General features: G+C 34.0%; 2 protein-coding genes and 1 pseudogene across 2 annotated transcripts; all 3 read right to left on the reverse strand.

The window, feature by feature from the left end:
• Positions 1 to 2572: 2572 nt before the first annotated feature.
• LOC114415299 lies at positions 2573 to 7693 on the reverse strand (annotated as a pseudogene).
• Positions 7694 to 19226: 11533 nt separating this feature from the next.
• Positions 19227 to 21178, reverse strand: LOC114369172. Its single transcript, XM_028326399.1, has 4 exons — positions 20939 to 21178; positions 20378 to 20845; positions 19679 to 20101; positions 19227 to 19427 (listed from the first exon to the last, which is right to left on the reverse strand). Exons 1-4 carry the CDS (start codon positions 21176 to 21178, stop codon positions 19227 to 19229), a joined length of 1332 nt encoding a protein of 443 aa, XP_028182200.1.
• A 15213-nt stretch (positions 21179 to 36391) lies between these two features.
• Positions 36392 to 41164, reverse strand: LOC114415308 (phosphatidylinositol:ceramide inositolphosphotransferase 1-like). Its single transcript, XM_028379932.1, has 12 exons — positions 40618 to 41164; positions 40431 to 40520; positions 39568 to 39654; positions 39391 to 39459; positions 38593 to 38673; positions 38229 to 38300; positions 38017 to 38077; positions 37828 to 37930; positions 37367 to 37462; positions 37237 to 37283; positions 37022 to 37146; positions 36392 to 36926 (listed from the first exon to the last, which is right to left on the reverse strand). Exons 1-12 carry the CDS (start codon positions 40648 to 40650, stop codon positions 36846 to 36848), a joined length of 945 nt encoding a protein of 314 aa, XP_028235733.1. The 5' UTR covers positions 40651 to 41164; the 3' UTR covers positions 36392 to 36845.
• Positions 41165 to 72089: the final 30925 nt, after the last annotated feature.

Consider the following 72089-nt stretch of genomic DNA (forward strand, 5'->3'; position numbering starts at 1 on the left):
TTCAATGGAGTCGTCTAATGAAAAAATGACGGACAAAAGAAAAGTTTTAGGAAAAAATAATGAGGAAACAAGAAGTTATTTTACATGGAATTTGGAAATGGAACGTGTATGGGCTGATGTACTTAGAGATCAAAGGAATTTGGGCAACAAGGGTGACGGAGGTTGGAAAAGGTCAGCATTGAATGCTGCAGCCGCAGTGTTATCTACAAGCTTCAATGTTAATGTCACATCAGATAATGTCAAAAATCGTATCAAATTATGGAGATCGTGGTATGGTATTGTAAGTGACATCCTTGGCCAGAGTGGATTTGATTGGGATGGCACTAAGCACATGATCATAGTTGAAAATGAAAATGCTTGGAATGAATATTGCACTGTAAGTATTCTTTAATATGTTGCTATTTGTTATTCAAAGTAGATTGGATTTGACTTTTTCTTTGTTTTCCAGTCGCATAAATCGGCTAAACCGTTTCGATTCAAGGTGCTTCAAAATTGGGATGATATAGTGGATTTGTGTGCTAAAGATAGAGCCACCAGTCATGGAGCTGAAACTGCTATGGATGTTTGATGAAGCGATGAGTAGAGAAACAAATGAAGTGGAATTCATGGGGTTAGGTGCTACTGCCATAGATTTAGAAGAACCAAGCTCTAATACAAAAGGAAAAAGACAAGGTTCGACTTCTTCTGGTGGCACACATCCTCACAGGACAAGAGAAAGATGGGAGAAAAAGAAGGAATAGTAGCTTCTTTGGATAAAATGGCGAACTCTTTTAACCGAATGGTGGTGGAAAAAATGGATGGTAAAGTTGATGGTGAAGATATTCAAGAAGTATTCCGTGAGGCAGCTTTGATACCAGATCTTAGTAGACAACAATGGGCTAAAGCTATATTAAATGGTTAGCTGACGATCCAAAGCAGTTAGCTATTGTGAAAGCCCTTCCAATTCACCAAAAGACAGATTATGTTTTAACACATCTTGGAGAATGAAATTTGGTGAGTAACCTTTTGTCTACATTTCCAATTTCAATTTTCAAATTATAAATTTGTGTCTTTTTTATGCCTAATTGAGCTCATATTTTCACTATAGTTATTTGTCTTTCCTCTTGTGACTTATATTATCTTGTTTCTTCTCCCCTAAATGGCAGCATTGGATGTTAATTATTCAGGTTCGTCGACCTTTTACACTTGATGATGAATGAAGATTATGGGATGAAGAACATTGTTTTTTTTTTAAAAATTTGGACCTTGTAATTTTTGTTTAAGATCTTTGTTTGGAACTTGATTAATTAGGACCTTGTAATGCTTGTGTTGATTCGTGTTTATGCGTTGGTGCATTATTAACCATTTGAATTTTCTTCCCGTACGAACAATGAAATTAATATCATTTGAATTTTGTACGAGATAATTGTCCTTAAATTACATAATTATTTAATTTTAATATATTTTTTAAAATTATTGCAAGACTAGGTAATTAATTTTTTAAAACAAGAATAAAGAATTACATATCATTCATCTTTTAATTGTGCAGTATTGTTTAATCCAAGTTTTTTTGTGTTACTACAAAAATATTGTATAAGATTCAAAATTGTTTAGCATTAAAATTATTTTAATTATTTAATTATTAACTATTAAAAAAATTTATTATTATATATTTTATAACATTAAATTTATTTTGAATATTTAACTATTTAAAAAATGACTCATGTTTATTTTCATTCAATATTGAAATTTTAATTTTTAAATAAATATTTAAAAATTAAAATTTGAATTTCATTGAAATTGAATTACTTTATCCAAACAAGGAAACTAAAATACAAGAAATTGAATTGTCTCATCCAAACAAAATATTTACAAAATGAAAGAAATTTAAATCAAGGCAATCAAAATGCTGTGAATTTGAATTTCCTAGAAATCTTTAAATTCCTCATCCAAACACATGGTTATTGAAACAAAGGTAATACACATATAACATATTGAATTAGGAGATAGAATGAATCTATTTGGTGGTTTACAAATTATTTTTTATTGAACATATACATGAAAAGCTAGGAATATTGAATTTATTCTACATCTCACAAAGAATTAGAACTTAAATAAACTAACAAAAAAACGTCTGATCAAATTTAAAATATTCTGAAAAAAAAAATTGATTCACACTAACTAAAAAATTTAGCTAACCATGTTTAATTATTTCAATCTTAATTAAAAATTATTTTTTTAAAACTTAACATTCATTGGAACTTGTTATCAGAAATAAGAGTTATTGAAACCAAAATCTTAATTAAATAAAAAGTATTTTAGAAATTATAGCATTAAAGAAGATAAAATTAATAAAATTTACTTATGAAAGTAATTTTGTATCTTATATTTAAAACCAGAGGACTACGGAAAGCCTAAAATTTTGGAAGGATAATTTTCCATGTAAATTGAGACGTCCTAGACTTTCCATGTGACACCTTTATAAATTGTATTTTTTCATCTTGGTACATTATATAAATTGTACTGCATAGATATATAATTTTGACAGCATTGTCATCGAATGGAGACAACAAAGGACATGCAGATTGAAACAAAAGAAGGAAAAAGAGGGTGCACGCGTATAAAATTTCAAATCAGTTACTGTATTTTGTCCCGGGCATTACAGAAAGCCAAAAAATATAAAAATCATGACAGAGGAAATTGGAGGCAAAGCCTAACAAAGACTTTAAAGGGCATGAAATTAAATAATGCTTAAGACAACAAAAGACAAGGAAAAATCTATACAAAATTTTCAGTTTTTGTTTTTTCTGCCTTCCATGTTAGTCCCATCTTTGAGAGTCTCTTGTGCATCATTTTCCATTCCGAGGCTGAAAAGACAAGCTGCATGAAGATACAAAGCAGTAGGCCACTCTGGAGATACCACTTGGGCTTGCATTGCATCCCCAAGAGCTTCTTGTGCCATGTCATTCATCAATAAAGATAAGCAGCGTATTGCATACACTGTGGGTGACACCATGGTCCCTCCATCTATGAACTGAAACAAATGTAAAACACAAATATATAGATAAGTAACTTATTCACCAGCAAAAAAACATAACTTATTGTATAGCTTAATTTTTTTTTGTCTAGACCACAGGTATCCTTCATAGGAAGTAATCCTATTTGAGCCGAGTAGGATTCAAGACCACCACTTAAGTTGAAACAATTTCACACCAGTTGATCCGAACTTAGTGGTTAGAGTTTAATTTTTATGTCTTACATTTCTCATTAATAAAACATACTTTTGAAGTAGTTATTATAAAATTTAATAAATTTATAATATATATATATATATATATATATATATATATATATATATATATATATATATATATATATATATATATGTATGTATATATATAGATTAAATGACAATGTAAACATTTTATACAGTAAATATATAAACTATTTTCTCCTTATTTTATTTTTAAACCATAACAGCTGCAAACAACTTAAGGCTACAAGGAAAAGGCCTAAACAACATCTACTAATGTCCTGTTTGGTTCTGTAGTGGGAAACCCCAAACTTGAGTTTAGGAGTGCTAAACATGATTTTGCTAGAGAGAAAAAATTGGTTGTTCAGTTAAAATAAAGTTTATTCTTATTGACTAGAAGTAAGAAAAAATCATTAAAAATGTACCTTTTGCATTGTGGATTAAAAATTTTATTCTGATTTTACTTTTGAAAGAAAATTTCTTAAATATAAATCACTTTTCTTTAAAATTACTTTTAATTTAAAATTATTTATACAAGATCAGGATGATGCAAAATTAAGTTAACAAACAGATAATCCAAATTAGATGTTTGGCAAGACAGTATGCAACATCAGTCATTGCAGGTCTCTGCAACATTAAGCATAGCATCCAATTTAAGCCAAAAGTCCTTAAATTAAAATCCTCTTACTTGAGTGTAGCAGTCAATGGCAGTGATAAAGTCCTTAGCTCTAAAAGCAGTATCTCCATGCTTCTTCAAATTCAAGGTCTCCTGCATTTGGCTGGTCCACAATTGAAAGGAAAGCTGCAATTTCAAAATTAAGAAGGATCAACATTAGAGTTGGTAACAATAAAAATAGAGGGAAAAGTGTGCAAACAAAACCTCATTGGCAATTCCTTCATCATCCTTGTAACCAGTCTTCTCTAATATTTCATGTATTGCAGTAAGATCCAGTCTCAAACATGCTTCACCAAAAGGTGTCAATGTAATTGCTTTGTTAAGGATGCAGTTTCTTGCCGGAGACCCATTAGAACATATGAGGGGACCTGCTCATATACTATCCAAATGAGAAATTATAGTCTTCCCAAGATGGGTAATAAGTTCTCACATTGCTTATTATAACATTTTAATAATTAAATATACATAACACTTGCATAATTCCAAAGCATATGCAAATAAGAGTTTACTTTACACGAAATAGTTTTACACAATAAGAATTTATCTAATCACTACATCATATTAATGAATAAAATGATGTGATAAAGTAGCCAAATCTTATTAATTATCTGCATCAAATGTTTTACACTGACAATATATATAAAATATAATAATCATTACATACTTAGATTTGAATCCACTTTATTGATAATCAACAATCTTAAGGAACACACCAACTAGAAAAGAATATAGAAAGTATGGATGTACTTCATCAGCATGCTGCTAAAAAATCAGGTTCAAAAATAAGGGAAAAAGTGAAACATTTGTGTAATAGAGTAGAATGATAGATCTATGAGACCTAAGCACAAACTATTATAAAAGCTTATCATGCATGGAATATACCTCTGTTTCATTCTGAAGTGACATGAGAGATGCAACAAGAGACTTTGCATTTGGCCTCTCACGAGCTTCATATTGTAAACAACGAGAAGCCAAACGAACCAACTCAGTTCCGTCATCCTTTGAAAAGTGACCCTCTAAGGCAGAATCCATCAACATCAAAAAGTTTTTGCCACGAATCAGGTCAAGTGCCTGTAAAAGAACAAAAGTGAATGCTGTGAATATCATATTTTTGTTCTTCATTGAGATTGGTACATCAATGAATCACCTTATTTATACAAGACATGGTCTGCATGAACATTAAAGATTTAACACAGATATTTCTACGTAGAAGTACTATTTTGCAACTTGAAATAGATCCAAATAATTAATATACTATGACTAATATACCAAAAGATTGTAAACCAGTATTTTTTTTTTTTTAGTTAGTGCAAAAGAGTATAAACGGAAACGGTAAAGTTGTGCCTTGGTGACTTGTTGGTCATGGGTTCGAATCCGGAAACGGCCTCTTTGCATATGCAAGGGTAAGGCTGCGTACAACATCCCTCCCCCATACCTTTGCATAGCGAAGAGCCTCTGGGCAATGGGGTACGAAAAATGCAAAAGAGTATAAACAAAATACTAGAAAAGTTTCAAAATATGTCACGAGAATTTATATAATAACAAAGTTTCTTGCTTATGATATTGATATAAATTATAGTGTATTGTCTCATGCTGAATGTGTATTTTAAGCAACTATATCAGTAATTGACAGCATCATTATCCAAAATCAATGGCCTGAAGATCTCATGGAATTTTAGTTTGTTTAGTACTTAACAATGGAAGGAAAAGCTTACAAGGCTTGGTGGAATATGTTTACCACTCAAGAGATCTAGCAGCAGAGTTCCAAAACTGTAAACCACACTCTGTGGAGTCACTCTACCTGCATATGAACCCAAATGTACCAAAGAACAACAGTCACATACTAAAATATGTAAGCATATGCAGAATAATTCCACAGATGTTTCCCTCATCTAAAAGGAGGATTTTCCTTAGGGCTAGGGAAACAATTAAAGAAAGAAAGAAAAAAAACAAAAACAAGATGAATTTCTATATAAATTCCCATATAATTTGGTCAAACTTTATATTTCTAAAGAAGCAAAACAAAAGCAATTAATTTTTTACTTATTTGCAGAAGAGGATGTAAAATTAAATGCAGACCCCCTTTGTGATACAATAAAGATCCTGTCTAACAAACAGAACAGTACAACATTATTAATGGTTCTTTGACCATTCTGAAGTATTTCAGACCAATCTATACTTTTATGACTGATTCAGTGGCAGATTCCTCAGATTTCTTTTAGTTATGCCAAAGATCAAGGCCATGCACTCATGCAACCAACACACAAACATCCTAAAAATTTTGCCAGTCCTTAAGTACTCAGGAGGGGTGAAAGCCAGGTTTGTGCTGTAACTCTTGCCATCTCTGCTCTTCTTCATGAGTCCAAAGCAAGACAACCTGGGATTAGCATCCTGTTGATACATCACAAGCCAATCCAAGTTACAAATAGGAAGAAACAAGGTTTAGTTAGAACTGGGAAGCATTTATTAAACACCAGTTATACCTGATCAAACAAGATTCTGTAGGCATTGAGATCATGATACAAACCCCTTCCTTTACTAGTGCAATATTCTAGAGCTTGAGCTAAGTAGAAAGCCACCCTCAACCTCATGGCCCATTTCATTGGCTGTGCCTCCCCTGCACCAAATCAACCATGATTTACTTTTCTATGTTCAGAATTATAAGTCCTATGACCACAATTTAAAGAAAGATTTAAAACCCATCAAAGATTAACATAAAAGTTATGGTAATTACAAACAACTCACAATGAAAGAGAAGCTTGCCCAGAGTTTCATGTGGCATAAACTATGCTACTAGCAGCCTCTCTTCCCCTTCATAGCAATAACCAACCAAATTTGCTAGACGTTCACTTCTAAGGCTTCCCACTTGTCTGGCTTCCTCCAAAAAGCACATAACACATCATGTCAAACTCAAAACAAGCAAGAAAGTGCAACAAATTTAAAGTTTTAAATTGCAGTCTGCAGACGTATTTGTAGCCTCAATATTGAGGTTTTGGAGATCTCCGTGACTGCATCACGACCACAATTGTGGCTAAAGCATGGAGATCTCCACAACAGCATCCCAACCACAATTGTGGCTACATGAGCTGCATTCGGAGATCTCCACAACTACATCACGACCACAATTGTGACTATATCAGCTGCATTTGTCCACAGCAAGGTTTTAAAAAATAGTTTGTGGCTGTGATTTCAGCCACAGCTACATGGCGACAGTAAATGTGATCGCATTAGCTTCATTTATCCACAATTTCTCGTCATATCAAGGATAGAGATAAGACTGCAACCCCAAGTGCAACTGCAATTTAAAACCTTGGTCCACAATTATCTATAGAGCCCTTTTAAAACTTGACAAAAGTAGTAAAAAAATGAAGTGTAAGTGCAAGTGACAAACGAGGAATTGGCGAGAATCAGGCCAAGCAAATTTGTTGAAACGTTGATGGCGATCCACTGTCCATTATCAAGTTTTCCTTTGTAAACAACATTGGGAGCTTTCTCACCATGCTCAGATACTATGTTTTCTGAGGAGAACCCATTTGTGGCAGCCTTCAGTTGCTCCAAACTGAACTCACCAAAACTTGGCCACAATTTTCTCTCACCCTTCTCACCATTTTCTGCAACAAAGACAACATTTTTTAAGCGAAACAAGAGTTTCTAGACAAAGGGTCTGTGCGCTGAAAACTCAAAAACAAAGAACAACACAAACCTTGGTCAGAGGATTCAAGGACAGAAGGTTTGAGGTGAGAGTGGAACCAGCAGAAAGAGAATTTAGAGCAACGAGCCCCCATGTAAGTGCAAGAGAGGAAGAAGAAAGAACAAGAACAAAAAGATGCCGTTCAAGCAATCAAGCCTCAAAGGTTGAGCGGCTAATGAATAAATAAATAATGATCACAGAGTGGTCATTGTTGTGAACCTTCTTTGTGTTTGTTGTGTTATGTTTGAACATTAATGGCAAAGAGTTGGCAATTCAAAAGGTTTCTACTAATCTATTCTTGAGGTGGCTTCAACAACTCTTCATTTGTACCTCAATTGCTGTTGCAGTGTAAGTGTACAGAACAGTGACAACACAAATACAAGATGTTAATTGTTACAACAATTTTTTGTTATCACTTTCTTCTTATGTCTTTCTCTATCCCTTTCTTTGAAACAGGCTTTTCTTTCTTCAGTGATTCAATTTGTAAAGGGCCTTTCCCAATCTTGGCTTCCTGGTTTTGGCTTTTTGCTTTTCTGCTTTCTCATCATTTTGCTTAGCATTTAATAAAAGGAAATTTAAGAATACCTTTTATGTGAATTTGTTTGCATTGTATTTTTTTTATTATTATTATATGTAAATGAATCCCATTTCCAATCTAATGAAAAATTTGTTGAAATATTAACTCCAAAAATCTAATATTTAACCCAGTGTTATAAATATCATTCCCATCATCGACTTTGTTGGGGTCATTGATCACTGTTTTATTTATTTATTTATTTATTTATTTATTTATTTATTATATACTCAAGTATATAAACAAAATTAAAAACAACATACAAATGAAATTAATTTACATGAATTGTTAGTATAAAATATATTTCCAAAGACATCCAATGAATTTTATTTTATTGTCATATAATATTAATAAATAAAATAATATGCTAAAATAATCAAATTTTATTAAATATTTATATAAAAATATTTTACACTTACAATATATAAATTAAATTCAATAGAAATTTAGTACAATCACTACAGTGATAATTATATCAGCACTAGTTCAATTGTACAATTGATTCAATTCAACAGTCCACTCAAGTCTCCAACCCATTGTCCAATCACTTGAACTCAGTTTTTTTGTCAAAAAAAAATATTTTCTTTTTTTATTCTTCGAAACTAATCTTTTGTTAATGACAAATGATAAATATTTTACGTTTATAATAAATTATTTTTAACTATTGATATTTAAAAAAAAACAATATACAGTAAAATTCAAGTTAAAGAGGTTGAAAAAGGTAAAGGGAAAGAGATAAGATGTTAAAAACAATCTTAATAACCTTCTCGTTGAAGAAAAGCAACTAAAAATGCTAGTTAAAGAAACGACAGCTAAAGCTAGTCTCATTTAATATAGTTATTCTAATATATATATATATATATATATATAGAAACTGATTATCTAATGGATATAGTTTAATTGACAATATATATTAAGTTTGTGGAAGAAAACATGGGTTCAATTCCCACAAATATATCTTTAGTGAAAAACAAAGAGTTTTATGTGTGTGACACCCTCTACCCCTCACATATATATTGATAAAGGAATAAAAATTCAAATATTAATTAATAGTATTTTTTTTTTTACATTTGTAAATACAAGTTTTTCAAAGGGATAAAAGGCTCACATTCACTTTCTTCTACATCATATTCAAACTTGTCCAAATAAATAATAAAGTTATCTCGGTTTAAGCAAGATCGTCTACGACTTCATACAATTAATATAAAACCCTATACCCCAATGCCACATCCTATCAGAGCGTTGTGTCTCGACGTCCTTCAGCACAAGGTTCCTTAAATCAATTCACCTAGTCGTCTGCTCCCCCAAACACAAAGTTCAAGATCATCACAGGATCCAAACACAAACAACACACGGGGAGTGAGTTATCACATTCCTAACTAATAGAGAAACAAGACAACTAGATATACATATCATATAAACTAAATAAAATTTACTTACACGTAATTCACGTAATTCCACCACTTTGTCATTCAAAGTTCACTTTTCATCCATCAATCACACTTTTCAATCATCAATCACATTACACAAAAATCACATTCTCTGATCAAGACATAATAACACATCAATTTCATAATAAACAATTAGCAAGCGCATGAGACAGTTATGCTAAGACTCAAGCCTATATGCAATGTGGTACCATGTCAGTGAAAAACCACCCTGGGGCGCTTAGGAGTACATAACAAGACACACCACACAATGGGTTTGTCAGGTCACTCTCACTAAGTAAGATCATAGGGAGACCAGTCAGGGTCACGATGTTTTGCAAGAATGCTCCAACCATATGGGATCAGCATAGGCTTAAAGGAGCACTCAAACTCGATGACCCCCAAGGCCTACACTCCGAAGAGTCCGTCAGGGCCTCTCCCTCCTGATTCAGGTCCAACCCCTAAAATCATTTTAGCACACAAACACTGCTAGTGAATTATACAATACCTACGACCTCACACTCGTGTCTTAAGCACGTACAACATATTGCGCTACAATTTAACACTGGTTCCTAAATAGGAACCTACACTTTCTCTTTAACACTGGTTCATAAATAGGAAACCTACACTTTCTCTTTAACACTGCGCATTTACACTTTTCTCAAGATAACACTGGTCGGGTTATTGTACAATTCACAGTTTACAACACAAATAATGTCACATCAAGAGTTAATCACACACTTATTCAAAACCAAAACTCATTCACAATTTCACATCTCATAATGTCACAATCCACCATCACATGTTTTCACATATCTCACAATTCAACACCTGTTCTACTTTACACTTTTACTCAATCACAATAACAATATTATAATCTCAAGGCAACATATCATTCCACAATTCATCACATATTTCATTTATAAGCACTGCTCATGAATTATACAATACCACAACCTCACACTCATGTTTTAAACATGTTTAACACAATTGTGCTACAATTTAACACTGGTTCCTAACTAGGAACCTACACTTTCTCTTTAACATTGCGCATAAACATTGGTCGGGTTATTGTATAATTCATAGCTCACGATATAATTAATGTAACATCAAATGTTAACACATCCACTTATTCACAATCGAATATCATGTCCACACTTTAACATCTCATAACATCACATCAACCATCTCATAACATTCCCAATGATATTCATAAGGTACAACATACACATGTTCATAAAATTTAACCATAATATTTTCAAACTCCAACACTTAATAATTTTTGGAATCATACTATAACACTCTACAATATTATTTATATAAATTATTAATATAAATAACTACCTCTATATATATAAACTAGCATACATCATATTAAATCACAAATTTCAAAGTAAGCTTTCAATGCACAAATTCTAAATAATTATATGAACACTTTGGTCAGTTTCAATTATGATATTAATTTTTTAAATTATATATAAAAACCTAAACAGCAAGAAAAAGAGAAAATACAAAATCAATATCTCTCTCTAAATTTCTCCTTACTTTATTTTATCAATTCATATTAATTAGAAAAAGTACTCAATTTATAGGGTTCACGCTCAACACAATAGCATATCAATTTCACAAAAATTGGTTTGTCAAACATATATAATTCACTGTAATAATTATAAGGATAAAATGAAATTGCAAAAACACCCAAAAACCCATTCCAATTGATATCTCTAAGGATCCCTACACATGTTCTCACTAGTTCCCAATTGTGAATAACTCATCCCTTACCTCTAAGCGGACTCACGTGTCTTCCGAATGCGATAACAGCATCTTGAGCAGTTCCCTAAGATTCCTCCAGTTTCTCCTCCGACTGCTCCGATAGAGTTCCCAAACGTCAGAAAAACGTAAAAGGGATTGAAGCCTCCATTTGGACTATCTTCATGCGATTCCTTTTTCTCTCTCCACGAACATCATCTCAAAATCCCAATGGTCAAAGCGTGAGAAATTGAATTTCGAACAACATATCCAAATTTCACAACAATCCAACGGTTAACAAAATCGGGATCGTAGTTTTACCAAGATAGCTCTGGGTTTCTACGGAAAAGAAAAAGGCTACAATGCGAAGGGTGTTTCTCTCAGTTCAGACATGATATCGAAATTCCCAACGGTGGGAATGCTCAGAATTGTGTTGTGAACGTGGTGCTCAAATTTCACGACGATCCAACGGTGAATGATTCTGAGATCGTCGTTTTTCTGAGACATGTTTGGTGGGCTACGGGAAAAAAGAAAGGGTTTTGAGAGGAGAAGAAAAAAAACGAAAATGAGGTAAAGAAGAGATAGCGTCAGTGTGACACCTAATCTAACACTATTTATAGCTAGATTTACTCTATTTATTTATTTATTTATTTATTATTTTATAAAGATAAACTCTATTTTATTCTCTATCAAACAAATAAATAAAATACCCTTTTTATTTTCTCTCAAATCATTATTTTAATTAATAATTATATCTCCTTATTTATTTATTTATAGAATCTCATCATTTTTCTAAAACTCTATTTATTTATAAATAAAAATTATTTTTTTAAATTAGCTTACGAAAAATGGGATGTTACAATGTGCTTCGGGAGAGTTGCAACTAGGCCTGTATGAAAATTGGATTTTTTTTTATTTTTAATTTTCAACAGATCCATTTTTTATCGACTTTATAAAAGTGGTTAGGCTAACTAAACCAAATTATAAAGTGGATTGGATCAATTTTTTTTTTTTAAAAAAAAAAAAGCAGTTCAAATATTTTGGTTTCAATTCAATTATTTATCTTTTACCTATATATGGATCCATTTTTCTAAAGAATCGAACCAAACCTCTTTTTTAAATGGTTTGGTTAACCTAATCATTTTCATAAATTGGTTCAGTCAGTTTTTTCACCAAAACGGTTTGGTTTTTTAATGGCGATTCAATTCAGTTTTGGATCCATTTAGTTTGCCTTTTTTTTTTTCACACTCCTAATTGCAACCCTCCCCAATACAAGCACACTAAGTAGACACTTGATACAAGAAAAAAAAATCATATCTAGGAATTATAATTTTTTGAAATGAATAAAACATATTTCGCTGATCATAAATATTCCTATGAATATAAATTTCTTGAAAATCAAAGAGTAAGTAAAATTTTTATCAAAAACGTTAATTATATATCGCATTAAATAACCTAATGAAAGAGTAACATAGTATTTCTATTCCAATAAAACTTTCTTTTAACTTAAAAAAGATAGATTTTCACCTCTTAATGAGAGTAATTTTGTGGGAAACATAACTAATCAACATTCAGGAGAAATATTATTTTTAGTGAATGTTATTTTAAAAAAAATCAAAAATGGGAAATAGAGTAGGAAAGTAATTCCGGGAGTTCATACCGGAAGAAGGTTTTTATTGAAAATATTTTTAAAAAATTAATGGGCCAAGACTCAAACCCAAGATTTTGGGATTTTGGGGTTATTATGACAATGCTCTAACCAATTAAGCTAATGAATCAATTACATTATAAAATAAATAATATTAGTATACATAAATTATTATTATACATAATTATCACTAACATTTTAATGCATATTTAATACACATGTAAATTTGAATAATAAATATTGTGACAATTAAATTTAATTTAAATCATACAAATATTTATTGTGCATATTTAATGTGCATGTAAATTTGAATAATAAATATTTACTTATGTAATCTGTATATTTTTTTAAAAATAAAAAATATTTATTATGACAACATTTTATTTGTATTACAAAAATTAATATATATTAAATAAATATTATTTATTTTATAACAACGTGAATTAAATATGCATTAAATTTTATAATAATAATCCGAATTAAAAAAAATATTTAATGCAAGCTTTGGTTTTCTTTAAATTTTAATGACTATTTTGCCCCTATCTTGTTTTTCTTTAAATTTACTATGCATGCTTCCGATTTTACGCTTCCTTTGTGTTTCACTTTCACTTTCATCCTGTGTGCTGGGTGATTTTTGCAAGCTTTGGTGGTTTTTGCAAGTTTGTTGGAAGTAGTTGTTCGGTGAAGGTTAAATATTGGTGGTTTCTATCGTAGTTGCTCTTCTTATTCCATCGGAGGTACGCATTTTATGATTTTTTTGGTTTTTTGTGTGTGTTAATATGTTACAAAAGCAGTAAAATGTTGAGGAAGGTTATTCAGTAAAAACTTCTTCCAGAAGAAGTTTCTTCTTTCGAAAACTTCTTCCGGAAGAAGTTCTTCCGAAAGTTTATGCTACTTATTCCAGAAGAAGTTCTTCCGTAATAAGGTGTGTCAGCTTCCAGTAGTGCACACTGCTTCTTCCGGAAGAAGTTCTTCCAGAAACTATATTTTTTTTTTAATTTTTTTGGAATTGTGTTTTTAAATTTGTGAAAAAATTAATATATATGAATATTATAATTTATAATATTTGTATTTGATATTTTTTAAATTATGGATAATTGGTTTAATTAGGTATAATAATTTAGGTATATTATTAAATGATTTAGATAAAATAATTATATTTTGTTGTAGTAGTAAAATGTTTTATTAGTTGTTAGTTATAGTGTTAACTTTAGTTTAAGTAAATAATTTAGTTTCAACTTTTGTATTACTTGTGTATGATGCATAATTTAATAATATGTCGTTAAGATGGACGAAGATCAATGGACGTATGACTATACGATGTCACAAGAAGTTCATATGGATTATGATAATGAAGAAGAATATGGTGTGAATGAATCACATGTTGATTGTTCGAATGCTTTTAATACCTGTCAGGTAATCATATTCATTAGTTTGAGTTATTTGGTTGAACGTATGTTTCGTATAAAAATTAATATGTCGGAGTTGCGTTGTAGGTCTTTGGTACTCGAGATGATGTTTTGCAGTGGGCTCGAGCAGTTACCCATGAAAACGGATTTGTTGCAGTGATTATGAGGTCTGACACAGATACTGATAGCAGAGGAAGAAGTTCATTTGTGTTAATTGGGTGTGAAAGGAGTGGTATGTACAAGTATAGGAATAAAAAATTCGTTAGAAGAGACACTGAGAGTAGGAAATATGGTTGTCCCTTCAGGCTTCATGGGAAACCAGTGCATAGAGGGGAAGGTTGGATGGTGAAGTTGATCTGTGGGATTCACAATCATCAATTGGCCAAGTCCTTAGTTGGACATCCATACGCTGGGCGATTGACTAAGGATGAAAAGAAAATTATTGCTGATATGACAAAGTCGATGGTGAAACCAAAAAACATCTTGCTAACGTTGAAGGAGCACAATTCCAACAGTTGCACCACGATCAAGCAAATTTACAATGCAAGAAGTGCATATCGTTCTTCAATAAGAGGAGCTGATACCGAAATGCAACATCTAATGAAGCTTCTCAAACGTGATCAATACATTCATTGGCATAGATTTAAGGATGAAGTTGTGGTGCGTGATCTGTTTTGGTGTCACCCAGATGCAGTAAAGTTATGCAATGCATGTCATCTGGTGTTTTTTTATAGATAGTACCTACAAAACAAATAGGTACAGACTCCCACTACTTGACTTTGTTGGGGTGACACCAACAGTGATGACATTCTCTGCTGGGTTTGCATATCTGGAGGGTGAGCATGTTAATAATATTGTATGGGCTTTGGAACAGTTTCAAGGTCTATTTTTAAGAAACGATCATCTCCCTGTTGTTATTGTCACTGACAAAGACCTAGCACTGATGAATGCAGTGAAAACTGTGTTCCCAGAGTGTACAAACTTGTTGTGCAGGTTTCACATCGATAAGAATGTCAAGGCGAAGTGCAAATCTTTAATCAGTCAAAAAAATGTCTGGGACTATGTGATGGATAACTGGGGTACTTTGGTTGATTGTCCGTCCGAACAACAATTCGCTGAGTTCTTTCAGAAGTTTCAAATTGCTTGTTCACCTTGGCCAATGTTCGTTGACTATGTTAACGACACATGGACTATCCCCCACAAGGAAAAATTTATTACAACCTGGACGAATAAGGTCATGCACCTAGGCAACACAACAACAAACAGGTATTAAAATCTTATTTTTTTCTAGTAAATGATATTTAATTGTTGTATATTTTTCATGTTTGTTGTGTATTTTAAATGTAGGGTTGAATCAGCTCATTGAGCTCTAAAAAGAGTATTACAAAATAGCCTTGGAGACCTGTGTAGTGTTTGGGATGCCATGAACAACATGATCATGCTGCAACACGTTGAAACTAAAGCATCCTTTGAAACCAATACGCATGTGGTTGGACATGTATTTAAAAAAACCTTATACAAGAGGCTCGTTGGAATGGTTTCAAGGAACGCTTTAAATGAGATTGCTGGCGAGGTTGAGTGTCTGCGTTATCTCGGCAACGATTCCTCTTCTTGTGGTTGTGTGATGAGAAGCACACTCGGTCTTCCTTGTGCATGTGAGCTTTCTAGGTATACTGCTGGCAGCATCCCAGTGGATTCAGTCCATATGTTCTGGAGGAGACTTTGCTTTTCAGACCAAGGGTTATGTGAGGCCGAAGTCAACATTAAGGAAGAGATTGAGACCATATCTAAAAGATTTGAGGAACTTGATGTGTGTGGCAAACTAACTCTCAAGAGTAAACTTCGAGATATTGCATACCCTGATCATAACTCTATGTGCACTCCTCCGTCAAAGGTCAACACTAAAGGTGCATCGAAGAAACCGATGAAAAGAAGTCAAAGATCCACAAAGCGTGATCCGTCTTACTGGGAGTATGTTGATGCTTTTCATTCTGTTCAAAGCAGCAACTCTTTAGTGAAACGTAGTGCATCATCTTCTGAACCGCCAAAGACAACAAGGATCATCCCAATGTTGGATCAATTTGCGCCATTTATACAGGATTTCATTCACAACGTTGTGGATGTGAAAGCAGACGGTAACTGTGGATATCGGTCCATTGCCGGTTTATTAGGTATGGGGGAAGATTCTTGGTCATTGGTGCGCAACGAATTGATTAAAGAACTTGGCAAATGGTCGCATGACTACACCAACCTCTTTGATGGCACAGAGAGATTTGAACAATTAAGGTTGTCCCTACTTGTTGATGGGTTTTCCAAGGTATGTTTTTAGGTTATTTTTTTTTAAGAACAAACTTTAAATAACTTAGATGTGTATGTTTGCTTGATTCAAGTTAGTGTGGACAAGTGGATGGATATAGCAATGGCCAACTCCATATATTAGTAGAATGCAGCAGTACACAAGCTTGATGTCATTCAAAAGAGACTATGTCGACCTAAATGAAGACTGAACATGTATTGTTTATCTAATTGTATTCATTATGTGATATAATTTGTTGTAATCCATTAAAGGATAATTATTAAGTACTCATTGCGTTAAGAAAAAAAATTAGTTGGTGCAACCAAAATCAATTATGCATGTACGATACATCGTTGTCATAATTGACAACACATAATGATATGCATGCGTATTAAAGTTTGAGCGTGACACGACATTGACTTCGTAGGAAACATAAACACGAAACATGTCCACGCGTGTTCTTTTGTAAAAAAAAAAAAAAAAGTGAAGCAATCTGTCGGTGAGAACCATGTATATATATGAGACACGGCAAACGCTAATAAATCACACATTATCTTGCCTTCACATACTCTCCCAATTGATACACAAAGTATGGCATTTTTAGGAGAAACTAGCAATCAGACGATTGTCAACTCAAGGTTGGGTTTCATTTTTTCAAATGGATTAATTGTTCACAATGATAGTGGGGTTTACTTCCAAAATTTCACTCCGGTGCTCATTCGAGTACCAAACAGTTGTGATTTTGCAAGCCTAAAAACCAGAATACACAATACCCTTCAGCTAACCGACAGACAATTTTTGGATGAAATTCACTACCGCCAGCCATTCACCCATACATGTAACCAAATTGGCTTTCAATGTATGCAATTGATAAATGATGATGATGTCAACACAATGTTAATGTGTAATGATCAATTTTCGTGTGTTGGTCTGATTGAGTTATTATGCACCGTTGGAAGAACACCAGATGAAGTAATAAACTTACTTGAATGCACTACGACCCCTACTCGTGACGCGCTCTTGTATTACAACGAGAGATGGAACATGCCACCCCAGAACAAATTTGTAAGATGCGCGTTCGCAGAAAAAAATCCAAAGAAATTTGAAATTCTTTCAGGATGTACCCTCAATGAATTGAAGGATTTGATAAAGCAAGTTGCACCTAAAGGGATTCCCTCTCATGGAATTCACGAATCACAAGCGGTAAGACGATTGTTTTTTTGACAACCATGACGTTTTGAGTATTCAGATAAAGTTATAAAATATGAAATTAATGAGCTGAAAACCAACGATGAAGTGCTGAAGGTGTTAGTACAGTCTAACTACTGGAAAAATATAGGCCAATAGAAATTTTAGTTGTTTTTACTAAACATGGTATGGAATTCGAAGATGATGTGGATGCCACGTCGCTAAACGACTGAATGCAACATTTCTTTTTTTTTTTTTAATGTAACTTTTATCTGTTTGTTTACAGCGTGTTTGAATTCCATAATAAAATTGAAGGGTGGAAATCCTTTTTTTTTTTAATTTCGTGCTTATTTTTTGAGGTGTTATTCGGTGGAACCAGCTGACGATATTATGTTTTTTGGCTTCTTTGACGTCCAAACATGAGAAATAGCGCCCCTCGAATGTCTTAGGCGACTCGCGCATAATTTTAGAAAATCCCCGAACATGGGTACTTGAACATGTTTGAAGGCTCCAAATCTTTTTTTGTTAATTTCGTGCTTGTTTTTTGAGGTGTTATTCGGTGGAACCGACTGACGATATTATTTTTTTTTGTCTTTTTTGACATCAAAACATGAGAAATAGCACCCCTCGAATGTCTTAGGCGACTCAGACATAATTTTAAAAAACCCCGAACATTGGTACTTGAACATGTTTGAAGACTCTAAATCCTATTTTTTTTAATTTCGTGCTTGTTTTTTGAGGTGTTATTCGGTGGAACCGGCTGATGATATTATTTTTTTTGCTTCTTTGACGTCCAAACATGAGAAATAGTGCCTGTCGAATGTCTTAGGCGACTCGCGCATAATTTTAAAAAACCCCCGAACATGGGTACTTGAACATGTTTGAAGGCTCCAAATCCTTTTTTTTTAATTTCGTGCTTGTTTTTTGAGGTGTTATTCGGTGGAACCGGCTGACAATATTATTTTTTTTGGCTTCTTTGACGTCCAAACATGAGAAATAGCACCCCTCAAATGTCTTAGGCAACTCGCGCATAATTTTAAAAAACCCCCCGAACATGGGTACTTGAACATGTGTGAAGGCTCCAAATCCTACTTTTTTAAAAAATTTAGCTATGTTACTTTAAAACATAAACATTTAGCTATCTTATTTTTAAAAATTTATAATTTTAATCTCATTCTTATGAAGGAAAGTCATCATTTTCAGAATCGGAATTGGAATAGGAATTGCAATCGAAATCGAATTCGAAATCGGAATCGGTGTGTCATATAGAGTGCAAAAAAAGTAAAGTAAACTATATTAAACAAAAAAGTGTAACAAATACAAAAAATGATGTCAACTACAAAACATAAAAAACATCATCAATGCTCTGTGCGCCACCTTTGTCGAGCCCTAACACTTCCATCTGTGCTGGCACCCCCCTGGCTATCCTCAGGCAATCTTGCATGATATCATGTAACTCTGTCCCTGCAGTGACCATCCTAAGGTTGAGCACACGCTCCAACCTTTCTGCGATCGCCTCATAGCCTTCGTAATCATCCTGTGACAGTCATAAAAAACATTTATTACAAAATTTAAAATAAATAACAATTCATCAAACATTAAACGCGCAAACAATCTTACCACTGCATGTCGAGGGGGGTCAAATGCCACTGGAACCTGTGGGATATCCGGCTGCATGTAGTCCTCATGGTCTGGGGCAGGTGCATGTCTGGGCTGGTCACCTGCCTAGGTCGGTATCATGAATGGGTGAGATATCTGGAAAAACCACTCCATGTAATCCGCAGATACCTGCCCAGGCACTACATAAAGGTCACCCACAGCTGTTGCATGGTCCGAGAAATGCATCCATCTGTCATCTATATCATCATATGACAACGAAGCGCTAACAAACGGCGGAGGAATGCTCTGAATGTACCAAAACCGGCATAGCACCCTCTCCGGTCGAACTGTAACCACCGTAGGACCCCATCTCAACTTACCCTGGAATGATGAAATCAGCTCAAACCCCTTAACCCCTCGATGGTCACTGTAAGGCAACCAGCACACGTCTGTGATCGTCAAAGCATCCCAACGTGCCTGGTACGGCGCTCCTGTAATTCTCTTCATATGAGCCTTCGTCGTCAGCCACCGGGAGGCACAAGGGGACGTCTCCTCATACGCATCATCGGTGACGCACTGATGCTCACTCGGAAAATGCTCATAGATCCAACACTACAAAAAAAATTAGGTTAACATAACATAAAAACATGTTTACATCATAATCCAATGTAACATATTACGAACACAAAATTTACCTGTAATAAAGTAAGGTACCCCCCAATCTTGTCGTGTCGTGGTCCTAGAAGCTTCATCTAACTGGTCATACATATGAACCAGGGCCGCAGCTCCCCAGGCATAGCCCCCACTCTAACCCAGGTCGCGAAAAGCCTCTAGATGCACCACATGAACATTTGTTGCACTGTTGTTAGAAAAAAGAGTGCAACCAACCAGGTGCAGGAGATAAGCACGAGTTGCTACAATCCATCGTCGTGCCTGGCATCTCATCTCATACATATCCCGAACCCATGAGAGGCGTACATATGCCCCGCGCACTTGTGCTGTCTCGGCTCTAGCCTCCTTACTGGACACCTCGAGCAACTCCATCAACAAAAATACTACCTCGTCCACGGAAAGAGCCGGGAAGCTGTGGAAGGCGCCACTGATAGGGAGATGGAGGAGTGATGACACATCATCTAGTGTGATTGTCAACTCTCCTACTGGAAGGTGGAAGGTGTTGGTCTCCCTGTGCCACCTCTCCACAAATATGGATATAAGTCCAGGATCGCCGGTTACAACTGAACACTCGATCAATGGACTTAATCCTGTGGCAACAACCAGCCTTTCAATCGCAGGCACTGGCCTCCCAATTAACGTCACCTTCCTCCCGTGCGACACCAACTTTAGCTCAAGACGCTCCTGAATTGAAGTACAAATCATTCGAAATACACAAATATCAAAAATTTTTAATGACAAACAAATCAAGAAGAAAAAAGTAAGAAATTATAATACCTGTCCAGTCCAAATAGCATGTGCGACATGCTTCGCAAATGAAGTCAGAACTGATGGGTCACGGGGCCCACCAGGGAATCCCTCATCAGCACGTGACCCCTCAGCACCATCATGACCTAAGTCCTCTGCAACAGTCGCATCTACGTCCGCGGTCATCTGAGGCGCATCTTCACTCATCTGAGCAACATCGTCAGCCATATGAGGGACATCCTCAGTCACCTGAGGAACATCCTCCTCCATATGAGGAACATCCTCAGTCACCTGAGGAACACCCTCATCAACCGTAATATGTACTCGTCGCCTACGGGATGATGCAGTAGGCCTACGCCTCTGGGGAACATCGACTGCATCATGCTCATCTTATCTACCTCTGCCTATAACCCTATCTAAAGCATGACCCAAACCTCGTGTTCTAACCATGATCTGTAAATCATGAAGAACATGTATTTCTTTTGGTCAAATAAACTATTCATATAATTAAAAACCTACATATATTTACATAAATCTTCAGCCTTACGTTATAAACCCTAATCACGCTACCCTAAGCATTGTTGACTACCCTAAACTAAACCCTACACACTCAACCACTAAACATATATCTTACACTCAACTAGGTCCTAACCCTAATACCAAATTTTTTATGCAAATACAAAAAAACAAAAATTTAACCTAATATATAATATTTAATTAATTTTTTTACTTACCACCATGAAATCATAAATATTTGAATTATTATAAAGCAAATTTTTTTTTTAAAAAAAACTTCATTTATAAAAAAAAACTAAACTAATTTTGGAAAAAATAATTCCTTCTTCCAAAAGAATCTTCTTCTGAATTGTTGTACTGGAAGAAGGTTCTTCCAGAGAAGCTACCGAAAAAAGTTCTTCCGGTAGTTTCTCCGGAAGAACATTCTTCTGGTAGAACAATTTGTTCTACCGAAAGAATCTTTTGTTCTACCGGAAGAACCTTCTTCCGAGAGTATCGGAACGGTTGCTCTTCGCCATTTTCAGGCAATTTCCATGTCTTCTACCCTAAAGGCATCATCTCCTAAACTAACTAAACAGTTAACCTACGAGAGGAGGGGAGATAGGGGTTACTAACCTCGACGACCGAAACGCAGCAACGGCACCACGGAAGCTTCGCAGAAATGCAACAATGGCAGCTTCAGGCGCGGAGGAATAAGGAACGAAGAAAAGAAGAAAGAAGCCAGAAAAGTGGGGAAGAAAAGAAAGGCAGCGTGTTTTGTTTTTAAATTTTAAGTTAAGGGCAATTTTTCCATTTCAAAAAATTGTTGGGTGCACCAGCAACATTGTTGGGAGCACCTAGCATGTCCCAGATATTAAGGACTAAGGAGTCCTGGAGCATGGGCTCAAGTGCTTGTTTAAAAAGATACATATAAAATGAAGGAAATTCAAAAGTATTGTCGACCCATGTCCCTTCTTAGAATTAGAGATAATAAAATGAGTCTAGATCAAATTAATCTGCAAATAAGGCTAAATTAAACTCTTAAACTTTTAGCTAAAAAGGAATTATGCCATATTGGTCCAACTTGATGGGTTTGACAAGTCAGGTTAGACTTTCGAAATATAGGCCTGGAAACTATCAAGGGTGTTGCTAGGTGCACCCATCATTATTGCTAGTGCACCCAACACTTAACGTGAAAAGGCAAAAATATCCTTGCATATTTTTAAAAATATTTTTGTCCACCCAGCTCATTCAGGTTGATCCACATAGGTTTTAGTTGATCCGCAGTTGATATAGATGATTCGTAAGTTACTTGCGGATCAAGTTGATCCGTAAGAAGCTTGCAGATCAAGTTGATCCGCAAGCAACTTGATCCGTAAGTTGGTTTTTAAGACTTACGGATCAAGTTGATCCGTAAGACACTTGCGGATCAACTTGATCCGTAAGTCTTTTACAGATCAAGTTCATCCGCGAGTTGATTTTTAAGAAGTGTTTCACGGATCAAGCTAATCTGTAAGTCACTTGCGGATCAACTTGATCCATAAGTCTTTTACGAATCAAGTTGATCCACGAGTTGATTTTTAAGAAGTGTTTCACGGATCAAGTTGATCCGTAAGCTTCAAACGGTTATAACTTTTGATAGAAATGTCCGTTTGAGGCCCATAATATGTTAAAACGCTCGAAATTAAAGGAGGAATCCCCTGACAAATCAACTCATTTTTCAAAAAAAAATCGCCTCTAAGTAGCTCAAAAATAGGATTTAAGATTAAAAAAATAGGATTTGGTCAACTTGATCCGCAAGCTTCTTTAAAATGCTTGGTGGCGGTGCTGTTGTGCTGCTCTGCTCTACTTCTTCCTCGTGCATTCTCCTCGATTGGCGTTTGGCGGCGTGGTGGTGGTGCTTTACGGATCAACTTGATCTGCATGTAGATTTTAAAGCTGCAGATCAAGTTGACTGTTACGAATCAACTTGATCCGCATATAGATTTTAAAGTTGCGGATCAAGTTGATTGTTACGGATCAACTTGATCCGCAAAAGAATTACGGATCGACTTGATCCGCAACAGGCTTACGGATCAACTTGATCCGCAAATCTTCTGCGGATCAACTTGATTCGTAATCCGTAATAATCAACTTGATCCGCAGCTTTAAAATCTGCATGCGGATCAAGTTGATCCGTAACGATTTTACGGATCAAGTTGATCCGCTACACCTGAACGCACAAGCAACAAAAATGCATATCTCGTATGCCGCCGCCGACCACCGCTACCTTCACCGAACCTAACTGTTGCCAAGGAACCGAAGATAATACGTCACCGAAGAGAGAAAAGCGAGAAGAAGAGTGCACAAAAATGGTTGTTCTGGTTTTTAAAAAAAACACAGCTTTTAAAAAGAGAAAGAAGGCAAGGGCAGTTTTGCCATTTTTAAAGAATGTTGGGTGCACCAGCAATGTTGCTAGGTGCACCTAGCAATTCCCAACTATCAAACCTATTTAGTTTGATATTATTTTTCAATTTTTTGGCCTAAAATTTATATAAATTAAGGTGAAAAAAATAAAATAATATGGGTCACTTTGTCCCAACCTAATGGACCGACTTGATCAACAAAAATAATGCTCATAAGAAATTTAGGTCAACTTAATTTGACCAATTTTTACATCTAGACTTATTAAGTCAAATAACTCATTTTATCACCTCTACTTAGAATATATGTTTCTTTTGTTATAATGTATATTATAAGTATAACAAGTTAATTAGAAACTACTAAAGTATATTTGTTTATCTCGATTTTTCACCAACACTAATCTCCTTTTGAAGATTTGAACTTTGATGGCAATATTTCATTTGTAGTTTTCTTAAGACAATTTTTTATTTACATCATTAGTATTTGTTAATTGACAATAATTTGAAAACTAGCTTACACTTCATTTAAATGATGATAATAATGATAATAATGATAATAATAATAATAATAATAATAATAAAAGAAGAAGAAGAAGAAGAAGAAGGTGGATTTGTTTTCCAATACATTTGAATTTTTTATTTGTTACCATGTAGCTTCAGCTTGATTTTTTTTCTTTATTTATAAAAACTAGAGATATATATTAAGAGATTTATAACAACCATACACCTTAATAATCTCCTCTTGATTAGAAGAGTTTGTGTGTAATTGAGTAAGAAAGAAAAATGATTCATATTCGCTAGAATTAGGTAACTTCACTATAAGAATTTGAGTATAAATTGTTAATCATGTCAGTGATGGAATGACTCACGTTCCATGTTTTGTTTTTATTTTTTCCTGTTGCAATTTTTGGGGAATTTTGTTTTGTGAATGTGGTCCATTTTCCTTCCACATTCAACCCTTATCTCTATAATGTTCGATAACAAACCCACATCCCTATCCTCAAGCCCACATTCTGATAACAAATTGGTTGAACTCTCTGATGGGTAGACTCTATAAATAGGATGGGGTGCTCTTAGCCTTGTATCGCCAAACCCACTTCTCTATTCAAAAAAAAAAACATTATCTATCCAGAGTGAGCAAGGGTCTGGAAAAACAAAGCTACCTTCGGGTTCGTGCTTGTGCCACTTCGTATTTCATTTGCAATGGCTGGAGGTACGCTTGCTCTCTTTTTCCTGCTTCCGCTGCTTGATCTGAATATGACTTTTGAACTGATTTGTATGTTTAGATAAGTATGTTTAAATTTTACATTTGTTATGAGAGCTTTCCGGTACCTCTATCTTGCTTCTATTCTGTTTTGTTCAATTAGAGAAGAAAGGCGAACAGTGTAATGGCTTTAAAATAAAGTACAATACTGCACAAAGCGTTAAAAGAAAATTTTGAAAGCGTAGACTTAAAGCTGAGTTTAATATTTTAAAATATTAAAAGGCTAAACCTTCGAAAGCGTAGACTTCTTGAAAGCTGAGTTCAATATATTAAATATTAAAAGCCTAAACCTTTAAAAAAAACGTAAACTTACGTCACTATGTTTGAATTATTTATTAAGCTAAATAATTTTATGCACATTAAATTTAATGGTTAACAGCTTATATGTTTTAAATATTGGATAATCATATGCATATAATATTTATTTTCTTTTGAAGTTTTGTCTGTATAATTTTATAATTTTATACATACAAAATTATCTTGAATATTTTTCTGCAATGTTATTCATTTTATTTACATTATTTAGAATATTATGTAAATATTTAGCTCTTATTAAGAATTAATGTTAAGTGATTAATATGATTTAATTAATTAAAAAATAGCCACAACATTTTTAATTGATTAGATTTATATATTAAGTATATAAAAAATCACATTTTAAAAACATTGTTTGTGATTAATCATATTTAATATACTAAAATATATCCAAAGGAATTTTATTATGTTTGTATGATTAATTAGGATAAAATATCAGGTTATATTTCTTAATTTACTCACAGGAATTGAGAGAAAAAAAAAACATAATTTGATAGTTTTATCATAAATATGAATCTAATTGAGTAGGACTTTAGCCCACAGGCAAGTTGTATGTCACTAGGTTCATGAACTAATGCATATTTTACATTGGTAAAACATGACAATTTATTGAGTATCAAATTGTGAATAATGAGAATGTATTCTTGAACTTTACAGTTAATCAATCTGCAAACATTTCTAATATTAAGTGTGATATTCCCAGATTGAAAGGGGACAATTATAAGGTTTTGAGGGAGAGAATTCTCCTTCATTTAGGCTGGATGGATATTGACTATGCTATTAGGAAAGACGAGCCGCCAGGCATTACTGAAACTAGCACTCCAGACACTGTTGATCTTTATGAAAAGTGGGAGAGATCTAATCGTCTGTCCGTAATGTTCATAAAGACTAATATATCTGCTAGTATACATAGTTTCATCGATCAGCATGAAAAAGTCAAAGATCATTTGAAGGCCATTGATGATCAGTTTATTACATCTGATAAGGCCCTTGCCAGCACCCTTATAATGTAGTTCTCATCCTTAAAGCTCCAAGGGATAAGGGGTGTACGTGATCACATCATGCGCATGAGGGATATAGTGGTTCAACTAAAAAGCCTTGGAGGTTACCATGTCTAATTCTTTCCTAGTACACTATATTTTGTGTACTCTGCCCTTGCAATATGCTCATTTCAAAATCTCTTATAACACACATAAAGACAAATGGTCAATTAATGAGTTGATGACCATGTGTGTTCAAGAAGAGGAAAGGTTGATTATGGAAGAAGGCGAAAAGGTGAACTTAACTTTTCATGGAAAGAAGAAAGTGGATCAACCCAAAAAAAAAACAAGGGTAAGATTCCTGCTTAGCCAGTCATAAAGAAAGAGTCCAAGTGTTTCTTTTGTATCGAGACTTGCGTCGTTGGGTTTTTCTTTTAATTTTTCGGATTCTGGTTTTAGTTTAATTAATAAATCTAGAACTATTGGTTCTGGTGCATTACTTAATGGTATTTACTATATTGAATTGCAAAACGATGTTGCTTATAATTCTATGCATGTTACTGCTGGGGTTAAACGATATGTTGTGAATGAGGAATCCTCTATGTTGTGGCATCGTAGATTAGGACACATCTCTATCGAGAGAATTAAGAGACTGGTAAATGAAGGAGCACTTAGTACTTTGGATTTTGCTGATTTCAAGACTTGTGTGGATTCCACTAAGGGTAAGCAAACTAACAAGTCTAAAAGGGTGCAAATAGGAGCTCAAACCTATTAGAAATCATACATACAGATATTTGTTGTTCAGATATGGATACAAGTAGTCCAAAATACTTTATCACCTTTATAGACGATTATTCACGATATATGTATCTTTACTTACTTCGTACTAAGGATGAAGCTTTGGATGCCTTTAAAATTTTTAAGGCTGAAGTCGAGAAACATTGTGGAAAGCAAATTAAGATCGTGAGATCTGATCGAGGTGGAAAGTACTATGGTAGATACACGGAGAATGGACAAGCACCTGGTCTGTTTGTGAAGTTTCTTCAGGAACATGGGATTGTTGCCCAATACATTATGTCTGGTTCTCCGAATTAGAATGGTGTGGCAGAAAGAAGAAACCGAACTTTAATGGACATGGTAAGAAGTATAAGAAGTAATAAAAAACTTCCTCAATTCTTGTGGATTGAAGCATTAAAGATGGATGTGTATATATTAAACCAAGTTCCAACCAAGGTTGTCTTAAAGACATCTTTCGAGTTATTCAAAGGTTGGAAACCGAGTTTGCGACATATACACGTTTAGGGATGTCCATCTGAAGTGAGAGTTTATAATCCACAAAAGAAGAAACTAGACCCAAGGACTATTAGTGAGTATTTCATTGGATATGTTGAAAAGTCCAAAGGGTATAGATTTCATTGTCCATCACATAGCACTAGGATTGTGGAATCAAGAAATGCAAAATTTCTTGAGAATGACTTGATTAGTGGGAGTGATCAATTTCAAGACATTGCTTTTGAAAAGGATCACTATGAAGCTCAACCCTCTAGCTCAAGTGACAAATTGATTGTCATTCACACCCCTCAAGTACAAATAAGTGTTAGACAACCAATGATTGAAAATCCATAAATTATTGGAAACAATCATATAGATCAAGTTATTGATGAGGAATATCAAGATAATGTTGAACAACCTATTAAACAATTGGTTGAGCAACAAGTTCCTCAAATAAGTGATGAGGTAACATTAAGAAGATCTACTAGAGTCAAAAGGTCAGCCATTCCTAGTGATTATGTAATGTATCTGCAAGAATCAGACTACAACATTGGAGCCGCAAATGATCCTGAAACATTTTCACAGGCCATGAGTTCTAAAGAATCAAACTTATGGCACAATGTCATGAAAGATGAGATGGATTCTATGGCGTTTAACCAAGTCTGGGATCTCGTACAGTTGCCTAGTGGTGTAAAAGCCATTGAATGTTAAAACCAAGAAAGACTCACAAGGTAATATTGAGAGACATAAGGCAAGACTTGTTGCCAAAGGGTTCACTCAAAGAGAAGGAATTGATTACACAGAGACTTTTTCTCCTGTATCTAAGAAAGATTCTTTCCGAGTAATTATGGCATTAGTAGCTCATTTTGACTTTGAGTTACATCAAAAGGATGTGAAAACGACATTCCTTAATGGTCATCTAGAGGAAGAGATTTACATGAAACAACCTGAAGGATTCTCCTCTACTAAAAGTGAGCACTTAGTTTGCAAGCTTAATAAATCAATTTATGGCTTGAAGCAAGCCTCCTGCCAATGGTATCTGAAGTTTCATGATGTTGTCACTTCATTTGGCTTTAAAGAGAACATCATGGATCAATGTATATACCAAAAGGTTAGTGGGAGTAAGATTTGCTTTCTAGTGTTATACGTGGATGACATTTTGCTTGCAACTAATGATAAGGGTTTGCTATATGAGATGAAACAATTTCTCTCGAAGAACTTTGATATGAAGGATATGGGAGAGGTATCTTATGTCATTGGCATTAAGATCCATAGGGAAAGATCTCGAGGCATTTTGGGTTTGTCTCAGGAGACTTATATTAACAAAGTTTTAGAGAGATTTAACATGAAAGATTGTTCACCAAGTGTAGCTCCCATTGTGAAGGGTAACAAACTCGCTTTGAGTCAGTGCCCGAAAAATGATTTTGAGCAGGAACACATGAAGAATACTCCGTATGCTTCAGGTGTTTGAAGCCTTATTTATGTTCAGATTTGCACCAAACCTGACATTGCATATGCTATTGGAGTTTTGGGAAGACATCAGAGTAATCCAGGTATTGACCATTGGAAAGCTGCAAAAAAAGTGATGAGATATCTTCAAGGAACAAAGGATTACATGCTCATGTACAGACGAAGTAGTTGTTTGGAAGTGATTGGCTACTGCAATTTAGACTTTGCTGGTTGCGTTGATTCACGAAAATCAACATCTGGTTATATTTTTATGTTAGCCGGTGGAGCTGTATCTTGGAGAAGTGCCAAGAAAACCTTAACCGCTACTTCCACTATGGAGGCTAAGTTCGTTTCCTGTTTTGAGGCTACCTCGCATGGTGTATGGTTGAAGAGTTTCATGTTTGACCTTAGAGTTGTGGACTCTATTTCCAGGCCATTAAAGTTGTACTGTGACAACTCTTCTGCGGTGTTTATGGCTAAAAACAACAAAAGTGGAAGTCGAAGTAAGCACATCGACATCAAGTACTTAGCCATAAGAGAATGCGTTAAAAAAAAGAAAGTGGTCATTGAACACGTCAGCATTGAGTTGATGATTGCTGATCCTTTAACTAAAGGCATGCCACCAAAGAATTTTAAGGATCATGTAGTACGAATGGGACTTGGTTCCATGATGTAATTTCATTGTACGTACATTTGTTATTTTCAATAAAATTCTTATTCAGTTAGATATTTTCTCATATTATTTTGTGCACATATTTATTTATTTCGAGAAAAAACATTCGGTTTAGATCTAGAATAAACATATGGTTTATTCATTAAGTTGAGAGCTAATGTTGAGAGACTTGATATATTGTGGTACATGGAAGATATTACTCATCATTAGAGAACCTATCGCCATGACTCATATATTATGTTTCTTGTTACGATTGATGTTGAGTTAAGTGGACCAAGTGGGAGAAAGATGGAATGGCCCATGTTCCACGTTTTATTTTTATTTTTTCCCGTTGCAATCTTTGGGGAATTTTGTTTTCTAAATCTGATCCATTTTTCTTCCACGTTCAACCCTTATCTCTGCAACGTTCAGTAACAAACTCACGTCTCTATCCTCAAGCCCACGTTCAGATAACGAATTGGTTGAGCTTTGTGATGGGCAGGCTCTATAAATAGGATGGGGTGCTCTCAACTTTGTATCACCAAACTCACTTCTCTATTCAAAAAAAAAACACCATCTATCCAGAGTGAGCAAGGGTCTGGAAAAACAAAGCTACCTTCGGGTTCGTGCTTGCACCGCTTCGTATTTCATTTGCAATGGCTGGAGGTACGCTTGCTCTCTTTTTCTTGCTTCCGCTGTTTGATCTGAATATGACTTTTGAATTGATTTACATGTTTAGATCAATATGTTTAAATTTTACAGTCAAGTGTTATTCAAAGAAAGCAACACTTCACGACTTTTGACAAATGTATCAAAAATAAATTTGAAAACATATTGTCTTAGTCAATGATGTAATATTAAAAAAATAAAACTCATTCTGTTCAATTAGCGGATAATATTATTTGTTCAACTTTTGATAATTAAAAACTACATATGGTGGATGTCTCTCATATCTTTAGACAAACCACTCTTTTGGAGCACTCACCTCCAAACTAGCGTGGAATTCAACTAAATTGTCAACAAATTTAAAGTAATCACTTGTCTGACTTTCACCATCTTTTCTTTTACCCGTTCATTGTTTATTGCCACTTGCTAGTGATTATTCCACTTCATTGTGCCAATACAATCTTGACCTACACTGCCAACAATTTTCTATTCGCCATGTTACAGTCAGACATGGCAAGAAAATCCGTACCCGTGGATACCCGCCCAAATCCGTCCCAACTTTGACGGGTAATACCCGAGTTGATCGGATATGGGTTCGGGTTCTGGTTTTTCCCGATAACCAAAAGTCAGTACGGGTATGGGTATGAGATTACTAAATTCGTCCCTACCCTGAACCCGAACCCGCCCCGCCACTTAAAATCTTTAGAATTTTTGCATAATTTAATCAAAAGGCATAGAATTTTTATTACTAGTTAATTTTATTTTAGAATTTTTACATAATTTAATATTATTTTCTTAACTATTTTTGTAGACACACGTGCTATAATAAATTTATTGATATATAAGTAGTTAAAAATAAATGTTTAACAATCAATTTATTTTTTCTAAAATCAAATTTTTAATATTTTTTTTACAAAAAAATTATTTTTCTAATTTGAATCGTTTATGGGACAAGGTCGGGGATACCCGATACCCGATGGGTACGGACAATAAACTTAAACTCGTCGAGTATCGGGTACGAGTATGGGAATATGTTGGGGAATCGAGATAAGAAATTGGGGAGACAATACTCGTACCCGCCCGTCTCATTGCGATATTTAGTTACAGTTCCTGTTTCATTTTAAATGTTTAACAACAATTGTGTTTTGTTATATGGGGGAAAATGCCGTGTATAGCAAATCATTAATGAATTTGGAGTCTTGGAGGTTATTAAATAACATGATACGGTTGTGTTGAAGAAAGAGAGATGTATTTTTTATCAAATGAGAACAATGAGAAGAAACTTTTGATTAAAACTTGTCACACTAGCTATACAAAGAATCAAGTAAAATTTTTATATGTATCAAATTAATGATAACTCTATTTCAAGACTCGGGATATGTCTCCCACCTAATGAATTTAATCAATTTATCATTAGTGTCAATCTCAAGAAGCCTAGAATCATTTCGAAACCTACGAAGCTATTTCATAAATGGAAATGTGAAATGTGATATGACACACAAATTGACCCAAAGCCAAATTATATTCTAAAAATTGTAAGACAAGGACACAGCACGAGTATACATTTAATTGAAAATTTAAGGAAAACAAACCACTCCCGCACATAAGCTTCAAAATCGTAATATATAGCTTTATATGTGTCACATATTTCAAAATAAAATGAAAAATTGGGAGAAAAAAAATTAGTATATTATAAAAGAACCCTGGCCCTGCATTATTTTTCATTGTTAAAAATTACTTAAAAGTTCAAGATAAATCTAATCTCTTTATTTATTTCTTAAGTATATATATATGTATAATTGTGATTCCACAAGTTTTTAACTAATTAAGTCCTTTCACTTTTAAAATTAGGTAAATTTATTAACGTTTTTATCATATTTTCCACAAAAATTCTCAAATTCTCATTTTTATTAAAAATTCTAAAAAAATTTATTTGATTAAACACATATATACAAACGTGTATCAAACATGTGTCATAGTGTGTCATATCTTACACATGTCCAACACAACACCAGAACAGTATATCCATGCATAATAGCTTGCATCATAGTTGCTTCCATAAGTGATTCGCGAGTGAAGTCACTTTCTTCCATAAGAAATGTTGTCTTGGGGGCCTTTTGCTTTCATTTTTACTTTCAAGTTTCATCTTTCCTCTATGCATGCTTTGTTATTATTTATCAAACTCTTTGAAATTTTGATAATTTGATTTTTTAAAATATTAAATTACTAAAACCCAAACACCAGTTAAAGGTCCTAAAAGGGCCCAAAATATGGTGTTAACTTATATGTTAGATTTAACTCCTCTGTAATAAAAAAATACATTTTAATAGATAAAATATAATTATAATTGTTAGGTAAAAAGTTAATAGTTAAAATTATAGTATAAAAGCAGGTACATTCATAATAAATTATAAAAATACTAAAAACTTATAGTGTTTGGAACGGTGTCAGACACTCTTGGTTGTGGATCCTCAAAACAAATAATATATAGTTGCTTTTACATTCTCTATGACGTGATTTTGCACTAAAACATAATTCCTAGATGGAAAATCAAACACAATCACATTAATATATCAACTAAATTAATATGATTTTAAACAAATATTCACATGCTTTTTTATCATTTTTTTATGATGTTAAAAAACATGTTGTATTGGTCATTAACGAATATATATTCACATGTTTGAGATTGAGCTTGTGTTGAGAAATTAATTTTAGGTGCATAATTAATTTGAGTTAAGACAATATAGGTAACTTTTATTAGATAAACAAATTTTATTGCTAACTTACTTTCTGAATAAAAACATTTAAACCTAAATCACATCTTCCTAAAATCAATTTTACAATATCTTACTCAAATTAACACACACTTAACCGTTAATTTTATAGCTACACTTCAGTTTAAGGGGCTCAATTCAATCACATCTTTCTCAACTTTCCAAAACAATTTCCATTCATCACAAAAGGGTCTCTTCATAAAAATCACACCACACTAGACAGAATTGAGAGCGCATGATGATCTCGCAGCCAGATAATTGACCACACCAATTTATTAAAAACAAAAGCACAACACGAAATGAATGAATGACCCCCCCCCCAAGAACAAAGTGAGAAGGTGGTGTGATTATTATTCATACCACTTATATATGTGGGGATCAACACAGGACCTCTCATACAGGGAAAGGAGCAGCACGTAAAGGCAAAAGAAAGTGGTCGTTAGATTATGGAGTCATAGATGTAGACATGCCTGAATGATGATGCTCTTGCTCTTGCATCACTCACGTATATATAAACCCTATCATTGCGCTTTGCCTCTCTCTCTCTCTGTGTGTTATTGTTTGTCTCCCATAATGAGTGTGCACCCCTTTTCTACATTGACCAGCTTTTTCTAGCTTAAATTGCGCAAGCACCACCCTTTTATTGGATTATTAGATTGTTGGATATGTTTTATGCGTGAAAATATCACATAATCATATATTTTATATTATCCTAGAGTAGTAGACCCTTTGCTTTTGTGTAAATATAGAAGGGCCACACCCACTCGCTGACTTGCATGACCAGGCTAGCATTGCTTAGCTGTAATTACAAGTGGCATCCTTCAATTTTTCAATACACATTATTTTGGACACCTTAATGGGTAAGACTCGTGTGTGGTTAAAGTTGGAAATATTATACGTGCTTTTAATGTAAATCTAACGAATAAAAATAAATATAAAAGTAAAAGTAAGAATCATGATCTTTTGAGAATTACTTTTATCTCAAAAGTATTTTTTCACATAAAAAAATAAGCATGCACTCATTAATTAAGATGGTGTTTGGTTTCTCGATGAAACCAAGTTTAACTAAATTTTCCACTTTCCAAGATGATCAAAACAAAAGTAAGTCTTTTTGTATGTTTACCGTAATTGTTATTTAAACACGTACTAAGGTGCGCTTGATTAAAAGTTATAAATGTGAATTTCAATAAATAAAAAAACTATACATTCCAATGTATAAAATAAGAAGAAAAACAACTTCTTACTTTTCAAGTAAAAGTACTTTTAAAATCAATTTTAATTCCAACATGCAATAAGTTTTTAGTTCTTATAGAACATATCTTTAAAGAGGAACTTACAAAAATACTTCAGAGTTCTACCGAGAAGAAAAAGACTTTAATTATTATAATAGTTAAAAAAATCACATCGTTTTAATGGATTTTCATCGATGATTTTTGTTTGTATTAAATAAATTGAATTCGAACGAAAACCTTATCTGATTTGCATGGGTCTCATGGTAAGCTTAATTATCTACATAAAGTAGACACATCTCCCCTTTTAATACTCAATAAATCTTAGTGTTTTTGTTTAGCTAAGCACGCGACGTTCTCCTTAAAAAACGAGTTCCCTTTTGTTGTTTAGCCCTTTAATTTATTTGTGTGAATGAGTAGTTTTTAAATTTATAAAACTTGTACACAAGTTAGTTTTGTGACTTTGTTAGCCAAAGATATTAAAATCACTAACATGACGTGTGTTCCATAAATTTATAAGCTTGCTTGTACTCATAAAATAAATTTAACAACTAAACCACAAGTGGAAGATATTTCAAGGGACTATGGGCATTGCCTTAAGAAAATATTTTATGTTTTCATTAATAATTACAAAAATATCAACTCTTTTCTTATTTTTGTAAGAAAATTCGTGGAAATATCACTTTATTGTTTTCATCATTTTTCTGTACAAATATTTGTAAATAAAAATAAATTAAATGACATTTATATGATTATTAACAAAAGGGAAAAGATTTATTTATCCTAATCACCATAAGTTTTCTATTGGATCTATTTTTTATATCAATAAATAATATGTAATAATTGGATAAACTTTTTTACACTGTTATTATGTGTGGCAAGTTTGTTATTATTTTAATATTTATCTTAAAAATCATACTAAGAATTATTTATGATTAATGGATAGAGTTAAAATACTTCTATACAATGCATTCCTATCAATAAATATTTAGTTATATTCCCAAATGTATAGCCATCCTTTTGACCAAATTGGATGGGAAAACAGGATCTCTGTGTATCTCCAAATGTTGCACCTATGAACAAATAATGATGTCACCTTTGGAAGCTCCTTAGAATTAGTTTTCATTATTAGGCAACAAACAAACACCCCAAGCCGAGAGTATCTTGGTTGTGATAAATGAGGCTATGTATACATGCATGGATGGCCACAAGCTATAAACCTAACACGTCACACTTGCTGGATTGGCAATAATGTTGAGAAACACAATGCCCCATTTGGATTAGACCAAGTGCTTCAACAAAGGAACAAAAAAAAGGCCACAAAACGCGTTAGTTAAGCGGTGTAGAGGGGTGCCCCACGTGACAAGTATATGAGGCATGTGACATGTTACATCAGCAATGAGTTAATGTTGTGAAAGGAGAAACTATTTGAATAGAAGGGGTACCTAAAACATCCAAATTGGGTTTGGAGACGACGGACAAGGAATGGGACAATGGACATAAAGCATTGTGATGCGTAAAAAAGCACATGCGCGGTCAAAGCATCATGTGCTTGCTCATGTCACTTATCACCATTTCGAATTTTAAGAATAAGTCACGCTTGTGTTGGTTCCCTTTTGATCGTTACCACCAAACTAATCATTTTAGGGATAATGAGCCCTCCAATGAACAGTAATTAACTCAAATCCTACATATCCTTTTCCACTTTCAACCCCTTTTCAACATGGAAAAAGCCAAAAAAAGTGTTGACAGTTGACACATTGCATTTTACTTTAACGATCAAATTGCACCCATCCTCCTTTTGCCTTTCTCAAATTACACAATACTATTTTTTTTTCTATTCCTACACTAATCTTGTTTAAAAATATTACACTAACACCCCTCATATGTTACACTAACACCTCCTATAAAGGAGGCAAACGAGGTAAATGATATGGTTAAAAAAGTAAGTGTTTGAGTAATTACAAGAAATCTCAGGGATGATTAGTGGAATTTACTCTGCTTTAACCAGGCAAAGTTGATCTAGGAATTAGAATTTCCCTTACTTTTATACAAAACACGCCTACTAGTCTATTACATAGTGCTGATCATTAGGTTGGTTACCATGTGATTGCAAGAAGTTTAACAACCAACAAAAACAAGGACTGTACAGCATTATGCATGTGGGATCAATGATGTAGGGTAAAAGAGGAAATGGAAATTTTTCTATGGCACATGCTGATGGTGTATAGATAATTTAACCATGACAAGGGATCTGAGCTGCAAAATGTTGAAATGCACAACCCAATTTCAATTTCACTAGTACAAATCAGGCCCTACTAATTTGAATTAACAGGTGAATGTTTCAGACAACAAATCCTTCAAATTGAAGGTGGTTGCAGCTTTCCATCAGCAATCTTGCAGTGGATCCAATTTGTACAGCAGAGGCTCCAATATCTATGCACCATTCATGGCAGAGTCTGCATGGAGTGTATTGCCATCTTCCATGATCTTGCCATTCACTTGTGTTCTCTGCCTCTGAGCAAATTAAAACAACCATGTTAAGTCCAAATCAAAGAGACAAAGACATGACATGAATGGAACAAGGGTAAGGACAAGTGCATTCAAAGTACCCAATCTACAGGGTCTCCAGAATTCCCATTCAATAGCTTGTGGTTCTCCTCTTTGGTCCTGCTGTCTTTGTCTTTGGTGCTCAAAGGTAGCAAGGTTGCAGCTGCAATTGACCTGTCTGGTAATTCTGCAGAATAACTAAGTCAGAACAACAGCAAATGGCAATCAAATAAAGACAATAGCTATGTAATTATGTGCATGTGACAAATGTTCTAACCTGGCAATTTCTTGTCAATAAAAAACACCACCAAATTAACAGTGTACCTGCCAGCCATGGACCAAAAAGATCAACACAAAAGGGACATAGGCCACAGTTTTCACATTACATAGCAATATATGCTCCTTACCAGGCAACAACTACGTCAACCGTGTAATGTTTGCGAGATGCTACTATCAAAAGACTCTGAACCACAGCAAGCAACCACCCTAGCTGCTTTAGTGACCTAATGGTTCATCAATGTCAACAGTTACAACAAATCAGAATTTAAATTTAAACATAACAGAATGTGACAGGAAGGACTGAAAATGAAATGAATAATAGCAACACACTCCTTATAACACACTTTCTTATTGATTAAAATTTAATGAAAATCTACAAAATCATGAGTGAGATTCATTAACTAAGGTGTGTGATCACACAATTTTGTGATTTCCAACAAATTACAACTAATAATAGAGTGTGTTAAAGAATGTGTTGTTGGCATTTCTCATAATAAATTAGCCTAACAAAAGTTACTGCAGTAAAATATCTTGACAGAGTTGATTCTTCAACAAAACAAGATGGAAGGAATTTATAAGCCAATTTTACCTTCGAGTGCCATATTTCTGATACGTGAGCACAAAAACAAGTGTAAAGATCATGTGTGATGAGAATATCAAATCACCACATCCATAGACCACACCACGTGGAACTGTACATAATATAATTGAAATGAGCAACAAAACAAATACATAGGCATCAAATATGAACAACTCCAATACGATAATGTATACTCACAATTAATCAATAGCACTTCAAGGACACTATCTGGACGGGGTAATGTGGCAAGTTTAGAACCCTGCATGATACATTAAGTAGTCTAAAAATTTAAGAATCTAAAGAAAATAATAATAAAAGATCTTGCCCACATATGTTATTTGCAGTAGTTAAGAGAATACTTAAACACAACATGTGACATGTTTTACAAACACATTCTCAAACAATTGTACCTCACGGCAATGGTAATTTGGACCAGGAAGTTGTGTAGAATAAAATGTGATTATGCGAAGAACTTGAGAACCCTGCAGTACACAAATATGAAGTGAGAAAACTGGCAGATTCACATATACAGAATAGGCACTTAACTCTATCTGAAGCTTTTAAATGGCCAGGAATATACTTTTCTGACCATGTAAGAGGAACAGAAAGCAAGGCATGATGACATCACATAATAATCAGGGTTACACCTGAGCATTAAATTTTGAATCATCCTAATTCATCAATCTATCACCCTAAGAACTTATTTATTCAATTAGGATTCCCAAAAAAATAAACAATACTTATTAAACATGAGATAATGTGATCAACACTTACCACTAAGAATGCTAAAACCCTGCACCATATTAGAACTGTGTAGATCTTTCTGTTCTTCAATATGAATGGATGAAATGTCCACTGCAAAATCACATATCAAAGAATATACATGAAACTTCACAAAAAATAAATAAAGGAAAGAAAACGATACTTGTTTAAATGAGAAGTTCACGAAAATAAGCCATACAGGCCAAAAGGGATTTTTAGAAAGGAAAATAAGCCATTGAAACAGGGATAATATTATACTAAATTACTAATACTATATATGTCGAATCCTGCAGTAGCAGAAAGTATCAGGCAAAAATTAATAAAGCCATAGAATCAAGATTAAAATAATCCTTCACTGACATCAGTACTAAACCACTAAGAAGAAACTTCAAACCACAAAGTAAGAAATGATATTTTCCTTTCTTTTATTTCTCATTTTTTTTATTTTCCTACAAGTCTCAATAGTCAGTACAAACACCTCGTGGGTAACTTTTCAAGCCTCACAAAGCCACAATGAAAACAATATATTAGAAATAACAGCTCAGTAGTCTGACTTCAAGGAAACACCAGACGGTGGCAGTATAGCACACACATTCATGATCAAGCCATATTTACCTGAAGAATTTATCACACCAAAAAAAACATGTTCATAGTAGAATATAGAATTGTCTGTAAATTTTAATGCCATAGGTAGGTAAAATATAACCTATCACATAAAAGGTGGGCGTAAAAAGGTAAATGCTGACACAACACAGTCATACAGTTAATCTATGAAAACTGAGACAAAGAACGGGAAGGGGGAATTCTTACCGAGACAAACGATATAAAAATCATGGCAAACAGTGTTTCACTTATGTAAGCTTTGTCTTGCCCAAGCTCCTGTAATAACAGCACCAAAGATTAAAAATTACAAGGGCATTATTATCATTCTATGTACTGGTTTTTCCAAGAGAGAGAGAGAGAGAGAAGGGAATGGCAATTACAAACCGGAAGAAGGAAGAATCCAACATCTTGTAGAGTAGGGCCAGGCCTATGTAAATAATGAACTCCTCGGGCAGCCAAACCATGTATATACTGTAGAGAAACAGTTAAAATTCAGACATCAAACATTGCGATAAATAGTATGTCAAGTAACCAAGTAAACCAATGTACTATACTGTGTTACACTTTATGCATACAAAACATAGACAAGAATAGAAACACAGAAACATATACTTTGCAAAAATTTGCCGTTCTTATTTCTTTTTCATAGAACATTGGCCCTCAATATCTTTCCTCAACAACTAGCTGCAAACTAGTAAATGTTTCCAATGATGGAAATGAAACATTTGATCATCTTCCCAGAACCCAGAGTTTCACAGAGAACTGAGGGTAAGGTAAATTGGTTTTTGAGATGGAAGATCAAATAACTCATCATCTAAAGCAAGTCATCATAGTTGCAGAATATGACAAAAGATGCTTCAAGCAGTTACAAGTTCCTAAAATTCCCTAATTTGAACACTCAGCCATCAACTCTGACACTTCATAACCATTGACAAAATAAGCTTCAGTAATCAAACCAAGTGATAGTAACAGTATTGTAATTTGTAATCCTCATTCATTCCTACCGAGAAACAAACAAAATAAAACAAAAGCAAGCAATTGTACCACTAGCCACACCAACAAACAACACGAACAAGAAAAACCGAACTCCATGTAGCATGCAAGTAAAGTTCCAATCCAACAACCATAAAACACTTTCAGAAAATTTCCCTCCACATCAAAGTAAAACAAAAGGAACCTTCTATACTAAAGGTAAACCACACTCAACCATTGCACGAGGTTGATCAAAGAGGGAGGAAAAAGAAAACCTGACAAACAAGACCAGCCAGAAGGTACTTCCAATTCTCAGCAAGGAGGTTGATCTCTGTAGTTGTCTCTGCACAAATTCTCTTCCATAGCTACACAAACACACACCAAAAACCAAACAAACATCAACACAAGAACACAAGAAAAGAAACAACAACACCAAGAGGGTGGGGGGGACAAATAAGCAACCTTTGAAGCCTCACGGCCAATGTAAAACGACATGTTATTGTCCCTGTTGTTGTCGTTGATGGGTTATGCGCGCAAGGAGCACTTCCATGTTACCTCATAACCACACTGATGATAGAGTCAACATTGATTGGCCAATATGAGCGATACCCACATAGAATTAATCCCTTTTTAAACTTTCCCACTATGCAAAAACCGAAACTTAGGCCGAAAGGAGACACACCCAGAAAGAGAAACACAACTGGGTATCCAAATTCGAATCGGGAAGAGGAAAAGATCGGAAATTTGAGGTTGATCACAAAAACAGAACCGTGCCCCAGATGAGAGGAATGAATGATCACAAGAAGAAGAAAAAAAATACAGAAGAGATTTTGGTGGCAGAATCAATGGGGGAAATGGAAACGGAGGCGCAATGGTCAAAAGGGGTTTTCGTTTCTCTCTCTTGTTTCTCTCTCTTGTTTCTCTCTCTGATTCTTCTTCTCTTTCTCGCAGTGTTTTCCTGACTGCTATGCACGCGAGATGAACACGGCGGGACAGTTGAGAAGAGAGTAGAAAATTATAAAGAGTGCCCCTATTTTTTATATTTCCAATTCTCACTATTTTAATATTCTTCCTTTACTTGCACATAAAAATAATATAATAAAAATATTAACAATATTGTTTATCAAAAATTAATATTACCTTCTAAAAAATTTAATTATTTCCATTTTTCTAAAAAATATGTTAATAAAATTTTTACACTATCATCCCACGAAAGATTATAGTATATGATGAGTTTACTACTTTTTATAATAATTAATTATCAGTTACTTTAAAAGTCATTTTTCTCATAATTTTTAATCAATTAATAATATAAAAATATTTACATGAAAGAAAGTTAAACTCTAAAAAGTTACTCATCCAAAAAAAAAAAAACTCTAATAAGTTATGTTCTTCAGTATTATTTTTGTTTGTTATTAAAGCTAAAACACATATTTTAAGAAAATAATTAATTAAACCAACTTTTTATGACAAAATAATTTTATTAACTCAGTACTACACTGAATAATTAGAAATATACTTTTATTAGTGTATTTATTATTGAAAAAATAATTAATATTTTCTCGATGTTTTTTAGGGGTAATATTTTTCTTGATGTTTAAAACTTACAAATGATTTGAGATAATAAAAAAAAAGCATTTTAAAAATGACAAATATAATAGAATAGGAAGAGCTTGATGTTTTGTGTACAAAAGTCTATAAATTTTGAAGATGATTAATCTTTATAAAAAAATAAAATAAAAATTGATTTCACCATTTAATAAGATCTCTTTTTTCAATCAAATTTTTTATTTACAAAATTTAAATTTGAGACTTTATTTAATGAAAAGAATATAAATTAAGTGTAAATACAAGTAATGTTTGTCTTTCTATTAGTAAAATATAAAAAATAAATTCATGTTTTTTCATTTGAATAATAATATTTAAGCAATATCTCATTTTAATTTATATCTTTAATTTACCAATGTGGCCATTTATTCCATTCTTTCTCCTATTTTATGCCTTATTTTTTAAAAAAAAAAAAGTGTACATATAGGTAATGTCTGTCTTTCTAGTTTCTACTAGTGAAATTCAAATAATAAATTCATGTTTTAATAATAATAATAATAAAGAAATAAAGAGTGAAACGAGAAAACGAGAAAGATCACCGCTTACAACTTTTCCTTGACGTCAAACCTTTCTCTCTTGCTGAAGCTGTTGCCACCAAAATGAGCGAATAAGACCAAATCCACAAAACTAATAGTATCTTCTAGCTTTTGAAATAATCAGCACTGTTAGTTAATTAATTAAATTAAAATGAAATCCTCAATGTTATATTTGTTTGAAGAAAAAAAAAAATCAGTAACAGTGACCCGATTAGGATATGATTCGGTGAGAATTGACTTGAGACCGCAAGAGCCAATTAGGCTATGGCCACTCCTAGGCATAGCAATGGGTGACACGGGGACGGATATTCCATTTCCCACTCTCGCTCCGATTAGACATGGCAAAAAAATTCGTATTTATGGATATTCATCGGAATTCGTCTTAATTTTGACGGGTAATATACAAGTTGACCGGGTATGGGTTCGGATTTTTTCTGATAACTAAAAGTCGGGTGGTATGAGATTAGTAGACTTGTCCCGATCCCGAACCCGAATCCGTCTCGCCACTTAAAATCTTTAAAAATTTTGTATAATTTAATCAAAAGGCATAAAATTTTTATTACTAGTTAATTTTATTTTAGAACTTTGACATAATTTAATATTATTTTCTTAACTATTTTTGTAGACACACATGCTATAATAAATTTATTGATATATAAGTAGTTGAAAATAAATGTTTAACAATCAATTTATTTTTTCTAAAATCAAATTTTTAATATTTTTTTATAAAAAAAAATATTTTTCTAATTTGAATCGTGTATGGGACAGGGTCGGGGATACCCGATACCCGACGGGTACCCAACAGGTACGGGGACGAGACAATAAACTTAAACCCGTCGGGTATCGGATACAAGTATGGGGATATGTTGGGGAGTCGGGGTAAGAGATTAGGGAGACAATACTCATACCCGCCCCACCCCGCCCCATTGCCATGTCTACCCCCGACTTTGTAACTGATCCCCGACTCCACCCTTGGTTCCCATCGGGGTTAAAAAATATGAATCCATCCCCGTTCCTGTTGGGGGTCAGGTTTTCCCACCCCGCCCCTGCTAGTATTGATTAAAAAAATTTTAAAAAAGAGAGAGAGAAAATATTATAACTTATTGGAAAAAAAATGGAAAAAAAATGCAGTTACGTAAAAAAAACAATAACAAATTCAAAATATGGGATAAATATCATAATTTAAAAAATTACTAAAAAAAATCAATCAATTCAATTAAAATCATAAAATTTGGGTATTGCATGAGAAATTAAGGACATGCATATTTATTTTCCCCCAAAATAGATTATCATGTAAATATATGTTGTCCCAACAATAAGTAGCATATGATTCTATTTAGCAAAAAATGAGATACTAATATACTATGTTGATTGTCCTTCAACATGTTTCATTCTATTTAGCATATGATTCTGTTCAGCAACTTAAAAATGTTTCATTCTTTCAAATTACATAATAAAAAAACAACTTAAATTGTTCAACAAATAAATGTTAATCATTCCTCCAAATTAGTGACACCACACCCATCATTCCACCTGCATAAAAGAAATAAAAATTAGAACAAAAGCTTATATTATATAATAACAAAAAAATGAAATTTAGAACATTATTTACCTTCATCATCTGAAATCATTTCATTCATTACAGTAGCACATTCAGTAACAACTTTATAGCTCATAGAACCTATAAAAATACATTACAAGTATTAGTTCTTGAATAAACACAAATATCAATTTAACAACATATATGAATAAAATTTTACTAGTATTTTCAGCACTCCACAACCAACTTCTAGCGCACATTAAAGCCTCTAAAGTAGTCCATTGAAGTCGACTACGATGTGGACTTAATATTTGACCACCAGTGCTAAATGCGGATTCTGAAGCTACAGTAGATAGAGGAATAGCTAATATATCCTTAGCAATTGCTTGAAGTGTTGGATACTTGACACCATTAAACTTTCACCACATCAAAATATCAAAGTCAACAACTCTTGGTAAAATCTTTTCTTCTAAATAGTGGTCTAACTCTAATTTAACATAAGAACTTTTAGTCATTTATTCCTTATAATAAATCTATCATACTCAGATAATGCATCACCAACAACTTCACTATCAGTAACATGACCAATATTACCACCAAAAGAGTCTTTGTTCATTTTCATTTGGTAATCAGAAACTAAGTCATAACACAATTGTCGAATGCACCTCACTTGAGTAAAAGAGTCATGTTCATACAAATTTTCATAATAATACTTAAGCAACTCCATCTTGTACCTATCTAAAACAATGGCAGCTCCCATCACATTATGAATCACACCCAGTATTTATCAAATTTGATCATCATATTTTTTGCCATTTGTTGAATCATTGGGTTAGGAGAGGTAATCCATTGTTTGATTGCCAACTTAATCTCACATATATTAATTAGTAGTTGGATGTTTAGTAGAAGAAAATAATTCAGTGATAGTATTGAACAACTTCAATCTCCCACAAACATTCTTTGCAAATTGCCATTGTAAAGTACTTGGCAAACAAGTATATTGAGACTCTTGTTGCTTTAATCGACAAAAAATATCCTCATATCCTATAGCAATTTCAAGCATTTTGTAAGTTGAGTTCCATCTAGTTGGACAGTCTAATGTCAAATTCTTAGTGTAAGGGATTCTCAACTGTTTAGCCGTTTCCTCAAATTTTTCCTTCCTCTTAGGTGTTGTTGTCCAATATGTCATACTATCTCGAATATTTTCTATACCTTCTTTCACCACTTCCAATCCATCTTTTACTATCAAATTAAGGATGTGAGCACAACAACGCATGTGAAGTAAAGACCCATCCCTAAGTAAACTACCCAAGTGCAATTTATCCTTAATTTTATCAATCATAGCATCATTTGTGGTACAATTATCTAGGGTGATAGTGGACAGTTTTATGTTAATATTCCAATCCATCAAACAGTCAGTCAATATATTGCAAAGTCTATCACTTGTATGAGGAGCAGGAACATAAATGAACCTAACATAAAAATAGAGATATAATATAAAAACAACAAAAAAAGAGATATAATATAATCGTACTCAATCATTTTATAAAATAAAAGGCCTGATAATATAAAAAGTTCAAATCGTTTTAGTACCTCAAAATCTGACTTTGTAAGTTCCAACAATCATCAACATAATGAGCTGTAATAGTCATATACCCCCTCTTCTGACTCGTTGAAGTCCATATGTCTAATGTAATGACCATTCTTCCATCAAGACTATCCAACAACTTTAAAGTTGTTGCTTGTTCATTCTCATAGATTTTCATTATCTCCTTCTTAATTGTGTTTCTAGTACGAACCTGAAAAATATCACTATATTTTATTTTATAATATACCAGCTGAAAAAGAGACACTTCATGTCTTTATCTTTATTAAAAATAGTTAAAGAAAATAGTGATAACAGGTTGGAGGGGTTTTGCTAGCGAACCTGAAACACAGGTTGAAGGGCAGCAAAGTATCTCCTAAAGCCAAGGTGATCCACAATTGATAGTGGATACTCATGCATAATACTTGCTTTTGCTAGCTCTTCCCTTGCACATTCTGCATCATAAGTTCCCGCACCCAACTCTTGCTTTCCTTGCACAACCTTAAGTGTAAGAAATGTTTGGCCCTTCATCCCTCTCATAAAAATCTTGTACTGAACACAAATCTCATTATGCTGCCACAAATGCTTGGTTCCATTTTTTGATTTTCCACCAAGAAGTTTTTTACAATACTTGCATTCAGCCTTGTCCAACCATTGACTTTAATTTTTTTTTAAATGCTGCCAAATCTTACTTTTCAACCTACATATTCCTCCTTGCGCCTCCACATTACTAACTTCATCTTCATGAGGTGAAGGAGTATGATCAACATTAATAGGTGAAGGAGAAGGTGCAAGATCAACTTGAATAGGTGAAGGAGTTTGATCAATTGGTGAAGGTGAAGGAGACTCATTAATTGGTGAAGGAATATGGTAAATTCCTTCTGGTGAAAAACTAATATCTTCCATTACTTTCCTGGAAAGAAAAAAACACTAATATCACAAAAAGTTTTTCCCAAACAAGTAGTATGATAAATGCTGAAAGTAGAATGATAAACAAGTATATTTTTTAATTATACACTAGAATGAAAAAAAAATCTGAATTAAGCTCCTCTATTTGTAAAATCAACATGGCAGTAAACTATATGCAGTAAACTAATTATTTAAAAAATCAAGGCAATACATTCATTGGTAATCAATTTAAAAAATAATACAAAAAATCAAGGCAATACATTCACGTGGGACTGGAAACATTTCATAGCTTGTGACTTAGCTTCCAATACTTTTTATCATCAATAGTATATTTTACTTTGCCTTTAAAAAAAATTACATGTGGGTATACAAAATTAAACAAAAATTAGATGGTACAACAGAATGCTTCAAGGCTCGTTTTGTATCCAAAGATACACTCAACAATTTGATTTTTATTATAATGACTTTTAGCTAGCCTTCGTCATACTTTTAGCCATATTTAGTATGAGGGAGCGAATCAACCAGCTATTTTAATTTGCTTGCCCTACGGCTTTCAGCAAAGGGAAGAAATTAAAAATACTTCTCTTGGTTGATGCTGCTAGAATTATATGTTTCTAAGATCGTAGCTCTATTTTGTTTTTTTTCTTCATGTACAAAAAAATAAATAAAAAATCTTAAGTGTGTGACACGAAGTGTGTACTCCTCTTAAATCTTAATGGGTAATATTTTTTTCTATGAAGATATTATAGACTATTTTTTCTCACTAAAAATATTTAAATTTTTTTCTAACTAAGTTCATAGTTGGATTAAACTTAAGTTTGTAAATAGAAATTGTAAAAATAAATCAAGTTTTGATTTTATAAAATTGAGTTTCAGAAAAAAAAATTAATATACAACATACTTGCAAAGTAACCAAACATTCATGAAAGGGAATTTAGAAAACCAAAAACCAAACATAACCTTAAACAATAACCAAAACTAAATCTCATAAAAGTTGAGAATCACTTCAAACAGAACAGAAAAATGGTACAAAGACATTTCCGAAAGCAACTCATAATTAATTGATTCCGATCCAAAGTAAAACATAAGAAGCCAACGAAATAAAATTTCATAAGTTGCAAACACATTTTGAGGCAAATCCACACAATATTCATATCAGGAGCACTCAAGTTTCAAGCTTATGAACATCAGGCAAGATTTTACCAATTAATTAGTTGAAGGAGTGGCTAGTATGTTTCGGAGTTGTTGTCACCCAAGGTATCATCTATAATTAGATCAAATTTGCTTTTATAAAAAATTATTGCAACCAACAATATTCATGATAAAAAGAATAGAACGGCCTAGAATAGTCTCATACATTTATCAAGCTACAACACTTAGACTAGCGGTTGCAATTTGCCCTTCTTTATACAAGTTAATATTACCCAAGGACAATCGAAAACCTCATCCCACACATTGACACATAGCAGTCGTATAGTTTGAGCCAAATAGGAATTTTTAGACGAGACATGAAAATGGAATATACAAGTTCACCAAGCATAAGGATAGTGGTAGAGCTGGGATAAAATTTCTGCTGTTATTTATTAACAATCCCTACAGAGGGGTGATACTTATAAACAAAGAAAGTTCCACGATGAATAGTTAACTAGAACTTGAACAATAGATTCAAAAACAAGAAAAATTCACCAGGAGAGACTCCTGTGCATGTCAAACTTGCCTCGAGCAGATGCCAAAAAGGATGATAGATCCAGGATACCCTTTTGCCTTCCTTCCACCTTCCTTTATATTGTTGTTGAACAAAGCTCAAATAGAACAAAGCTGCCATCATGGATTTGAAAAAGAAAAGCAAGTGGGCAGAGTAAAGTGTTCAAAGGAACCAAGTTAAAAGGAGATAAAATTATCCAGAGCAATGGTGTCCTCGTCTATGGCGGAATCGAGATCGGAGAGGAGATCGAAGTACAGGAGTGGTAGAGTGAGGACTGAGGAGCTACAGCGACGAGTGAACTTGTGAGAGACAGAGAGAGGTAGGTAGAATGAGGACTAAGGAGCTGCAACGGCGCAAATTAGGTTTTAGCCTTTTAGGAGTTAGGTTTTCCAAATTGGGGCGGATATCAATAATCTCATACCTGCCCTCGCCCCCATTTTGGGTTATCGGGGAAAACCCGAATCCGACCCCGAACCCGATCAACACGGTTTTTATCCGTCAAAGTCGGGACGGGTTCGATTCGATTCCCACGGGGTCGGATTCCGCTGCCATGTCTAGCCATTCTTGCCTTAGAGCTGCAAGCCTGCAACTTGAGTTTTCCTCAAACAAAATTTAAATAAAATATGAATAATATTATATTTTTCTATAAATTATCCTCCCACTTTGTAAAGAGAAATATTAAATATAAAAATAATTATATTATTTAGCATATAAAAGAAATAGATTAATAAAAATATGTTGTAGAAAAATTTTGAATTATTCATAAAATAATCATAACAACGTCTTTTACTATATTTTTTTCTTTTTAGAATATTTTTATATGTTTCCTTAATATTTCTTGTTAGAGTTTAATTGTCCATATGCTTTCAGTGTGAAGAATTTTATATTATTAACCAGGAAATATGTGTTTTTAAGTCTTGATTTTTATATTTTTAAATTGATAAATTTAGTCTTCTCATTTTATTAGTGACCATGATGAATGCAATAAATGGTTTTGATTTGTGAAGATGTGAAACTATTATTTATAGTAGGGTTGAATCCTTAGAACTTCCATTTAAACATTAGGATAAATAGTCACTTTTATCCCTGTATGTTTTGCTGACAAATGCGTCCCTAAAAGATGAAAATATAAAATTTAGTTTCCGAAAGTGTAAAAAGTGCGACAAATATATCTGGCAGTTAACTACTTCCGCCCATCATCGTTAGTAAAATAATCTACATGGCACAGAGGAATGAATTTGTCACTGAAATGATTGTCAACGTGATCATTTCTAATCACCAGCATTAGGGGAATATTTGGCATATAATATTTTTTTTACTTTTCGTTTTCTCACTCCGCTGACAAATGTGAATGTATGTATACATGATTTTGATGTCAAAAGAAGAATCAAACAAAGCTCATTTGCTTCAAGATTAATACAAGATTGTTTCAACAAACAAAGTCTTGATTCAAGATTTCTTCAAGATCAAGCCTTGCCTCAAAATGAAAGGTTTCAAGTCATCCAAGGCACATGTAATCGATTACCAAGGCACTTGTAATCGATTACCAATACATGTAATCGATTACCAATAGTTTAAAAGTGTGTAATCGATTACACATCATATGTAATCGATTACTAGAGACTCTGAATGTTGGGAATTCAAATTTTAAATGAAGAGTCACACCTATTCAAGAAAAATAACTGTGTAATCGATTACACTAATGCTGTAATCGATTACTAGAGAGGATTTTCAAGGAATATCGCCAACAGTCACATCTTATCATTTGGATTTTGAATGGCCATCAAAGGCCTATATATATGTGTGACTTGGGACGGAATTGATAGAGAGTTTTGCTTGGCCAAAATGTTTTATCCTCTCAAAAGATTAAGAGAGTTTTATTGGTCCAGAATGTCTTATCCACTCAAAAGAAAATGAGAGAGATTCCAAGACAACTTCATTGTCAAATGCTCTCTCAAAAGAATTTCTTGGGCAAACACCTGCAAATCCATTAAGAGTTCATCCATGGACATCAATTGTAATATCCTTCTCTTCAAGAGAGAATTCTTCTTTCTTTCTTCTTATCTAAAGAGATTGTTTAAGGGACCGATGATCTCTTAAGTTGTAAGGAATGCTGAACACAAGGGAAGGGTTGTCCCTGTGTGGTTCAGACTTTGTAAACGGATTTTTACAAAGAGAAAGGAAAATCTCAAGTGGGTTGCTTGAGTACTGGATGTAGGCACGGAATTTGCCGAACCAGTATAAAATTATGTTTGCATTCTCTCTTCCTTTATCTTATTTATTTTGTTGCAATCAATTGTGTCTTGCATGTTTAAAGAACATTATTAAATTGATTGTTACTTCTTTTGCATTCTGAGTCTATCTCTTTTACAAGGGGGTTAAAAGTTTATTAATGGAAAATTAATTCACCCCTTCGTAAGTTATTGAGGCCACAAGGTGCAACAACAAATGCATCATTAAAATATGAAAATGCAAAATTTAGTCCCCAAAAATGTAAAAAGTGTGACAAATATATCCAAACGTTAATAATAGATTGTGACTAATTATTATAATTTTAAAAAAATTATAATGATTGCGACAAAATTTTGGGAGAGCTATATCACACCATTAAGTGTCTGTTTTCGTTATATAATTTTTAAGCTTCATCAATGGTTGAGACATGCATAAAATATTACTAATGGAAGTGAATTTTTATTACTTTGGTAAATTCTTCTTACTTTTCTTCAACTACAAAAAAAAAAAATCAATCCTTTGGTTGTTAACTCTTGAATAAATGTTGTCAACACAAGAAAAAAAGAATTTTTTTTTACTGTAAAACGATAAGAAAATAATCGTTTTTCATTAATCAAACACTATTTATTTATTTTTTTTAGTAAATTTTTTTCATAATAAAATATGAATGCCTATTAGTATATACAATGACATCAAATTACAAATTATAATAAAAATTTGTTGATTTTTAATTTTTTTTAAATCATATACAATTATTTTTTTATTGACTGATCCTTTAAAAAATCATAACCTTAAAAAAAATCATTTCAAAGGAGGTGAGTGTTTTTACAAATTAAAAGTGTAATTGCAATTGCAATTTTCCCTAAAAATTATTTACGAATTTAATTTAACTATAATGCTTTATAATAAACATTTTTTTTACTTGAACCTTTCATCAAGCATGAGAGTATAAAAAAATTATTTATTGTTTATAAAACGAGTACTCTTTTTTCTTTTAGACTCAATTTAATTTACAAGTTTGTTAAAAAATTTGTCGCATTCATTATAAATTTTTTCAAATTATAATAATTAGTCACAATTTACTATTAACGTTTGGATATATTTGTCGCACTTTTTACACTTTCAGAGACTAAATTTTGTATTTTCATCTTTTAGGGACACATTTGTCAACGGAGTGGGAAGACGAAAAGTAAAAAAAAATATTATATGACAAATATGCCCCTATGTTGACAATTAGAGATAACCACATTGATAATCATTTCAGTGATAAATTTGTCCCTCTGTGTCACGTAGGCTATTTTTATTAACGGTAACGGATGAAAGTTAACGGTCGGATATATTTGTTGTACTTTTTACACTTTCGAGGACTAAATTTTGTATTTTCAGCTTTCAGGAACGTATTTGTCAGTGAATTACACATTCAGGGACAAAAGTGACTATTTATCCTACAATTTATTTAAACCTAACATTTATTAATTGTCTTTTACCACTACAAAATGATCATATTGCATAGATCGCAATCGCCCAAATTCTTTGCAACCTCAACCCTAAACCTTGACCTCCCTCCAACCTTTGACACCTTTTTTTTACTTTGCAAAAACAAGGAAAAAATATTGTATTGAAAACAAAAATTGTAGTACCAAAAAAGGAGACCCTTATATATAGCCTTGTGACCCTCACATTACAACAATGAAGAGTTTTGTTGGACTTGATCAAGATTATCAAACTTGAGAGTTTACTTAGACTTGTGAGAGTTCTATAAACTCGACTCGTGGACTCAACTCATAGACTCGTAAGAGTCCACTTCATATTAAAATAATGACAAAATATCTATAAAGAACATACCAATTAAACATTTCAACAAAAAAATAAAGAAAATAGTAAATAATAAATTTCGTAATACTTAAATAATCAAATCTAGTAATGCATCACTACTAGATAATAACTTGTAGATGTTATAGTAGTAGTAGATGATTCCCATCGAGGGTTTGATGCTATTAGAAGTGAGAATTTTTCGATTCGGAAACAACACACTAAATGGAGGTACATTGAACACTAAACAAACAGAAAATAACTCAAAATGACTTATGTTTTGGTCTAATTTTTTTTAACATGCTAACTTATTGACTCAGTGGTAAACTCGAGAGTCTACCAAGTTTTCTTAGAGTTTATCGAGTCTACCCAAAGTCTACTAAAAAGAGAGTTTACACATGAGTCAACTCATAAAAGATAACTAGACTAGTAAACTCATAAGAGTTAACGAGTTAACTCGAGAATCTGATAATCATGGCCTTAAGAAACACATCCTTCAAGTTAAAATGGTGTAAGATGCACAATCCTTTCTTTAAAGAAGCCATCAATCTAAGACTTGAAATCCACAACCTATAATTAACAATTCTCAAAAGTTCAAATGCTCCTAAACCCCAAACACTCAGTAGGAATATTTGAGAATGTACCAAAAAACAATGTATAACTTTTAGAGAATGTACTCAATAGATTAAGTGTTTATAAATTTTTTTCTCATTATTTATCTCTCTTTTTACTTAATTATTTATCTTTTTATTAATTAATAATTAATTTTTGGAGAATGTAAAAAAATAATCTTTGAAGAGAGAATTAATGTAAATGAGTGAATTCTCCAATCTTAATAAGGGAGAGAAAAAAGTTACTTTAATGAATTTCCAGCATTTATTAATGTTTTGTTAAAAATGTTTAATTAATTAAAAGTGTTTTAAGAAAAATAATTAATGTATCTTGAAATTAAAAATATATTTTATAAAATGAACAAATAATTTATTGAAAAGAATCTTGTAAATAGAGAAAAAAGTAGTTATTATAAAAATCAATAAATTTATTATAAATAATAATTTGTAATTTAATGATATTACATATATTCTAATTAACTTTTTATTATTATTGTACATTTTAACTTTACATAAATATTAAATATGCAATAACAAATTGTTGGAGGGTGCCAACTTTCCTGTAATAAATATATGCATTGAATTTGAGTCCAAATAAAATAAATTAGAAATACAAAAGGATTAAAAAATGAATTACTTGATATAAATATTTGACTAATATTAATTTGCCTTTCTTAATGAAATAAAAATAAAATATTTTAAAAAAAAGTTATAAATATTTGCCTTTATTATGAATCAATTAGAAATTATAATAATATAATTTTAGAATGAATTATTATAAGGTTAAATTAATTTGTATGTCCCTGTATTTTTACTAAATTTTCAATTAGGTCCCTAATTTTTTTTCTTTTAATTGGGTCCTTGACCTCCTATTTATTTTTCAATTGGATCCCTCGTCTAACTGTTGTGAAAAATTAATTGCAAAGACCTAATTAGAGTTGGCAAGAAACCAATGCTTCTTGAGTGTATTATATGTACAATTGAGTTAATGAGAGTTTTGTGCAAAGTTTCTACCTTTAGAGTTCAATTAAACTTAGGTATTCTTTTTATAACTATTTAAATATACAAAAGGTTGAAACTTTACATAAAATTCTTACAATTGATTCAATTGTACTTACAACACACTCTAGAAATATTAATTCACCTTTTTCACCTCTAATTAAATATTTGTGGTTAATTTTTCATAACAAAAATTAGATGGGAGGATCCAATTGAAAAATAAACAAAAGTCCAAGGACCCAATTAAAATAAAAAAGTCCAGGAACCTAATTAATTTTTTTAAAAGTATAGGAACCCAAAAATTAATTAAACCTTATTACAAAAGTTAATAGATTTGTCATATAAGGGAATCATATCGTTTGTACACCGATAACTTGTGATTAAATAACAATAGAATCAACAAGTTGTTAGTATGAGTGATACTGAACTTGATTTTCTTAAGTAAGATTTCAAGTTCGATTTTTGTGAATGAAAAAATATGATTGAGAGAAGAGAGTCTCACTAAAGGTGGACAATCAAATTTTTTGATGGAGATTAGTCATCACTCTGCACCAATAACATGATTACAAAAACAAGCTTAACTACTATTTTAGTTCCTAACTTTTGAAAAATAATTTTTTTTTAATCCCTGACATAATAAATTGATCCTGTGACAATTTTTATGCATTTTGTGGAAGGTTTTTTTTTTTTATTATTTTGTGATATTTTTTAAATGCAAATTCAAATGACTAAAATAAAAATTAATTTAAGACGATTAAAAACTATCACAAAGTGCCAATTTATTATATCAGAGACTAAAAAAAATATAATTTCTAACATTTATGCACTAAAAAAACTATTTTTAAATTTCAAGAAAAAAAATACATATCCAAATTCAGGAACTAAAATAATAATTAAAAAAATAACAAGAGAATCATTTATACCATCAATATACAAACATTTACTACACAAATGTTTATTTTACATTTTTGAATAATTAAAAAATATTTAATAAATATATAAGTATATTTATTAATATTCTTTAAATACTTATCAGCAAGAATTAACAATAAATTAAAAAAGTGAGGTAAAATTAGCAATTAGCATGACAGAATAAAAAAAATGATAAATAATAAAATGAAAAACAACTCTCAATTTCTCAAATCCCAATGTGTCTCTCTCTCCCTCCCTCGTTTTGTTTGGGAATTGAAATTTTGAAAAGTGACAGGGAAAGACACGTGCAAGTTTTTAACTCGAGGATGTGAAATTCAAAACAAAAGAGAACGGTACACCCCCGAAAAAAAAAACACGAGAGAGGAGGAGGAGGACACGTGGCGAAAGTTGAAAAGGGAATCCAAAGAATCTATCAACCGAATGAATAAGCGCGGCAACGGCAACAGTAGCGAGTGGGGAGAGGAGCATGTCTGTCAGTGGAGTGGAGAATTTCAAACGTACTAACTAAATATTACGTACTAATATTCTACAGCTTTTAATTTCTGAATAAAATATATTTCCAGAGTTTTAATTTGGAAAATAATAATATATGCACTAGTATTTTGGATACATTTAATTTTTGTACGATGTAGAGTATTTTTTAATTTTGTGAAACTTTTTTTATCAATAAAAATCAAAGATATAATAAAAAATTTAAAATAATTTAATATCATACTTAATTGATCGAGTCAGATTTCTTTAACTTTTGTAAAATATTAATTTTTCTTAAAAATTTTAGTGAGATTCTCTTTCTAATTACCCTTTTTATAAGAAGATTCGAAGCTCTGATTAAACTTAAATAAATTGATTTTAGTATCATTCGAATCGATTATTTGTTATAAATGAAATGATAAAAAAAAGATTAAAAGATGAAAGAAAGAGTGAGAGTATATTTATAATATTTTTAATTTTTAATTGTTTTAGTTTTAGTTTAAGACGTAATTTCATGATTTATATAATTATGTTGTATTTTAAAAGAGTATTGGACAAAACCTTTTTGTTTGAGTGCCCATATGAATTGTCGAAAGCCTCGGCTCCATCCAACTTGTTGCAAGGTCCTGCCAGCAACAAAGCAGGAAGAACCATCCCTTCCACCCCCACGAAGTTTCATTGTCCACTACATACAAGAAGCATGTCAGGCCAAAGATACGAGTATAAGATGAGATAATTTTAACAGCATAATTTATATTATTAAAATTAACAAATTAATTTAAATAATTTTAACTATTTAGCTTAATTAACTTTTATCTTACAGCTTTTCATTAGAGATGGATGCAGGTTTAAATCATATATGAGGGTGAATATATATAACTTGCATCGTCAAATAATTGTGAGAGGTATATAAAAGAATATTTGAAATATACATAACTTGCATAATCAAACAATTGTGAGAGGTTTATAAAAGAATATTTGGATTAAATTGATTTGTAAAGATTGAAACTCTAAAAAATCTCTCACAATTAATTCAGTTTTGCTTATAACACACCTCATAAATTTACAAGTAAAATTAGGTGTCTTTAGTTAATCTTTCATAAAGATAATTAGATGAGAGGATCCAATTTAATTAAAAAAGGTACCCAATTAAAAAAAAATTATTGAAAATTTAGTAAAAGTATAAAGATTCACGGAATAATTATTATTATTTTTAATTTGGGAAAATTAATGTTTTGATTAGTGAATTTTTTAGCAAAAGAAGGTTTAAAATAATTTAATTGATTGATTTTTATTTTAGATCAGGTTTACTTAGTTTTAAAAATTAAAGAACTTAATTGGATCATGAAAAACTTAAAAATCTATATAATACACATAATAATGTAAATTAAAGAGATAAAAATTACAATTGTCTAAGAAATTCATAAATTAATTATAGAGATGCATCAACAAAAAAGAAAAAGAAAAGACAATCCTTGAACTGAGAAGCTAATCGGCATGCTTGATGAATAGTATCACAGGGTGGAACATCTACTTTCACAACTTCCTAGTTTCATGCTTTCCATAATTTCCAAAGCAAGAACACAACACTGGCCAACCGTTCCTTGTAGTACTAGTTTAATATTTTAACAACCCAATCAAGTGTGAACCATTAATCACTAATTTACCACATTTCAATATAATTGGAGAAAACACCGGAAGGAAAAACAAATAGGTAAACCTGAATCAAAATTGAAAACACTATTAAAAATTTATTTTTTTACGACGATTATATGAAATCATCTTAAGATGTAACTTGGTGACATTTTTATAATTAGGGGGGATGAATTTTGTTTTTCTGACACACATTCTAAGACAGTTTTACATAACCGTCTTAGAATGTACGATTGTGACATTTCTATAATTAGGAAAAAACGTGAACGACGATGGTTATATGTAAAGAACCGTCATAGTTTTTGTTCCCCCAAATTACATAAATATTCAAATCCCTAAGGGTGCGTTTGGTTTGCATTTTCATTTTCTGTTTTTATTTTTTGTTTTTATTTTTTGAAAACTGTTTTCATTTTCAAAAGATTAGAATTTTGAAAACATATTTGGTTTGACTTCTTGTTTTCTGCTTTCAAGAAATAAAAACATTGAAAATACGTTTTCAAAAGGAAATGTATTTTTAGATTTGCTTAAAATTACATTCCTTGCCACCACGTTTTTATTTTACCCAAAATGAGGTTCCTGGTTTCAACTAAAAACGAGATTTTATTGTTTCCAGTTTTCGGTTCGTTTGGGAAAATATTTTCACTGAAAATAAAAACAGAAATCCAACCAAACAAATTTCCATCACCATTTTCTATTTCTAGTGAAAATGAAAACAGAAAACAACCAAACCAAACACCCCCTAATTATTCTGGCGCGTCCCTCACCTCGCTCAAAGACCCTGACCCACTCGCCCTCGTGCCCCACTTTGCCCTCCCTCACTAAGTTCATGTGCTCACCTCTGGTGGTTGCTCTGTTCATCCATTGACCGGTTGTTGAACCTGTCTCTTGCGTGTCGCGTCAACATTGTGTGCGACCATCGCCAACCAAGTAAGTATATTTTACAATCCATGTGTATTGATTGTTGTTGTCTGTACCTAAAGCTTCAAGCAGGGCACATTTCTAGTATTTTCACTTGGAAGAACCCATGCTTTAAGCAGCTAACTGTTACAAGCTCTGTTGCATTAGAAATTTTAACTTTGATGTTTATGTGTCAAAGATAAATTTACATTGCTCCACTCTCTAGTAATGGATTTGCCTCGAAATCAAGGACATAACTGTAAATTTCAAAATCCACTCACTTCACCACTTGCACCACAAAAGGTATCACAAAAGTGCATCTTGATATCTCTAATATCATTCACATTTTAAAGAAACCATACCTCATCAAGGGCCTTGAACAAGGTGTCTAGCAAAGAAGCACTCCCAACAATTTCAACCCATTTCTACATAGACAAGTCAACCAAAACCTTAGTTAAGAAACTCACTACAGGAAAACTAATCATTATTATCAAGTAACATATAATAATTTTTGCAACAAAAGACCCATAGACAGAATGAGATATGTAGAATATCATTTCACATTATTGTTAATGTCAAACATCTCAATTGCTCTCAATGAAGAAAAGATGTTTTCATTATAGGCGGATACATTATGCCTTTTTCAATCTGTGAGAATCTTAAGATACCTAATGATGGAGATGTTCTACTTCTACTATAGTCTGATTAGTAAACCACTCAGGTAAGAACATAAAATGTGCGCAAACATAAAATATAAGATGTTTGATTTGAAAATAAATTATTATGAAATTAAATGTGGGCAGTTACAACTTAAAAAAACCCCAAAGTATTTGAGAGTATGTTTGAAATTCCCCTAAGGATAATCTCTTAAAATCCATTCCATATGTCACCTTTTGTTTCCAGATTTAATTAAGATTAGGAATCTTGTATTCTAGTATTAATAAGAATAAGGATTAGTGCTCTATATTTATGAAATCCACTTTACGCTCTCCTTAGACTCATACTATTAAAATTCTTTCTCTTTCTGCAATTGCTACCTCTGAGTTGCACTTAGGTGGTCCATCTATCATCATCAAACTCACCAAGGTATTTGCTGTCCAAACCTCAGCTAGTTGTCATAGTCTCAAGTTAAACCAGCCAAAGCAAGAAATGGTTAGTTTGAGTTGTTTTCAGTTGGCTTCAGTAGTTTCTTGGCATTCTTTGTGATGGTGACCTATTGTTTAGTTTGTGCCATGTGACTCTTTTCGAGTGCGTCTGCTCTTCATTTGTAGTTTGGTATGTTTTGTAGCCAATTTAGTCTTTGTATTTTTTTTATTGGAAATTTGGCATCCATTGGCTCAATTGTCCACCTAAGGGTTGCATTCTTTGGAAGGACTTTTTTTTAGAATTTTTTTGGGTGGAGTTCCCTGGTGTTAGTTCTCAACGTATGATTTTAGTTTAGGCACCTCTTGACATCCCATGTGTATAGCAAATCCAAAAACAGGTTCTGTAAAATTCTCTGCGATAGATGGGTGATGAAGAGGGTAAAGGGATTTGCATTGTATAATGTTCTGTTGATAATATAAATTATCTTTAGCTAACTAATATTACAAAGGGCATTCAAGTATATTTTATATTATTTTGGTTGTGCTGATTATGGATCAAGCAATTTAAAAGACAAACAATTGTCGAGTAACTTGAATGTTTGTGTTTGTTCTGGGTTGTTCTCTTTGTGATGTGCCTTATGGTGTATCAAACACATCCTTAGTAGTGGTTTCCACATTTCATTATAATTCATGGTTTGTTTCCTTATTTAATTTAATTAGAAATTTAGGATTAAGTGTCTAGAATTAATATAAATAGGGTTGAGTTAGTGTTTGTATTTTATTTCACTTTCTATATACAATATCATAATAATATTATTCAGTCTTTTGCTTTTTCTCTCTTTCTTCTCCTTCCCTACCTAAACCCTACAAGTAATGTTAGAAATTGAAAATGCATAAGACTATTAGGTCCAATGATGCCTGGGAATCATACCAAATATGGGACTCTAGAGTAGTTAATGTCGACAAATTATATAGCCAATAATCTTATGCCAAGATATCCAAGATGTCTATGAGATTTCAACATATGAAATACCTAAGGGGCAATGAAAACAATATAAAGAATTCTTAAAGCAAGACATAGACAATAGTAACACCTTTGAAGCTTCATTCATGTAGGTATCAAAAATTTGCTTAAAGTTGTCCCATGATTCCTTTGCGAAAAATTGGTGAGCTTTAAGTGCACTAAAAACCATTATACGTGTATGGTATTATAGGGTAAAAAAAAACATAAGCATGTTCCAGTAGAATCACAAACTTAAAGCAAAACTATTCAAACACTTAAATGACAATAAAACTTGGGAAATGGAGAGACTGGAACTCTCAACTTCTAGAGCAATAGTTTGCTGAATTGTCTGAGCAATCCTTTTGACAACACTCCTAATGCAATAAAAAAAGATTATATAATGGGTTGCCATGTCGCCAACAAAGCTGACAATGGCATTACCCATAATCCTCCTTTTTTATAATATTATAATTATAATATAGATAATAGATAATAATAGAGAAATATCTATGATGCATCATAAGATACTGAGGTACCTGAAGTCATAATCGGGATACATGTGATACAAGGTAAGAACCAGGTAAACCAATGTCTCTCATTTGGAATGAAAGAACAAAAAATAAAGAACATTTAAAAGAGACTTCGGGATTGATTTTAACTATAAATGTCATCCATTATTCCAAACTTGTGGTGTCACTTGTTGTTTCCAATTCAACAAATAATTGACTCTCCTCCTCCTTCTATTCATTTTTGTTAATAACATCAATAAATTGTAAATGTATGCTTTACTTTCTCACCTACACTTATCGCGTGTTATTGGTTGTAGGTACTACTATTGACTAGCATAGGAAGTTAAGGCACTTTTATCTTGTTGTTGCTTGACTGAAGATAAAGTCATACAATTTTCGTTGCCATCACCACACTCATACTTATTGTTGCAAGCATCTTTGGAGGTATGTATCTCATCCTGACACTTATGTGGATATTACATTTTTGTTCATATATGAATATTCTTTAATATTAAAATTATCTGCATTATGAGTAAACCTTAGTTTTCCGTTTGAGATTCAACACACTAGTTAATACAAACAGTTTGAATTAATCGTTGTATTGAATCTTGAATTATCCATTCAGACAGTTTGGGAACACTCATTTTTTTACTTAATTAATTCATAGTTATAGGTAAAGTATGTTGTGTTATATTTGATGAAATTTTGGTTTAGTGCATATTGCTTTGTTCTTCGGGTACATACTTGATCATGGTGAATTAATGTCACCGCTTTCATGTCGTGTACTTGGAGACCAATGTGAAATGCTGCCAAAATTTCATCAAATATATCATAATGTACTTAACTTGTACATATGAATGAAGTAAAAAAAGGAGTTCCTAAATGGGATAGGACCACACCTTTTTATGGAAAAAGTGATATTTTCATGCATATGGGATAACGTAGCTGGTATCACAGAACACAAAACATGGATCAAAGTTGGATTAAAACACCACACATAAGTGACGACTATCAGAAGGGGGTTGAAAATTTCTTGCAATTTGCACAACAAAATGCACCAATATTAGGTGAAAAATATTTCTATCCATGTGTTAAATGTATGAATGGGAGACATCACTCATTGAATAACATTATATCATATCTTATATGTGAGGGGATCAATTCGACTTATACAAATTGGATATGGCATAGTGAATTGCCACACATGTCAACAACCCCTCACACTGAGGTGGTTGATGTACAAGCTGGAGATCGTATAGAAGACATGATATGCGATCTTGGCCAAGAGGGTTTTAGGCAAGCTCATGCACCTTATTATAAAAAAATTACAAAGTGATTCTAAGAAGCCATTGTATTTGGGATGCACAACCTTTACTCGATTATCGGCGGTGCTAGCTTTGGTGAACTTGACGGCCAGATTTGCGTGGAGTGACAAAAGCTTCAATGAGGTTCTTGTGTTATTGAAAAATATGCTTCCTAACGATAACATGTTACCGAAGATTCACTATGAGGCAAAGAAGATATTATGTCCTGTGGGTATGGAGCACCATAAAATTCATCCATGAACTAATGATTGTATTCTGTACATAAATCAGTTTGCCAAAATGTGCAAGTGCCCAACATGTAGGGTATCACATTGCAAAGTGAATTATGACAAATGCAGTGATGATGCAACCACAAGCAACAATCATTCAACAAAGGTGTGTCGGTATCTTCTAATAATATCAAGGTTTCAAAGATTGTTTGCTAGTGCATACAATGCAAAAAACCTTAGATGGCATGTAGATGATAGAATAATTTATGGGTTGCTTTAACATCTCGCTGATTCTCCACAATGGAAGACAATTGATTGCTTGTATCCAAAATTTGGAGAGGATCCAAGAAACCTAAGGCTTGGTCTTGCTTTAGACAAAATGAATCCTTTTGGTAACTTCAACCCCAACCACAGTTCATGGCCTGTTTTGTTAATGATTTACAACCTTCCTCCTTGGTTGTGCATGAAGCGAAAATACATTATGTTGTGTATGATGATAGCGGGTCCAAGACAACCAGGAAATGATATTGATGTCTATCTTACTCCCTTGATTGAAGATTTGAGAAAATTGTGGGTGGACGGGGTTGATGTGTATGATGGAAATCTTCAACAAACCTTCAGGTTATGTGCAATGATATTTTGCACCATTAATAACTTTTTAGATTATGGGAATTTGAGTGGATATAGTGTGAAAGGACACCACGCATGTTCTATCTGTGAGAAAGAGACAAGTTACATCCAACTAAAACATGGAAAGAAGACAATATATACAAGGCACCAAAGATTTCTGAAACCTTATCACCAGTATCGGCGATTGAAGAAAGCATTTAATGGAACCTATAAGATTGAAAGTGCGCCGAAACCCTTAGCTGGACACGAAGTTTACAATCGGTGGAAAGACATTGTAACTATCTTTGGTAAGACACAAAAGAAGGATGCATCTAAGAAGAACATTTGGAAGAAAAGGTCAATATTATTTGATCTTCCTTATTGGTGCGATCTAGATGTACGACATTGTGTGGATGTTATGCATGTCGAGAAAAATGTGTGTGATAGTTTAATTGGTACCCTTAACATTAAATGCAAGACACATGATGGTTTGAAATGTCGTCAAGATTTGGTTGACATGGGTATACATGAGAAGTTGCATCTACAATCACAAGTTCGACGAACGTATTTGCCCCTAGCATGTCACACAATGTCAACGAAGGATAATTTTTTTTTGTCAATGTCTCAAAAATATGAAAGTCTCACAAGGATACTCTTAAAATATCAAGAGCCTTGTGTTAGTTAATGATTAGAAATTGGTTGACTCAAAATCTCATGATTGTCATGTGTTAATGCAACAACTCTTGCCAATAGTCATTCATGGTATCTTGCCTGAAAAAGTTATGGTTGCCATAACTCGCTTGTGTTTTTTCTTTAATGCTATCTATAGCAAGGTCATTAACCCTCGACAATTGAATGATTTGGAGAATGAGGCTTCCATTATCCTTTGCCAATTGGAGATGTATTTTCCGCCATCCCTTTTTGACATCATGATTCACTTAATTGTTCATCTTGTATGGGAGATTCGGTTGTGTAGGCCTGTCTTTTTACGTTAGATGTATCCGATTAAGTGCTACATGAAGGTGTTGAAAGGATATTGTCTCAACCTACCCTTCAGCGGGAGGGCGACGCGTGGCTCGCGGGATGCGTGTTCCACGAAAGGAATACGCGCGGAGTCGCCACCAACGTTTATTTGAGGAAAACGTCGGAAAAACCGGAAAAGACGCGATCTACGAACTTTTAAGTGAAAGGCTCAGGAGTTGTATTTACGTGCGAAGAAGGTATTAGCACCCCACGCGTCCGTCACAAGGGACGACAGCCTTTAATCGAATGTGCAAACATGACTTTGATTTTTACGTTCCCTTTTATATCCTTATATCCTTTATACCCTTTTTATATTTTTTTTCTCTTTTTGTGGTCGACAAGGGTGTTTCCCTTTGCTCCTACGTATTCCTCAATTGGAATGAGAAAATCAGACCTACGTAGTTCTTTTTTATGCGTGAATCAAGTGATTCTTTTTACTTGAAAGGTGATCATTTTAAGGCATTGGACCTTGAAAATGATCCATTTTACTTAGTAAGAAACAGAAATGATAAACTTTCAAAATCCTATTTTTGTGGACGAGCTTGACTAGGCGAGTCGATTTTAGCCTTAGTTTCACTTTAGTTATTTAGTCAATTCAATTAAGAATGAGAAATCCCAAAGAGAAAACGTCCGATTGATTTTTCGCTTTACTTTACTAAAAGGTATTTTTTTTATTATTATATTCTTATTTACCTCTTTTTTTGATTTCCAACGTGGTTGCGGCACGACCGATCGGTCGAAATTCATTTCAACCAAAATTAACGGATGATACAATTCAAACGATCGGTGGAAATTTATTTTATTTTTAGATTAAGCGAGAAATGACTTAAATAAATGGCTTAAGCACGTCAAAAGGGGGTATAAAAAGTAAATGAAAACGAGAATAAAAATACATGAAACCAAATGTGGACCACCACGGGTACATAGAATGAATTAAAAAGCTTGGTTTGAGGTACTTACCCGTTGAAGACTGAAGAACGATGAAGAACGAATGAAGAACGTCGAAGAACGATCGAAAACCTTCGCGAAATCACTCACGGAAACGTTACGAAAGCGCCTCGGCTTGGATTTTCTTCACGGAACTAATTTTCCTCAGTTATTTTGAGAAAGAGAGAAGTGCCTAAGGGGCTGAACCCTTTTCTACTTCACTTCTCCCCCTATTTATAAAAAAATGGGGGAGAAGCTTGCCACCCAGCTCGCCCAGGCGAGCAAGGTTGCTTCCTCCAGAAGCAACAGCCTTCTGGAGGAATCTTCTGGAGGGCCCAAGTGGGCCTGGTTGCTATTTGCACCCCTATTTTTACTAAACACACCCCCTGCCCTTTTTTTGGTGATTCTTTTTTCGTAATGTTACGGAAACTTATGAATTTCGTAACGATACTTGTTTTCTTTTCGTAATGTTACGGAACCTTGCGGATTACATAATCATCCCCTTTTTGACTTACGGAGTGTTACGGACCTCACTATTTGTGCAACGATGCTTCCTTTTGATTTCCGGTGTGTCACGGAACCTTACGGATTGTGCATCAATATTTTCTTTTGATTCCCGGCACGTCATAGAATTTCACAAATTGCCTAATGATGGGTGCTAAGCACCTCAAAATGACCAAACACAAGTTGCATGCCACCAAGCAAAGGTCCCCGGACGAAATTAGGGTATGACAGTTGCCCCTCTTTACTTGTCTTTTATTGGAGATAAAAGGGAAGTAAAGATAAGACACTAATTTCGTTCCTCCCGGTTGACGAGAGTCGCGGGTGACCATAAAATCTCCGCGTGCAAATGACTTGTTGTTCCCGGGGGAACAAAGGGTGCAGAAGACGATGTCAGTCTTTGCATGCTATCAAGCGTTCTGTCCTACAGATAGCAAAAGAATGTTTATACGGATAACCACTCGGGTATCTCTGCCCGTCAGCGTGACTCAAATGTCAGTATGACAGATCTTGTGAGCGCGGAAGATGACGTAAATCTCCGCGTGTCAACGGGCTTGTCGGCCGCGATTGACGAAGGGCGCAGAAGACGACGTTAGTCTCTGCGTGCTGTCAGGCTTTTCGTCTTACAGACAACAAAAAAGAATGTTTATACGGATAACCACTCGGGTATTTCCGCCCGTCAGCATGACTCAAATGTCAGTATGATAGATCTTGTGAGCGCGGAAGATGACGTAAATCTCCGCGTGTCAATGGGCTTGTCGGCCGTGATTGACGAAGGGCGCAGAAGACGACGTTAGTCTCTGCGTGCTGTCAGGCTTTTTGTCTTACAGACAACAAAAATGAATGTTTATACGGATAACCACTCGGGTATTTCCGCCCGTCAGCATGACTCAAATGTCAGTATAACAGATCTTGTGAGCGCGGAAGATGACGTAAATCTCCGCGTGTCAACGGGCTTGTCGGTCGCGATTGACGAAGGGCGCAGAAGACGACGTTAGTCTCTGCGTGCTGTCAGGCTTTTCGTCTTACAGACAGCAAAAAAGAATGTTTATACGGATAACCACTCAGGTATTTCCGCCCGTCAGCGTGACTCAAATGTCAGTATAACAGATCTTGTGAGCGCGGAAGATGACGTAAATCTCTGCGTGTCAACGGGCTTGTCGGCTGCGATTGACGAAGGGTGCAGAAGACGACGTTAGTCTCTGCGTGCTATCAGGCTTTTCGTCTTACAGACAACAAAAAGAATGTTTATACGGATAACCACTCGGGTATTTTCGCCCGTCAACGTGACTCAAATGTCAGTATGACAGATCTTGTGAGCGCGGAAGATGACGTAAATCTCCGCGTGTCAACGGGCTTGTCAGCCGCGATTGACGAAGGGCGCAGAAGATGACGTTAGTTTCTGCGTGCTATCAGGCTTTTCGTCTTACAAACAGCAAAAAAGAATGTTTATACGGATAACCACTCGGGTATTTCCGCCCGTCAGCGTGACTCAAATGTCAGTATGACAGATCTTGTGAGCGCGGAAGATGACGTAAATCTCCGCGTGTCAACGGGCTTGTCAGCCGCGATTGACGAAGGGCGCAGAAGACGACGTTAGTCTCTGCGTGCTATCAGGCTTTTCGTCTTACAGACAACAAAAAAGTTTTGAAAGTGCGGACAACCACTTGGGTATCTTCGCATGTCACGTGACTCCAGTGTCAGCATGACAGAACTTGTGAAGGTGGTCGACAAAAGCGAGGCTCTTGCTCCTACGTATCCTCCAATGAGGAACTCAGACCTACGTAGTTCTTGATAACTTGTGAGACTTGAAAAAGTCTCCACCGGAAGATGCTGACATCTCCGGAAAGGGCGCAGATGACCACATTGGCCTCTGCTCGTCAATCACACTTGGGGTCACTGAATGACGAGGTGCGGATAACCGTAAGGTGTCTCCGCAGGCTACCAGCTCTTGGGTCATGGTAACAAAAAGCGGTGTGGTCGACAAAAGCAGGACTTTTGCTCCTACGTATCCTCAAATGAGGAACTCAGACCTACGTAGTTCTGGATAACTTGTGAGACTTGAAAAAGTCTCGGTGTTTTCTCCACTAAAATGCAAACATGCTTTAGTAAAGAGACCAATATTCCAACTGATTAGAGCAGCATATGCCTTTTTTGAGTGAAAAACAATGCGTCTACCGGGGAAGGAGAGTCTGCTGATGAAACCCCCCCATAACCATAAATGAGATTTTGGATGTTAGCATTTCGTTTCTAAATGACCATTTAGAGGAAACACTGGGTTCAACAAAAAATAGAAGAAAATCACTCAGAGTGTATCAACCTCGCACAGGTAAGTGTTTCATCCTAATTCCGAACCATAGATATGCCACGACTTGACTTTGAGAATTATTGCGTGATCATGGATCAATAGGACTTCCCTTGGAAATGGGTTCTTTTGGTGGGTTTTTTCGGCTTTTGATTGATTTGATTTTTTCTGGCTTTCTTCCTTTTCTGTTCTTGTTTGACGCGAGGCGAACAAGTCACCGACGCACAGGATTTTGGTTGGTAATCAAAGGGAGAAGACCACTTTAGGTCATGGTTTCCTTTCCTTCCTTTTGTTCATTTGGTGACAATTCTGTATTGTTCAGATATTGTCTGGTCAAAAGACCTTTCTGCACATTTCTTCTGCTTCTTTGATCAGGAACTTTCTTTCCTTCCTTTTTCTTCTTCTTTCCTTTTTTTTTACTTTCTCCCATTCTTTGATTGGAAATTTTCTTTCTTTTCTTTTTGCTTTCTCTTTGATTGGAAATTTTCCTTCTTTTCCTTTTTTTGCTTCCGAGGGTAAGAATTGACATTCTCACCCTGGGTCGAGGTTTATGGTGAGTCAGGATTTTGGCTCAAGGCTTGTAGAATGGCTAGACATGATACATGTCAGGGTTTGGTTTGGTTCAAGGATAAAAAGGGATGCCCCACATTATTTCCATGACACAAATGCAAAAATGATGATTTGGAAACTTTATGCAAAATTGGTCATGCATGCACCTATGTGGAGACTCAAGTGTCAAATTTTTATGGTCATGTGATGCTAGGGCTCAGGATTCATTTCCTCTATTTTTAGTCAACCCAATGTTTCCAAAATATGCTCTTTTATCAATTTGTGCATTCATCCGAGTCCATTTTGGGCGTCCGGGAAAATTTTCACAGCATTCACCCTTCAGGTGTATACACATTTTTTCAAAAACTAGTTATGATTAGTGAATTTTTTCAAAGAAAAGTTGGAAGTCATCTCTTTTCAAAAGCATGTTGGTTTTTCAGCTAGACAACTTATTTTTCTTTTTTCTCTTTTTTTTTTCATTTGTTCATTTCTTTTTCTCGTTTGTTTTTGTTTTTTCCCCTTTTTTTTCATGAGGTATTTTGCTACCTAAACATGTGTATATTTTTGTGAGGTATTTTTGCTATATACATGCATATCCAAGGTATCTTGCTACCTAAACATACTTATATATATTTTGTGAGGTATCTTTTTGCTACATACATGCATATCTAAGGTATCTTGCTACCTAAACATACATATATATTTTGTGAGGTAGTTGTTTGCTACCTAAATTACATACATGCATATCTAAGGTATTTTTCACTACCTAAACACGCATACATATATTTGTGAGGTATGACTACCTTCCGAGCTTGTGCTCATTTTATTTAAATTCTTAGGATCATGAGCAACTAGGTGTGTCCCAATATGACTTGAGAAACAAAAGGTGATCAAATAGCAAGCAGAAATTTAAAAGTTACTAGGTTGCCTCCTAGTAGCGCTTCTTTAATGTCTTGAGCTGGATGCCTAGTGATTTGTCGGTCATGGACCTAGTACTTTGATTACCTTTGGCTTTGGACTTGGTCGCCTATTGGTCGGCCATGTGTCGTAGGCAACGCTCTAACCTTTTTATGGATGAGCTGAGGTGAACTCTAGAGGTGGTGGCGGTGTGTCTACTACCCGCTACCGGCCATCCCAATGCTGATGTGGTGTTTCGCGCTGCGCCTGCCTGGGGGCGCAGTACTTCTTGATGAAAGCTCGATTGGTAGGGGGGGCCTGATGACCTTGCTGGGGGCGACATGCACTCCCTAGAACTGACAGAGACCCGTATTTAGAGCTGGCAACTCCAAGACCCTGTTGGCTTTCTTCGGGTCCACTAGGTGTCTTGCGGGCACAATCCCTGCAAACAATAGATGACATCAGAAATCAATTGAGCCATGTGCATACTTACCTATGTCATGATGTCATGACCTCACTGGGGGAACGGGCACCCTGTAGGACTGACAGAGGCCCGCAACCAGAGCTAGAAACCCCAAGGCCTTGTTGGACTTCTCCGGGTCCATTGGGTGTCTTGTGGATGCAATCCCTACAAATAATAGATGACATCAGAAATCGATTGAACCATATGCATACTTACCTATGTCGGAACGACACAGACCAACTGATACTTCCACAGGGGGAGATCGGCATTGCGGTCGCTGGGCAGAATGTTGCTAAGTAGCAACGTCATTTATATCTATGTAAGAGTGGTCATGTTGGTGCGCATGATCCACACTCGTCTCTTTGCAGCGGCATAGGTGAAATCTTGCCCCAGTATGCATAGTAGCTGTGTGATAGCCTCCCTCTTTGGTTGTGCTCGCACAGTTGGCCCTCCTCCAATATCAGGGGGTGGCCCAGGAATCGTTAAAAGGAAACTACTGGCCCCTTAACCGGGAGTGCAAGTCTTGGTTAAGCATTTAAGGGCAGAGGACCTTAAATTCTCTTAAGGTGTGGATGTGGAGCACACTGAAAATGAGGACGTGTAGCCCTCTAAAGGTGAGGGCGTGCAGTCCTCTGAGGGTGAGGACATGCAGTCCTCTGAGGGTGAGGACGTGCAGTCCTCTGAAGGTGAGGACGTGCAGTCCTCTGAAGGTGAGGGAGTGCAGCCCTCTGAAGGCGAGGACGTGCAGTCCTCTATAGGTGAGGGCATGTAGTCCTACGAAGGTGAGGACGTGCAGTCCTTTGATGGTGAGGGCGTGAAGCCCTCTAAAGGTGAGGGCGTGTAGCCCTACGAAGGTGAGGACGTGCAGTCCTCTGATGGCGAGGGCGTGTAGCCCTACGAAGGTGAGGACGTGCAGTCCTCTGATGGCGAGGGCGTGTAGCCCTCTGAAGGTGAGGGCATGTAGCCCTACGAAGGTGAGGACGTGCAGTCCTCTAAGGTGAGGACGCGTAGTCCTCTGAAGGTGAGGACGTGTAGTCCTCTGATGTGAGGACGCGTAGTCCTCTGAAGGTGAGGACGTATAGTCAAGGGTCCATCCTTATGAGAAAGCAAGAGATCGACTCATCGAGAGAGCCGGTCATCCCAAATTCAAAAGATTTGGACATTTAGATGTAGGGAATCTATGTAGTTAACATGATTTTTAGGGATGCAGATGCATGCAACCTTTGTTGTGAAATTTGGTAAATGCGGACTTCATATGAAATAATGCAATGTAATGGAAAGTTGTACAATGTTCATGTCATTCTTTCCTTGTTTTGTGATTTTGATTTTGAATTAAATTTTTTTTTGGAAAACACAGATTGACTGTCCTTTTGAAAGAGGTGATAATTCATGCAACCTCATCCCATCTTTCTACAAATCTCTCCGGGAACTCCCTCAAAGTGTATGTTCTGTTTGATTTAGTCACTTGACCATTTTGGAGTGACGGCAATGGAGCCATTTGATGTTTAACCAATCCATTGAAATTCCAGGGTTTGTCCCCCTTTTTTATTATTATTATTTATTTTTTTATTTTTTTTATTTAAGAAAACATCGATGGGTGAGAACTTTTGATTTGCCCCTAGGTTCACTTGAGGCTCATGCATGATGCCCCTCATTGCCCCAGTGTAAGGCTTTGAGGTACCAATTGTTATCTTTCGTCATGACCTTGTAGCTGGGAACCTATTGGGTGAAAACTTCTAATCTGCCCCTAGGTTCGCTTGAGGTTTTTGCATGGTGCCTTTCATTGCCCCAGTGTAGGGCTTAGAAGTACCAATTGTTGTCTTGTTTTCACAACCTCGTAGTGAGGAAGAATGAAAGAAGCAGTTGATTCTTGCAAAAAGAATTTTCCAAGGACGATAAATAGTTGAAGAATTTTTTCAATTGATGGATTAAGTCAAATGACTCCTATGTAGAAGCAAGATGTTTTGATGTTTTGATGATGCCGAAGAATCAAGTGCTTTTAAGTTTTATTCGAGACAAGAATCCAAGAAAATCAAGATATATGATCAAGTTGATCTCTAGAATCTTTAGGAAGAAGTTTCCAAATTGAAAAACGAGAGGTTTGACCAAAGAATTCTATCATTTCAAATTGAGATTTGCTCTCTGGTAATTGATTACCATCAGCTAAAAATGTTTTAATTCAAATTTTTAAAACCTGTAATCGATTACATAAGTCTTGTAATTGATTACCAGAGGGGATTTTCAGAAAATAATTTCCAAGAGACATATCTATTCAAATGTTTTATGAATGGCCATTCAAATGTTTTAAAGAGAGTTTTCATTGCCCAAACAGTTTTATCCTCTCGAAAGATCAAGAGTTTTTCTGAACTGAAATGTCTTATCCTCTCAAAAAGATTCCTTGGTCAACCACTTGCATATTCAGTAAGGAATTTTGATTGATCTTCATTGTACATTCTATCTCTTTTAAGAGAGATTTCTTCTTCTCTTCTTCTTATTTCTGAAAAGGGATTAAGAGACCGTGGGTCTCTTGTTGTAAAGGATTCCTGAACACAAGGGAAGGGTTGTCCCTGTGTGGTTCAGACTTTGTAAAAGGAGTCTTACAAAGAGAGTGGAAAATCTCAAGTGGGTTGCTTGAGGACTGGACGTAGGCGCGGGAACCAGTATAAATCAAGTTTGCATTCCTCTCTTCCTTTAAACTTCTTTTATTAATTGCTATTTATCTTTTGCTTTAAAGAAGTTTATTTTGAATTGTCTTTTGAGTAATTCATGTTAAGGGTGCATTGTTAATCCAAAAAGAAAGAGTGATAGTTCAATTGGGGAATAGTCTTTGCATCTTAATTCAACCCCCCCTTTCTTAAGATAACTGAGGCCATTTGTCCAACATCCTATTCTTGACAACTCGCTTCTCTAAGAAGACAAACTTTCCGGAATGATAAAATGAAGTCACATGAACGTCTATATTTTTACTTGAAAACACAGTCAATCAAATGTCCCCTCTTCCTTTTTTTTTTTACTCGTCGTTTTACGACACCCCCACC

The sequence above is a fragment of the Glycine soja genome, chromosome 1 (genome assembly GCF_004193775.1).
Source record: "Glycine soja cultivar W05 chromosome 1, ASM419377v2, whole genome shotgun sequence".
Lineage (NCBI taxonomy): Eukaryota > Viridiplantae > Streptophyta > Magnoliopsida > Fabales > Fabaceae > Glycine > Glycine soja.

What these genes read in the sequence shown, in the direction of transcription:
- LOC114369172 (XM_028326399.1), bottom strand. Translation starts at nt 21,178, where the DNA reads ATGGAGGAGGATGTTCCTCAGGTGACTGAGGATGTCCCTCATATGGCT. An exon ending in ATGCTATTTGGACTGGACAG is followed by an intron (nt 20,846 to 20,938) that starts GTATTATAATTT and finishes ACTTCAATTCAG; the next exon opens with GAGCGTCTTGAGCTAAAGTT. An exon ending in TTTATGTAGTGCCTGGGCAG is followed by an intron (nt 19,428 to 19,678) that starts GTATCTGCGGAT and finishes TGACTGTCACAG; the next exon opens with GATGATTACGAAGGCTATGA.
- LOC114415308 (XM_028379932.1), bottom strand. Translation starts at nt 40,650, where the DNA reads ATGTCGTTTTACATTGGCCGTGAGGCTTCAAAG. An exon ending in TTGGCCGTGAGGCTTCAAAG is followed by an intron (nt 40,521 to 40,617) that starts GTTGCTTATTTG and finishes GTGTTTGTGTAG; the next exon opens with CTATGGAAGAGAATTTGTGC. An exon ending in CTGGAGACCCTGTAGATTGG is followed by an intron (nt 36,927 to 37,021) that starts GTACTTTGAATG and finishes TAATTTGCTCAG; the next exon opens with AGGCAGAGAACACAAGTGAA.